This window comes from Rutidosis leptorrhynchoides, chromosome 1 (assembly GCF_046630445.1).
Source record: "Rutidosis leptorrhynchoides isolate AG116_Rl617_1_P2 chromosome 1, CSIRO_AGI_Rlap_v1, whole genome shotgun sequence".
Taxonomy (NCBI): domain Eukaryota; kingdom Viridiplantae; phylum Streptophyta; class Magnoliopsida; order Asterales; family Asteraceae; genus Rutidosis; species Rutidosis leptorrhynchoides.
Window position 1 is genome coordinate 254,322,509 of NC_092333.1, and position 72,089 is coordinate 254,394,597.

Sequence of the window (72,089 nt, forward strand, 5' to 3'; positions counted from 1 at the left end):
CAGATAATATATGTCGGAATCGAGAAATTAAACTGGTTAGCGAAACATTTAAGATTGATTTGATACCAGTAGAGTTAGGAAGTTTTGATGTGATAATTGGCAAGGACTAGTTGAAAAAGGAGAGAGCAAAGATCATATGTTACAAAAATGCAATTCGCATTGTACAGGAAAAAGGAAAACCCTAAATGGTGTACGGAGAAAAGAGCAACGCGAAGCTAAATCTTATTAGTAATTTGAAGGCGCAAAAGTTAATAAGAAAAGGTTGCTATGCTGTTTTAGCACATGTCGAGAAAGTACAAACTGAAGAAAAGAATATCAATGATGTTCCCGTCGCAAAAGAATTTTCTGATGTAATTTGAAAAGAATTATCGGGACTACCTCCACACCGATCCGTTGAATTTCAAATAGATCGTGTACCAGGAGCTGCACCAATAGCTCGTGCTCCATACAGACTCGCACCCAGTGAAATGAAGGAACTCCGAAGCCAATTACAAGAACTTTTAGAGCGTGGTTTCATTCGACCAAGTACATCACCGTGGGGAGCTCCTGTTTTGTTTTTCAAAAAGAAGGATGGTACATTCAGATTGTGTATCGACTACCGAGAGTTGAACAAACTTACCATCAAGAACTGTTATCCACTACCGAGAATCGACAACTTATTTGATCAACTATAAGGCTCGTCGGTTTATTCGAAGATCGATTTACGTTCTGGGTATCATCAAATGCGGGTGAAGGAGGATGATATTCCAAAGACTGCTTTCAGAACGCGTTACGGTCATTACGAGTTTATGGTTATGCCGTTTGGATTAACTAACGCACCAGCTGTGTTCATGGACCTCATGAACCGAGTGTGTGGGCCATATCTTGACAAGTTTGTCATTGTTTTCATCGATGACATACTCATTTACTCAAAGAATGATCAAGAGCACGAAGAACATTTGAGAAAAGTGCTAGAATTATTGAGGAAGGAACAACTGTACGCAAAATTTTCAAAGTGTGCATTTTGGTTGGAAGAAGTTCAATTCCTCGATCACATAGTGAACAAAGAAGGTATTCAAGTAGATCCGGCAAAGATTGAAACCGTTGAATAGTGGGAAACCCCGAAAACTCCGAAGCATATAAGCCAATTTTTAGGACTGACGGGTTACTACAGAAGGTTCATCCAAGATTTTTCCAAAATAGCAAAACCCTTGACTGCATTAACACATAAAGGGAAGAAATTTGAATGGAAGGATGAGCAGGAGAAAGCATTTCAATTGTTGAAGAAAAAACCTATATTGTCATTACCTGAAGGTAATGATGATTTTGTGATATATTGTGACACCTCAAAGCAAGACCTCGGTTGTGTATTAATGCAACGAACGAAGGTAATTGCCTATGCATCCAGACAATTGAAGATTCACGAGCAAAATTATACGACTCACGATTTGGAATTAGGTGCTGTTGTTTTTACATTAAAGACTTGGAGGCACTACTTATATGGGGTCAAAAGTATTATATATACCGACCACAAAAGTCTCCAACATATATTTAATCAGAAACAACTGAACATGAGGCAGCGTAGGTGGATTGAATTGTTAAATGATTACGATTTTGAGATTCGTTACCACCCGGGGAAGGCAAATGTGGTAGCCGACGCTTTGAGTACAAAGGACAGAGAACCTATGCTGGTAAAAGCTATGAATATAATTATTCGTACTAACCTTACTACTCAAATAAAGGAGGCACAACAAGGAGTTTTAAAAGAGGGAAATTTGAAGAATGAAATACCCAAAGGTTCGGAGAAACATCTTAATATTAGGGAAGACGGAACCCGGTATAGGGCTGAAAGAATTTGGGTACCAAAGTTTGGAGATGTGAGAGAAATGGTACTTAAGGAAGCACATAAAACTAGATACTCAATACATCCCGGAGCGGGAAAGATGTACAAAGATCTCAAGAAACACTTTTGGTGGCCGGGTATGAAAGCCTATATTGCTAGATATGTAGGAGAGAATGTTTGACGTGTTCTAAGGTCAAAGCTGAACATCAGAAACCATCAGGTCTACTTCAACAACCCGAAATCCCATAATGGAAATGGGAAAACATTACCATGGATTTCATTACTAAATTGTCAAGGACTGCAAGTGGTTATGATACTATTTGGGTAGTAGTTGATCGTCTCACCAAGTCAGCACACTTTCTGCCACTGAGAGAAGATGATAAAATGGAAAAGTTGGCGCGATTATACTTGAAGGATGTTGTCTCCAGACATGGAATACCAGTCTCTATTATCTCTGATAGGGATGGCAGATTTGTTTCAAGGTTTTGGCAGACATTACAACAAGCATTGGGAACTCGTCTAGACATGAGTACTGCCTATCATCTACAAACTGATGGGAATATTGAAAGGACGATACAGACGCTTGAAGACATGCTACGAGGATGTGTTATTAATTTTGGAAATAGTTGGGATCGACATCTACCATTAGCAGAGTTTTCCTACAACAACAGTTACTACTCGAGTATTGAGTGGCACCGTTTGAGGCACTTTATGGTAGAAAGTGCAGGTCTCCGATTTGTTGGAGTGAAGTGGGGGATAGATAGATTACGGGTCCAGAAATCATCCAAGAAACCACAGAGAAAATCATCCAAATTCAACAGCGGTTGAAAACCGCCCAAAGTCGACAAAAGAGCTACGCTGACATTAAAAGAAAAGATATAGAATTTGAAAGGTGTTGTTTAATTTGGTAAACGGGGAAAACTAAATTCAAGGTACATTGGACCATTCAAGATAATAGACCGTGTCGGACCAGTAGCTTACCGACTTGATTTACCTCAACAACTCACCGGGGTACATAATACTTTTCATGTCTCAAATCTGAAGAAATGTTTTTCTAAAGAAGATCTCATTATTCCATTAGACGAAATCCAAATCAATGAAAAACTTCAATTCATTGAAGAACCCGTCGAAATAATGGATCGTGAGGTTAAAAGACTTAAGCAAAATAAAATATCAATTGTTAAGGTTCGATGGAATGCTCGTAGAGGACCCGAGTTCACCTGGGAACGTGAAGATTATATGAAGAAGAAATACCCACACCTATTTCCAGAAGATGCGTCAACACCTCCAACAACTTAAAATTTCGGGACGAAATTTATTTAACGGGTAGGTACTATAGTGACCCGAACTTTTCCATATTTATATATATTAAATGAAATTTATATTTACATGATTAAATGTTTCCAACATGTTAAGCAATCAAACTTGTTAAGACTTGATTAATTAAAATGAGTTTCATGTAGACAATTGACCACCCGAGTTGACCGGCGATTCACGAACGTTAAAACTTGTAAAAACTATATGATGATATATATATATGGATATATATATAGTTAACATGATATTATGATAAGTAAGTATCTCACTAGGTATATTAACAATGAGTTATATACATAAAAATGAGATTACTAAGTTAAGAAACTCGAAACGATATATATAACGATTATCGTTATAACAACGCCTTACTAAATACATATGTATCATATTAAGGTATTGTTACACTATATTTAACATGATAAAATGATAATTATATATATCATTATGTATGTTAACAATGAACTACATATGTAAAACAAGACTACTAACTTAAGAATTTCGAAACGAGGCATATATGTAACGATTATCGTTGTAACGATATTTTAATGTATATATATCATATTAAGATATATTCATACATCATAATATCATGATAATGTAATAATTTAACATCTCATTAGATATAATAATCAATGAGTTAACTACATTAAATGAGATCGTTAACTTAAAGGTTTCAAAACAACACTTACATGTAACGACTAACGATGACTTAACGACTCATTTAAAATGAATATACATGTAGTATTTTAAGTTGTATTCATACACTTTTGAAAGACTTCAAGACACATATCAAAGTACTTCTACTTATAAAAAATGCTTACAATTGCATTCTCATTCATTTTCATCAACAATTCTACTCGTATACACCCGTATTCGTACTCGTACAATACACAGCTTCTAAATGTATTTACTATTGGTATATAGACTCCAATTATCAGCTCTTAGCAGCCCTTGTGAGTCACCAAGACATGTGGGAACCATCATTTGATAACTAGCATGACTTATGAGCATGAAAACAAAAACTAGTAACCTTATATTGACTAAGCATTAGGCATTTTTTTCAAACAACACACACTTCACATTTCTTTGATTTTCTAATCCAAATTCTCTCCATCTTAACTCTCTCTAAGCTTAAGAACGTCTATACTTCAGTAATATTGATCATCTAGGTCAATCTAGCTTCAATTACGATCAAGAAACATCATCATTCAAGAACACATCAATAACACTTCACAAATACTTTTAAGCTTACTAGCTTACTTCCAATCTTGCAAATCCATTTCAAGTGATCATCCAATCTTAAGAAATCTTTGTTATTTACAGTAGGTTATCTTTCTAAATCCAGGTAATACTCATATTCAAACTTTGATTCAATTTCTATAACTATAACAATCTTAATTCGAGTGATAATCTTACTTGAACTTGTTTTCATGTCGTGATTCTACTTCAAGAACTTTCAAGCCATCCAAGATCCTTTGAAGCTAGATCAATTTTTTTCACTTCCAGTAGGATTACCTACTAAACTTGAGGTAGTAATGATGTTCATAACATCATTCGATTCATGTATATAAAACTATCTTATTCGAAGAATTGAACATGTAATCACTAGAACATAGTTTAGTTAATTCTAAATTTGTTCGCAAACAAAGTTAATCCTTCTAACTTAACTTTTAAAATCAACTAAACACATGTTCTATATCTATATGATATGCTAACTTAATGATTTAAAATTTAGAAACACGAAAAACACCGTAAAATCGGACATACGCCGTCGTAGTGAAACCGGGAGCTGTTTTGGGTTAGAAAAATAAAAACTATCTTAATATTTGAATTGAAAGTTTGTTTTCTAGAAAAAATAATATTATATGAACATGATACTATATCAAAAAATCATGGTTAAACACAAACTTATGGTATGTTTTTCAAAATGGTCATCAAGATGTCGTTCTTTCGACGGAAATGACTACCTCTTCAAAAAGTGACTTGTAACCTGTATTTCCGACTATAAACTTATACTTTTTCTGTTTAGTTTCATAAATTTTAGTTCATTATGAAACCACAGCAACTTAAATCACTCAAAACGGATTTAAAACGAAGAAGTTATGGGTAAAACAAGATTGGATAATTTTGCTTGTTGTAGCTACGTGAAATTTGTAACAAATCTATACAAATCATAACTTAACTAACTTATATTGTATTATACATGTATTCTAACATATATTATGTAATCTTGAGATACCATAGACACGTATACAATATTTTGACATATCATATCGACCCATCTATATATATTATTTGGGAACAACCATAGACACTCTATATGCAGTAATGCTCGAGTTAGCTATACAGGGTTGAGGTTGATTCCAAAATAATATATATACTTTGAGTTGTGATTTAGCCTGAGACTTGTATACACTGGGTCGTGGATTGATTCGAAATAATATATATTGATTTATTTCTGTACATCTAACTGTGGACAACTAGTTGTAGATTACTAACGTTGGACTGCTAACTTAACAAACTTAAATCGTTAAAACGTAATAAAAAATGTTGTGAGTATATTTCGATCATCCTTTGATATATATGTATACATTTGTTATAGGTTCGTGAATCAACCCATGGCCAAGTCTTACTTCCCGACGAAGTAAAAATCCGTGAAAGTGAGTTATAGTCCCACTTTTAAAATATAATATCTTTGGGATGAGAATACATGCAGTTTTATAAATGTTTTACAAAATAAACACAAGTACGTGAAACTACATTTTATGGTTGAATTTATTAAACCGAATATGCCCCTTTTAGTCTGGTAATCTAAGAATTAGGGAACAGACACCCTAATTGACGCGAATCCTAAAGATAGATCGTTGGGCACTAACAAGCCCCTGTCAGAGAATTTGAACTACTTTAGTACTTCGATTTTATCATGTCCTAAGGGAGTCCCGGAATGAAGGGGATATTCTATATGCATCTTGTTAATGTCGGTTACCAGGTGTTCACCATATGAATGATTTTTATCTCTATGTATGGGATGATGTTTATGAAAAATGGAAATATGAAATCTTGTGGTCAGCATGCTTGTATAATATTGTTTAAAAACTGTATTCGAAGATTTAAATTGATGTGTAATATTATTATAAACAATTATGTAATAATCGTGTGAAAATGCTATATTTTAGATTATCATTATTTGATAATCGTCGTAATATTTTTAAACCTTTATCGATAAAATAAAGGTTATGGTTTGTTTTAAAATCGAATGCAGTCTTTAAAAAACGTCTCATATAGAGGTCAAAACCTCGCAACGAAATCAATTAATATGGAACGTTTATAATCGATATGAACGGGTCATTAAACTAAATGACTTTAACATTTACATTCACTTAATACATAATACCTAAAACATATTATTAAACTGTTTAGTTTAAATAAACCCGTGATTCCACGGGTCATTTCAGTAGTATTTTATTATATGATGACGTTGTTGACTAATGTTACCGGCATCGATATATTTATGTTACATAATTATATTCTTCAATAATTATATTTGCAACCGAAAACCATAAAAATATTGCGTTTGATAAAGTATCTACGGAGTAATAAAATCAGTGAATTCAAATTTGAAATTATTAATCGATATTAATTAGTCAATGTTTTAAAAGAAATGAGAAAACTTGTAAAAAAAGGGAAAAAGATAAAACATTTGATTCTTTTATGGCGCGTAACTCCGAACCATAAACGACCTAAACGTCTTCCTCCTCTTCTCATGTTAATTAAATTATAAATTATAGTTAACCAACAAAGCCCAAAATTCTGGTTATATCTCCTCTCCTAAACCTGAAGAATTGCTTGTATATGTTTTCTATGGAAATTGAAGAAACCAATTCTAAAAATGGCAGGTACCTACGATTGAATTTGTTTTCAAACTTTTTTTGTAATTAATTTAGATATTATTTTTCTTTGAATGTAATCAATGTCTGTACCTAGAAAAATAAAAATATGCCCCATCACATGTTTGATGAAATGCCTCAAAGACCATTATTAATGATTTCATAACCTGCAGGATATGCTTTGAATTGTATAATTCATTAAAGGCGAATCCCGAAATGCCTTGTTAAGTTAGAGTTGATCATCAATAATCATTATGCCTTTCTCTAAAACACCTGAATTATCAGGTACATCGATCATTCGATATGTAGATAGTGTAAGAACAATTGATGATGTTGATGTATACCCTCGGATACGCCATGTATCCGTTCAGACGGGTGAAGAATTTTCACCTGAGTTTCTGCGCGAACGAGAGCCTAGATTAGACATACCAATCATCGAAGAATCACTCCAGATGTATTCTAATTCTTATACACCTGAAAAGATAGATCAACACAAGCGGACTACATCAGGATTGCCATATAATCAGAGTCAACAATTTGTTTATGAGGATGCTAATTGTTGTTCTGAATACAATACCAATTCATCAAACTCAACACTTGGAAAACAATTTCCAATTGAAATAGAGAAAACCGCATATCCAGATACAATTTCAGGTTCTTATCCTGGAGAGTTGAAATTTCTATGCAGTTTTGGCGGGAAAATATTGCCAAGGCCGAGTGATGGGAAGCTTAGGTATGTAGGCGGGGAGACTCGAATTATATCTATTAAAAGAATTGTTAATTATAACGAGCTCGTTAAGAAAACTTCTTCGATATGGAACAAACCTCATACGATTAAGTACCAGCTTCCTGATGAAGATCTCGATGCGCTGATATCTGTATGTTCTAGTGATGATTTTCATCATATGGTTGAAGAATATCATGAATTAGAACAAGGTTCTCAAAGGTTGCGGATATTTCTTGTAGCTTTAAATGATTCCGGGAGTCCTTTTTCTTTCGATTCCAGACCTGGTGAGCAGACCGATAGCGAATATGAGTATGTGATTGCGATTAATGGCTTGACGGGACTAAATTTTAAGAAGTGTTTGAATAAAGAAAGTCTTGATGGGGGTATGAGGGAATTTATTACACCTGGCGTGCCAAGTAAGGTTACAGATAAGACAGATTTACAAGGAGTGAACCAAACATTGTATGAGAACGCATATCAAGTTGACCAAATTAGTCAACAAATGGACATTTATTCGGTAGAATCCGGGTGTGAAAATTGTCCGGAGCTTAATAGACAATACATGGTATGGGAAGAAGATATGATAAAATGGACAGAAACAGATGATTCCAATTTGACTTGTGATTTAGAATTGCAAGAAAATCAGTACGCCAAATCAGCATCTAATAATGACATAATTTCCAATATATCTTCCACATTGGATCATACTAATTCTCAGAATCTGGGATTAATAAACATGACCGGTGAAATTGACTGCATTTTGAGCTCTAATTTGAATGTCACGCAAGAATTTCGAATTCCAAATTCTGCCATATTTGCTCCTGTTAGCTGTGATGTATCTCTCGTTGAGAGCTTCGAAGATAACCTAGGTGGACAAAGCGTATCACTAACCTCGGATGATAAAAATGCCGATGATATACCAAGATTTCCTGTTTTAGTTGAAGACGTAACTGATAATCTGGATAATCTGACACCTGGCATCCTGTCATCAACAATACCCGTTCAATGTATACAAGAAGAACCCCGTTCTGAGGGTGCAATTCCATTTAACAATCAGGTTACTTAGTTACAACCTATGAGTTGTGATTAACGAACCATCCAGTTTATCTAGTAAACTTGTGAAAATTGATTTGTTTGTACATTTTAGGATTCTGCATATGATAAGAAACCGAAGAATAAACTCATTGGTACTGCAATAGCTGAAGTGGAAGCAGGGATGCATGGTCTGCAGGTACTGTAAGTCATTCCATCTTATGTGGTGTTTTGTGCATTAAAAAAATAATTTTTTTTGACCAAAATATGCAGATTATAAAAAATGCCGATCTTGAAGAACTACATGAATTAGGATCTGGAACATTTGGAACGGTTTATCATGGGAAATGGAGGGGAACAGATGTTGCTATCAAGAGAATTAGAAAAAGCTGTTTTGCAGGGAAATCGTCCGAACAAGAACGCTTGGTAAATCCTAAGCCCTAAACCCTAAACCCTAAACTCTAAATCGGGCTAAATCTTGAAAAAAACTTCACATATGATGGAAAAAAACATTCGAAAAATAACATTCAGGAATAACATTACGCATGATGCATGTTATCAGTTTTTCTTCGAGCGTTTTCCCTCCAAAATAATAACATTCATCACAAAGTGTCTTTTTTAAATGTTCATATTTTCGCGTGCTTTTAATATTGGAAAAAAAAATTCGAAAAAAACGAAAAAAATAAATTTTACTTCCCCTTCTCAAAAAAGTGCTTCCCTCTTGATTATGACCCAATAAATATAATTATAAATAAAAATAAAATTATACTGAATTTTCATGACAGACCAAAGACTTTTGGAGAGAAGCGCAGATGTTATCGAATCTTCATCACCCAAACGTGGTAGCATTATATGGTGTGGTACCAGATGGACCTGGAGGAACATTATCTACAGTTACCGAGTATATGACTAATGGATCACTTAGGCATGCCCTTATGAAAAATAACAGGTAACTTATTTAAGTACATAGTTTTTTTGTCAAAAGGATATTTTTGTTATAAGGAAATGCTTAAACCTTTTCAGAGCACTTGGTTGGAGAAAGAAGCTCATAATTACACAAGATGCCGCAATTGGGATGGAATATTTACATTTTAAAAATATTATTCATTTTGATCTGAAATGTGAAAACCTGCTTGTCAATCTGGGCGATCCTCAACGACCAATATGCAAGGTACAGAGAAATAAACTAGGCGATAAACTAAAGTGACTATCTATTATACGTGATTAGATGGGCTTGATTGGTAGGGGATGAATGGGTTGGGTTAAGTTGGGTTGACCCGCATACACTATTTGTTCATTTCTACTTTCCTTGTGAATAATTAATGTGTTAACTGTAATTATAAAGATTACTATATTTTAGGTAGGTGATTTTGGTCTATCAAGAATAAAACGCAACACACTTGTCTCTGGTGGTGTTCGGGGAACACTTCCATGGATGGCTCCAGAGCTCCTGAATGGTAGCAGTACCCGGGTTTGTGAGAAAGTAAGGTTTATTTATTTATTTTTTATTTTTCGCTAAGATAACGAATTCTATAAAACGGGCACTTTCATGCATTTAATTCAGCTATTGATAAAATCAAAAAAATAATTAGAGTAATAGCTTTTATTTTTGTTCTTCTTTGATTGTTGTACAGGTAGATGTATTCTCATTTGGTATTGTAATGTGGGAGATCTTGACTGAAGAGGAGCCCTATGCAGATATGCATTGCGGTGCCATTATAGGTAAGCCCTTATTACTTATTTATCTTATTGATGTACTTGTTTGATTATTGATTAAGTTAGTTGATATATAAACCGATGCGTGATGTTATGAAGGTGGGATAGTGAGCAATATGTTGCGGCCTCCGATTCCAGAAGGTTGTGATTGTAGATGGAAGGTGTTAATGGAAGAGTGCTGGTCACATGATCCAGCTGATCGACCGACCTTCACTGAGATAACAAACAAACTACAAGCAATATCAGTCTCTCAACACTCAAAGAAACCTAGTAATGTAAAAGATGATACATTAAAATCCTTGTAACTTACCCTGAACAGGCTGTGTATATACTATATCTGAAAAAGTACAGAAGTAGAAAGTTTACCTTGTAACTCGGAAGTGTAAGTAAAATAACTTATTGTATGTGTTTCGTCTTGTTTCAAATATTTTAGTCCAACTTCTAAGTTACAGAATCAATACAGAGAAATATGATGTATGCATGCACTGAAAGCAACAGTGAGTTTTTGCAACATATTTTACAATGATGCCATAGTCCGAGAATTATTCCGAGAATTTCAAATATTAAGGCCCCTTGACTTTGAAAAAGCTTGTAATGCAAATCCTTTTCAGTTAACCTTTTAACCTGCAGTTTCTAGAATCCAAAGAATGAGAAAAGAACAACATGAATTTAAAAATAAGCTTGTATAAATTTAACATTCCCCTTCAACCTTATTTTTAAATAAATCAATTAAACCCAATCCTTCAACTAGAAAATGATGTTGTCTTATGCTAAGACCTTTAGTTAAAATATCAGCCAATTGATTTTGAGAATCAACCCTTACAGGTCTTATAACACCAGTGCAAACTTTATCTCTAATTAAATGAACATCAATATCAAAATGTTTTGTTCTTTCATGAAAAATTGGGTTTGAAGCAATCTGCATAGCAAAATTATTATCACGGTAAAGATCAACAGGTAAATTGATCTTAATGTTAAGATCATGAAGTAAATTCTTTAACCAAATAATTTCACAAGCAGTTGTTGCCATGGCCCTATATTCTGCTTCAGCAGAGTACCTGGAGATTGCAACTTGTTTTTTACTTTTCCAAGAAACTAAGGATCCACAAAAATAAAAAAGATAACCAGTAACAGATTTTCTATTCAATTTACACTTTCCCCAGTCAGAATCAGAAAATGCATACAGAGAAAAATCATTGCCTTTCATCAAATGTAAACCTTTCCCAGGAGAGCTTTTAAGATATCTTAAGACTCTAAAAGCAAGGTTTAAATGAGATTGCAATGGAGCATGCATATATTGACTAAGTACATGAACAACAAAAGAAATATCAGGTCTGGTTAAAGTCAAATAAATCAATCTTCCAACTAATTTTTGATATTCAGTTAAGTTGGAAATGAAATGATCCTTTTCACTTGGTTCACAAGCAACACACAAATTTTGCTCAATTGGAGAACCAATAGGTTTAACATCTAAATAACCATAATCATTTAAAAGTTCTAAACAGTACTTTCTTTGAGACAAACAAACACCTTGATTAGTGTTTAAAATTTCAATGCCAAGAAAGTATTTCAATTTTCCTAGATCTTTTATCATGAATTTAGACTTTAGAAAAGTTTTAAATAAATTTTTCTATTTCAGACACATTATTACCTGTAATAACAATATCATCCACATAAACAAGCAAAGCAATAAACACATCACCACAGTTTTTCACATATAAAGAATAATCACTTTTGCTTTGAGTAAAGCCATTTTCAAACAAAGCAGAATTTAATTTTTCATTCCATTGTCTTGGTACTTGTTTAAGACCATAAAGAGATTTAGTTAACTTGCACACTTTATTCCCTTTATCAGAATCAGAATAGTAACCTTGAGGAAGTGTCATATACACTTCTTATAAATCACCATAAAGAAAAGCATTATTAATATCAAGTTGAAAAAGAGGCCAATTATTCTGCACAACAATAGTAATTAAACATCTAACAGTAACATGTTTAACCACAGGAGAAAAGGTTTCATCATAATCTATTCCTTCCTATTGAGTATAACCTTTAGCAACTAGTCTAGCTTTATATCTTTCAATTTCACCACTAGATTTATACTTGATCCTATAAATCCACTTACTACCAACAGGAGTTCTATTAGGTGGAAGGTCAGTAATAATTCAAGTGTTATTTCTATTAAGAGCTTCAATTTCAGTATTCATAGCTTCAACCCAATTTGAATCTTTAACAGCTTGTTCATAACTTTTAGGTTCATAACTTTTGTTCAGATTAGAAATAAAGCACAAATTGTCAGAATTCAAATTAGAATAATTCACAACTCTGTTTATGCTATACTTAACTTTATCATCAACAATAAAATCATCAAACTTTTTAGGAAAAACAGTGCTTCTGGTAGATCTCCTTAAATTATCAGATGAACTTGGATTTTATATGTTTAAAGAATTGCCCTCAGAATGAGAATTTTGTTCACTTTCATGAGTTGCAGTAGGACTATGCTCATTAGCATTATCACTACTACCATCTACATGAGTTGCTGTAGGATCATGATCATGATCACTACTGCCATCACCATCACTATTAGACCTCTCTTCATCATAGGGACTTGAAGTGTCATTGGTGCTTAAAAACGTTTGGTCAAAGAAATTCATTTTGTACAAATCATTATCATTTTGTTTTTCATCAACAGGTTTCATTCTTAAAGGAAAAACAGTTTCATAAAATTTTACATCTCTAGAGAAAAAAACACTTTTATCATCCAAATTGTAAAGTTTATAACATTTTTTGACACTAGAAAAACCAATCAAAATACATTTGATAGACCTGCTACTAAATTTACCAGAAGGATTCAAAACAGTTGAAAAACACAAGCAACCAAAGCACTTAATATATGAGAGGTTAGGTTCAGTTTTGAAAATAAGTTCATAAGGAGATTTTCCATTCAGCACAGCAGTAGGAGTCCTATTAATCAAATAACAAGCAGTTAGAACACATTCAGACCACATATTTAAAGGTAATTGATAATGCTAAAAACGAACATATATTTCATAGCATTATCCCTCAAGAAAGACAAGCTTTTAGTTGCAATTATTCTATTTACAAGTGATATTCGTTTAAATTATAAAAGGTGAAGACAAAAGACATATTCGATGAATTGAAGACGCTGATGTTATGCGAGGTGTATATAAAATAGCTTTATATTTTAGCAGAAAATACTATTAAATACGATACAATTTTACACAAGATATTTATTTATTTAGAGAATGGATATACTTAAACCTTGCTACAACACTTATAGGCAGTGTACCTAATCGTACAGTAGTGTAGTTTTTAGTAAGTCCGGTTCGTTCCACAGGAAAAATCTTTAAACAAAGCTTAACGCTATATTAGTTTACTTTTATAAAAATACAAATATATATATATATAAGTAATATTATTATTATAAAGGGGGGTTTTTACCGTTTAATGACCGGTTTGTCGATTTTAAAACTTTAGTCGCAGTTAAAACCAAATGTAAAATAATAAATGAATACAAGACTTAATTTAAAGCGTAAAGTAAATAACGATAATGAAATTGCGAATAATAAAAGTGCGATAAAATAAACTTGCGATAATTAAAAAGTACGATAATTAAAAGTGCAATTAAATACAATAACAATAAAAATGCGATAATTAGAAGTGCAATTAAATATAAAATAAAGAAAATTAAATATGAAATAAAAGAATTATGCTTATTTAAACTTCCATAACCATGATGTTTGACGTGTTGATTTTAGTTTTATGCCCATGGGTTAATTGTCCTTTGTCCTGGATTATTTAATATGTCCGTCTGGTTTTTGTCCATAACAGTCCATCAGTCATAAATATAAAGTGTGAGTGTCCTCGTCAAATTATCCGTATACCCGAAGTTACATATTCCAACTAATTGGGGACTTAAACTATAACAAGATTTTAATACTTTGTTTAATAATTACACCAGGATGTCGACTGAGTGTAACCCAAGGTTTTAATATTTTGTTATCAATTATACCAAGTGTCCTTGTACATAATTTTACCCCTGTTTTAATTATTCTAGTGGCTATTAATCCATTCCCGTGTCCGGTTAAATGAACGATTATTCGTACATATAAATACCCCGCCCATCGTGTCCGATCGAGTGTATATGGTTATTTATAGGGACGCCCAATTGTAAATCTTTATATTAACATTAACAAACTATCATTTAGTTAAACAAATATAAAGCCCATTAATAGCCCATAGTCTAATTTCCACAAGTGTCGTTCTTTTGGCCAAACCCCAATTATGGTACAAAGCCCAATTACCCAATTTTAGTAATTAGCCCAACATCATGATTACTTCGGATTAAATAAGCATAATAATAACTTAGCTACGAGACATTAATATAAAAAGGTTGAACATAACTTACAATGATTAAAAATAGTGTAGCGTTACACGGACAGAATTTCGACTTACACCCTTACAACATTCGCTAACATACCCTTATTATTAGAATTATAATTAAAATTAAAATTAAAATATAAATTATAAATATAAATATTACGTATGAATGGAGAAGAGAAAGATATATATGTTTTTGCGTTCACCAAACTGCGAATTTATAGGAGATGTGGCCTGACTTTTCATGCCATGCGATCGCATGGACTTTCTTCTTCCTGGCCATGCGATCGCATGGCCAGCTGGGAGAGCTCACATGTTGCTTGTTTCCTTGTGCCGACGTTTTATAAATATAATATAATATATATATATTAATTTTAAGAATTAATTATATATTATATTATATTCATATGCATAGTTGACTTGTAATTTTTAGTCCGTTGCGTCGAGCGTTGAGAGTTGACTGAAATGACCCGTTCATATACATTATAAACGATTCACAATAGTTGATTACATTGCGAGGTATTTGACCTCTATATGATACATTTTACAAACATTGCATTCGTTTTTAAAAGACAAAATTTCTTTACATCGAAAATTGACAGACATGCATACCATTTCATAATATCCACTATCCAACTATAAATTGATTTAATAATAATCTTTGATGAACTCAATGACTCGAATGCAACGTTCTTCGAAATATGCTATGAAAGACTCCAAGTAATATCTTTAAAATGAGCAAATGCACAGCGGAAGATTTCTTTAACACCTGAGAATAAATATGCTTTAAAGTGTCAACCAAAAGGTTGGTGAGTTCATTAGTTTATCATAATCATTTATTTCCATCATTTTAATAGACCACAAGAATTTCATTTCCAGTTCTCATAAATATACGTCCCATGCATAGAGACAAAAATAATCATTCATATGGTGAACACCTGGTAACCGACATTAACTAGATACATATAAGAATATCCCCTATCATTCCGGGATCCTCCTTCGGACATGATATAAATTTCGAAGTACTAAAGCATCCGGTACTTTGGATGGGGTTTGTTAGGCCCAATAGATCTATCTTTAGGATTCGCGTCAATTAGGGTGTCTGTTCCCTAATTCTTAGATTACCAGACTTTAATAAAAAGGGGCATATTCGATTTCGATAATTCAACCATAGAATGTAGTTTCAATTACTTGTGTCTATTTCGTCAAACATTTATAAAAACAGCGCATGTATTCTCAGTCCCAAAAATATATATTGCAAAAGCATTTAAAAAGGGAGCAAATGAAACTCACCATACTGTATTTCGTAGTAAAAATACATATAACGTCATTGAACAAGTGCAAGGTTGGCCTCGGATTCACGAACCTATATTAATTATATATATTTATATGACGGTCAATATTTGTCTAACAATTTAGGCCAAGTCATAGTGTACCACAATCCTAATGCTCGAGTCTGACTCAACAGTAAAGAAACATGTTATATTACCCATGCTCAGTTAAAATTCTAGTAAAAGGTGACGTGTGAAACAACGTAACATAAATGGTTTCATAATCATAAAATAGTATTTTAGTATTTAGAGAAAGTCAACAAAAAAATTAACTGAAAAGTTAACGGGAAAAGTCAAAGTTCAAGGTCAAAAGTCAAAGGTTAAAGTAAGAACGAGGTCGCATGCAAAAATACAATAACTTGTACAAAAATGATTTTTCGGTCAAACATGACTAAACGGCCACTTCAGCGATTTTTAGAAAAATTATCGGAACTCCGATTGATAAACGGCCAAAGATAAAAGTTACACATTACCAAAAAGATTAAGCATTAATTTTTACAGAAGTAAACTAAACCTAGACAACTCGTAGTTGCCAACGCGGTTTCGGCGTTTCAAAGTTAATTTTTCAGCTTTAATAAATTTACAAAAGTGACCGAGTAGCCTACTTTGGAGATTTTTAGAAATTTCCTCGAAACTCGGATTGACAAACGGTCAAAGCCTTCAAATTCTCGTTACCACAAAGATATAACATGATTTTTGGCAAAAGTAAACACACATCAGGTCGACCATGACAACTGATACAAAACTGACATTTTTAATAAAAAAGTTTCAGCTCTTTTTAGAATTTTAAAATGTGACCCAACAGTCAACTTTGACGATTTTTAGAAAAATCGTCGAGACTCGAATTGACAATTGGCTAGAGTGGTTTGTTAGACCTTACAGAAAAGAATTCAGTGGTATTTTTGTTTTAATCTGAAACAACGCAGATCAGCGAGAATTTCAGTTTCCGTATCGACGTTTCATCAAAATTTACAAAACTTCTTTTATCCATAACTTGACAACCGTTCAACGAAACGAGACGTGCTTTATATGAAAATTCATCTACTCAACGAGTAGAATCCAAATAACCACTTTTTATTACCCAGAAAATTAGTTCACTAATTATTATCAGCAATTTTAATTACGAAATTAATTGTTTAATTCATAACTTTCTAACCGTTCATCGAATCCATTCAATATCTAAATGAAAAGTTCTTAATTTTTCGCTAGCTTTCCAATGACATGCATATCTTATATCTTATTTCATCCCTAGTATAACAACCTTTAAGATTCAACATAACCTATCTAAGGGCAATATCAAATGTACAAATATGCATAATCCTAATTTCTCGAGCACTAGTCAGGGATACACTATTAGTATGTAAAAATTAAATTATGAGTACTCACGTATCAATATTGAGATTCAATATTGCAGGAAGGTACGTAGACGCAACGGAGATGATAAAACACTAGTTTGACCTCACAAGCATACTCATGAACAATACCCATCACCTCCATAGCCAAAACTCATAATTTCCTTAGCTCTATCCTACTCATAAAACTTGTCTTGAAATGACCCACTCATGACCTTGTCGTAATATTTTAGGTATAATACTAATAATGATAATACTTCTAATAATAATAATAAGATTAATAATAATAAATAAAATAAATTATACGTAATATAAATAGAGATGAAAGTTTTGAATTTGTGAAATGCCTTGGCCGAATTGTTTGATCTTTATAGATCCATTTTTTTTGTCTCATAGCTCAAAGTCTCAATTAAAATGTTTCCAGCACATAGTTTGCTTTTTACATGGCTGCTAACAATAATTATGTAATATTATTTTATATATTAAATCTTTATAATTAATTAAATATTATATTATATTTACGCTCATGGTAAAAATATAATTTTTACAAAAATGACACGGTCGTGGTCTCACGACTCATGTACCACTTTCGGTTTTTCGGGCGCACTTTCGTACGTTTAGAAAACTAGCTTTTTACGTTACGTGACGTGTACCTTTTACAAAAATTAGACTTACTCAACAATAAATTACCTTTATAAAAATATAACTTATAAAATTGAGCGTTGTGGTCATTTCTTTCTATAAATTAGTGACTCATTGTTTATCAAAATATTTTATTTTAAATTAAACATTTTGTGACACGTACCTTTATTAATAACTAGACTTAATTTATTTAAAAACTAACCCACTCAAAGTGTAACTTAATCTTTTGAGTGTTTTGATCATTTCCTTTTATAATTCATAATCTTGTTATTTAACAAAGCCTATTTATTAATATTAGTTTAATATCAAAACGTTTTATGACTAATTTAAATTAAAATTTATAATCTTATACATATTTTTGAAATATTTATCTAATAACATACTAGTTATCCTTTCAAAACTAATTATATAATTTAAGATCCTTTACAAAATCGAAAATCCTATAACGTTTATGCTTTAAAACTTAATTTGATTCCATTCATTTATGCGTAAATGTTTAGTTTAATTTCCTTAACTTTCTAAATAATATATCTTAATATAATATATCAAATGGGTTTACCTAGTCAACGAATCTTATCCCAATTATTCCTTCTATATGATAAATCGAGTATTATGAAATTCGATTCTCCACTAACTTTTGTCTAACTCCCAATAAGTGATACTTTGTTCTTACTTGTAAATCACTTTACCATTTATTCCGAATACCGTTAAAAAAGTAAGGGTTTCCTAATTCAAAGTGGACCTCATAACAGAGACTCATAATCAAAGTTCAATGTATCCGATAATTCAATCATTTGATATTATCTTTTAATCTCGTCGATAAACTTACACCGAACAAATACGTTCATGTAAAGTATTATTCATTCAATACCTTGATAGCATTTCCAAATTCATAAAATAGATTTCATATCTTATATTCATAATAACTAATCCGTTCAATGTTTCATTAATATAACTCAATTTAAAATCAGACATATGTATATGTATATATTTATTTACACATAATTGTTCGTGAATCGTTTGGCATGGTCAAAGGATATTTGATTACAGAAATATAGTTTCAAAACTTTCGAGACTCAACATTACAGATTTTGCTTATCGTGTCGGATATATATAAAGATTAAAGTTTAAATTTGATCGGAAATTTCCGGGTCATCACATTGACTCTGGTCCCGGTTCCGGATTTTCGAACGTCCTTGCGTACAATTTAATATCTTGTACTTTGCGTTTTGAATCTTGTACTCTTGTAATTTTGAGACGTTTCTTATCAATAATTGGAACCTCATTGATTGTATTTTGTACTTTTGAGCTTTTTGGTCGTTTGCGTCTTCAATTCGTCGAATCTGTCTTTTGTCTTCACCTTTTATTATTTAAACGAATATCACTTGTAAATAGAACAGTTGCAACTAAAAGCTTGTCTTTCTTGAGGAATAATGCTATGAAATATATGTTCGTTTTTAGCATTATCAAATATTCCCACACTTGAGCGTTGCTTGTCCTCAAGCAATATAGTCTTGAAATACAAGAATCACTTCTTTATTCTTCACATTTTGTACATCAGTGATTTCAATACGGTGGTATAAACAATGGTAGTAACGATGTGGTTTACAGTCCCACATGACTATAAAATTTAGATCCATTAAGGAAATTGGATCTTTATGAAAACATTTGATCTTTTGAAAATTAAATCTAGTTTTTACCCTAGATAAGTTTTCCGGAATAACCCTTCACCGGTGTTTGCAAAATATTTTTGTGGGCTTGGTGGGTTTCAGATTTGAAAATTTTAGCTCAAAACTTGCGGTTTTGTGTCACCCACTTGCTAACCTTGTATTAGGAAAGCAACACGTCCAGTTTACTTGTCTCGTATATTACCTTTCGGTAAACTACCGTCCGGTTGTAAAGGAAAGCATTGAACAAGCAACTGTTAAGGCAATGTCCCCTGACATGCTTTTGATTATGGTCTATAATGTGTCGGACGCAATTACTATCCTTTGTAGGAGCAATAGTAAAGCTCACCCTTATAATTTGTCGGTCTGGCACAAGGTCTTGTCTTTAACCATGCTATGCAACCACCGTTCTTACGGTTGACACCCGATTTGGTTCAGATGACCTAATGAATTCCAGGTGAATTCCTAGGATTTTATGTTCAATGGTAATGAACGCATTGAAAATGGGTTTTCAGAAAACAAATCGGTTTGTATTTTGATCAAAATATTTTCTCGTTCAAGCTCGAGTTTAGATATCATCGAATTCCGTGAGTTTGAATTCTCAATCTTTAAGGTCAATCTCAAGGATTGAGTAATATCAGTCTTAAAAGCTGATTTTTAATCTTTAAGGAGATTATCCTTTCTGGGGATCTGATTCATTAGTCTTATCAAGCTAATTTGCACGGTGCCCCCCATTGTACGAGATAAATCCTTCTCATGGTTAGGATAAATCTGACCACTTGGCGACCCTGTTTGATGCTGAGGTCCATGGATTTCCTGCTGATTTTAGAGATGACTTTTCTAGATTTTTCGTCAACCTACAGCTGGTCTGGACGACAACTTCTTGACCTAAATCAAGAAGCGCGTTTCTTTTTCGGAAGACTTTACTTCCTTTTAATGATGGAATTGATTCATCGTGTAGATCCATCTCTTCTTTTCTTTCATCGGGTAAAATAGTTTAGTTTAGTCCAAAGCAAAAGTATTTTCAGTTATTTGTTACAGAAATATGTGACATATGTTTTAAGATAACTTGGTAATTTTTCCCACACTTGGCTTTTATTTTCTTTTTTTATTGTCCTCTATTCCATTTTAAATGAATTTTAACATTTTGGTTTGTTTCTCAATTTATGTCCTTTCTGAGCTAACAATAATTTCGGTGTTAACACCTAGTTTTATCGTTCATAAATATGTATAAACATGATTTTGAGTTCATTTAATTGAAAATTTTGAAAAATTTTACTAGAATTGGGTAGTCAGTATATAAGACTAGGGCTGTTCTTTATCATCAGAGAGCACTAGATTCTAATACAACTACTACGTTACTAGTATTTTTAATGGTAACCAAGTGTTTAAGATAAAAATTTTAAAAATCCGAAAGAATTTAACCCCTTCCCACACTTAAGATCTTGCAATGCCCTCATTTGCAAGAAATCAATAACAATTTAAATTATTGAGGGTGATTAGCGTAAAAATGATTAAATTTTACCAAAGTTTCCAAACATATTGGCGTTTAGTTGCTGAATGATAAATGGTGCATATCATTTGTTCATTTCGTCTGTTGTTACATCACATTTTTTTGTCATCTTGTCGTCAAAATTAGTAGCTTTTGCTGAACTTAATGCCAGTCTTTGAAAATGCGCTGTTTTACCCTGTTTTGTACAATCGACAATATACATACATACAAATATAATCATGCATGGCAATTTGAAATGGGACTCAATATCCCACTTTCAAATTCTAAATATGAAATATTAGTACACAATAATAATAAAAATAATAAAAATTACACAAATATATCCAATAACATAAGTTTAAACATGAAAAAGTCAAAAGATAAAAACATAAAAATCATAAAAATAACCAAATGGAACTAAATCAGTCTGGATATGGGTTCCAGTTCATCTCGTCAGGTGGGTTCCATTTTTGGTTATAGGTGTTTTGATAGGCTTGGTTATAGTCATACCGGTTAAAGGGTGGTCGGATATCGAGGCTATGTGGTGGAAAATGAGCAGGTCGAGTAGGTACATAGTTATTTGGTACCTGATATGATAGCTGGCTCATGATTTGGTGCTGATGAACTAACCAGCTATCGTGTTGGCATCGCCTATAATCCTCGTATACTCGCTCGGAGTTCCACTGCTCATACATACTATGTCTGGCCGCGTTCGTCATTGATTCCTCATCTATACGAACGTGGACGTCAAGAATAGCATCTCGAAAGACATCCCTAATGTCTTCCGCCTCCTCCATTTCCTCGTCTGAGCCTCTCTCTACCTGACGATGAGATCCCTCATAGGGTACTGCCTGGTTACGTCTACTTTTCAATACCTTAGCACCCACATAAACTTTCAATCCTAAGGGCTCAACCTGTTCTCTACAAAGCTGTAATGGACCCCCTTGGTTCCTATCAACACCTAAATACTCTCCAATGAGAGTAACAAAAATACCTCCTCCTATTATACTCCCGTCCTGCATTCCCTCTACCATTTTAGATAAATAAAAAGCAACACAGTAAGGGATATTGACAAAGCTTCTAGGATCCCGAATACACTTTAGGTAGAATAAATCATGTAAGGTAATTTTTTCTTTATTATGACCTCTCTGTGTAATCGAGTTAGCCAAAAATCTATGAATAATACGAAGCTCGGCTCTGTCAATATGTGTATAGGAGTGTCCTCCTGCTCGTGTAAAAACATCAAAATGTGACATACGCCTCCAAATGGCGTCAGCGTCAAAGTTACTATCTACCCTTTCACCATAATGAATCAAATTTATACAATCGGGTAATAGCAACTCACCAGGAGTATATATCTGTAATGCCCTGGCCATGTCCAACATGGACATTCTGTACATCCTACCGCCAAGGATAAACCTAAGAAATCTTCTATCATCTATTCTAACTATATTTGTATCAAGTGATACAGTACTCATCAACTCAACACACCATTCCTTATATACAGGTCTACGAATGGTGAAAAGACGTTCCCAATCTGTAAAAGAAGAACTGCCATACCTTTGAACTAAAAGCTGTCTAACACGGTCAGCTAGATGGACCGTTTCCAAAGGGGCCCAATCGATTACCCTTGGCACCTCTACATTTTTTGTTACCAATTTGAATTTGTTCCTTTGATATGTCTCGTAATCTCTCCATCTCCTATCAAATCTCAGATTAGGATGCAGAGTGTGCTCAGGAATCGTTGGGAATTCTACTGGCGGCCTCATTGGGAATACTATGAATTCATCAACAAACTGTACCGGATCATAATAAGGTATGTGCTGATCAGGCTGTTGTTGTTGTTCCTGTTGTAGTTCTTGTTCGTGTTGCATATCTGGTTCTGGTTCTGGTTCTGGTTCTGGTGCTGGTGCTGGTCGTCTAGATGATGATGCTCCTGAACCTCCAGTATCGACTTTCTGCAAAACACATTAAACACAAAATTTGTGCATCCAAATATGCATTAGTTTAAGCAAAATAACAACTTAAAACAATCACTATAACATGTTAAATTAAAATTAAACTTATACACATTTTCACAATTTTTCACAATTCTATACTTTTCAAATAAGCACATATGAAAATGTATACAAAGTTCATAAGCTTTTAACTCAAATAACATGTCAAAATATTTATTACTAATAATTAAACAAGTCTCAACTGGCAAATATATCAAATTAATCAAGTTCATGAATTTTGGACTTAAAAAGTCCACTTTAATCTCTAAAAATCATGTTTAGGATCATTGTTTGGATCATTTAACTATGTAAACATGTTACACTACTCAATTTAGCAATAATTCATGACAAAAATCGGCCATAACCTGTTTATATCAAAAAGCCCCAAATTGCTCAAGAACACAAACCCTAGATTTCTAAAATTTTTGAAGTTTTTGGCTTCAAATCATGTTAAATAGCATCAATCTAGGTTATACATGCATAAAATACTAACAATTTAACACTAATTACACTAAAAATTAACAAAATTGCATTAGGTAAAAAATTTGTAATTATCACAAAAACTAGGAATTTATAGAGTTTAGGGGTGTAATTTTTACCAATTTACTGAAAAATGAGAATCTAGGCATGATTAGAGCAATAAATTTGATGAATTACGGTGGAAAATGGCGAAAATTGGTGAATTTTTGGGTGAGTTTCGTGAATGTGTGTGTTTTGTGGAGAAGAAACAGAACAGGGTGCTGTATGTATCAGGCCTGCATTTGGTCCCCATGCGATCGCATGGGTTCCAAGTGCAAACCCCATGCGATCGCATGGGCTGCCGGCTACAGTAATTTCATGTTTTTTTTTATTTTATAAAACCTTATACTTTATAAAACTTATAATTAATTAAATTTTAAAAATTTTGTTTTCATTTAGGAGCGAGGGCGTTTCGGATCGTTGTCCTAGTCTGTCCCTCGACAAAATTTTAAAATTTGTCAAATCAAAGTGTGGTTTTTAAAAGTAAAGATTTTTGGGTTTTTTTTAATGTTTTTGGCATACTTTAATTCAATAAGATTAAAAATAATGATAATAAAAGTTCTCGTCCCTCCCTCGGGTAAAGCAATTTCGGTTCAAAGACCTAGTCTTCAACTTACGACGAATTTTTAAAAATCATATTTTTAACTTAATGAGATAAAGTAAATTTTTGTTTTTAAATTCATACCAAACTTAAATTAAAAATACATAAAATTCAAAATTAATATTAAAAATTCACACCAAACTTAAAATTTGAAATGCATAAAATTAAAAATTCTTATTTTTAAAAATTAAAAATTCACACCAAACTTAATTTAAAAATTCATATTATAAAATCACACCAAACTTATATTATATTTTTCAAATATTTACAATTTTAAATATATTGTTTTTACAAAGTTTACAATATTAATTTAAGAGTTATATATTAATTTTAAAAAACATGGTAAAAATAAAATTAAAAATATTTTTGGCTTTTTATCCCACTTTAATCAATCAAATATTATCAAAAATATACGCCCCTCTTTTCGGTAAAGTAATTTCGGTTCCAAGACCTAATTTAACTCATGACGAATTTTTGAAATATTTTGTGTTGATTGATTAAAGATATTTATACCTTAAGAATAAACGTTAAATTTCGCAGTGATGTAATAAATTTTTGAATGATATCAATAATTTCGGTCGCCAAACCTAATTTTATTTAATACCAATTTAATACTTTATAGCGAACAAATTAGCGTTTATTATCAAAAGGTTAAAAATAAAAATAAATAAAAAAATAAAAACTGTACAGACTTACCTGTGAGATAGTATTCTTAGTTATATGATCTATCCCATTCATAAGATAGTCGGTTTAATTGGTTTTCCATAGCTACATAGGCGTAACCTCGAGCATTCAGTGTCTTTTCTTCTAAACATATGAACGGTCCGTCTCTGCATAAAGTAACAAATTCGGTATTTGAATAGGTTTGATTATTTGAACATTTACCTCCATGTGACCATTTTCCGCATTTGTGACATCTTTCAAGGTGTCGTGCTCTTCTTTTCGCTGCGGATTTTGATTTCCCTTTACCAAATTGTAACTTATTATCTTCGCATCTGGATTCTTTTCTTACTCCGTCCAATCTTTCTCTGATTACTGATACTATTTCACTTGGTAGTGTGTCATTATTACGTTTAGTGATCAAAGCGTGTAGCATTAGACCATGGTTTAGTTCACAGGCAGTCTTCATTTTGTAAAAACCTAAAAAAATAAAAATTCAGAATGGGGGGAGAAGACTAGTTCTTTAGGGTCTGCTAGGGAAAGACCATTCGGGTTCCATTTTCGAGAACTACATGAAAACAGACAATCTAACTCTAACAGAAATACATATTATCCTTTAAAGACTTGATTCTCTCCACACTTAGTTAGCTGTGGTGTCAAAATTGTGATTAACTTCATTATCGAATTCCATTGGACTATCTATGTAGTGTTTAACTCTGTGACCATTAACTTTAAATTCAATCCTATTTGAATTTATTAATTCTATCGTTCCGTATGGGAAAACTCTTTTGACTATGAATGGTCCAGACCATCTTGATTTCAATTTTCCAGGAAATAGCTTGAATCGTGAATTGAAAAGAAGAACTCTGTCTCCTTCTTTAAATTCTTTTAAACTTCCGATTCTTTTATCATGCCATTTCTTCGTTCTTTCCTTATAGATTAACGAATTTTTGTATGCTTCATGTCTTAATTCTTCTAATTCGTTTAGTTGACTTAACCCTAGACGTCCAGCTTCATGTAAATCAAGATTACATGTCTTCAAAGCCCAAAATGCTTTGTGTTCAATTTCTACTGGAAGATGACATGCTTTTCCATAAACAAGTCTAAAAGGTGTGGTTCCAATTGGAGTTTTGTAGGCTGTTCTAAAAGCCTAGAGTGCATCCTCCAATTTAATGGACCATTCCTTCGGATTTGATCCTACGGTTTTCTCTAGAATAAGTTTTAAAGCTCGGTTGGTATTTTCAACTTGTCCACTTATTTGTGGATGATATGCGGTGGAGATTTTATGAGTTACTCCATATCTTTTAAGAACTTTCTCAAGTTGATTATTACAGAAATGAGTACCCCGATCACTTATTAAAGCTTTCCGTGTTCCAAACCTTGCAAAAAGACGTTTTAAAAAGTTGACTACAACTCGTGCATCGTTAGTTGGGAGAGCTTGTGCTTCCGCCCATTTAGATACATAATCAATGGCTACGAATATATATAGATTATTATGAGATTTTGGAAATGGACCCATAAAGTCAATACCCCAAATGTCAAATACTTCACATACTTGGATGACATTTTGGGGCATTTCATTACGTTGACTTATTTTTTCGGCCCTTTGACAAGCATCATAGGATTTGAAAAGAAGGTGTGCGTCTTTGTAAATTGTAGGCCAATAGAATCCAGCATCATAAACTTTTCTTGCTGTTAGTTGAGGCCCATAATGCCCTCCTGTTGGTCCTGTGTGACAATGGTTTAAAATTTTACTAGCTTCATCTCCAAATACACATCGGCGTATTATTCCATCGGGACAACTTTTAAACAGATGTGGATCTTCCCAAAAATAGTGTTTTATATCACTGAAGAATTTCTTTCATTTTTGGTACGATAATCCTTTTTCAAGGAATTCACAAACTAAGTAGTTTGCATAGTCTGCAAACCATGGAATTTCTTTATAATCTATCTTCAATAGATATTCATCAGGAAAGTTGTCTTGTATGGCCGATTCATTTAGAACTTCTAACTCAGTATTTTCAAGACGAGAAAGATGATCAGCGGCGAGATTTTCTGCTCCTCTTTTATCTCGGATTTCAATATCAAACTCTTGTAAGAGTAAGATCCAACGGATTAATCTTGGTTTAGCATCTTGTTTTGAAAATAGGTATCTAAGAGCAGAATGGTCGGTATAGACCACCGTTTTTGCTAGAACGAGATATGATCGAAATTTGTCAAAAGCAAAGACGATAGCAAGGAGTTCTTTTTCAGTAGTTGTATAGTTCGTTTGTGCTCCTTGTAACATCTTACTAGCATAATATATAGGTTGAAATCGTTTTTCAATCCTTTGTCCTAAAACGGCTCCCATTGCAAAATCACTTGCATCGCACATTAATTCAAACGGTAGATTCCAATTTGGTGTTATCATGATCGGTGCATTAGTGAGTTTCTCTTTAAGAATATTAAAAGATTTGATACATTCATCTGAAAAGATGAATGGAGCATCCTTTTCTAGGAGTTTATTCATAGGAGTGGCAATTTTAGAAAAATCTTTTATGAAACGTCGGTAAAAACCGGCATGCCCTAGAAAACTCCTAACTCCTCTAACATTGGTGGGATGTGGAAGTTTAGCAATTACATCTACTTTAGCTCTATCCACTTCAATTCCTTCTTTTGAAATTTTATGTCCAAGAACGATGCCTTCTTTAACCATGAAATGGCATTTTTCCCAATTAAGTACTAGATTTGATTGTTCGCATCTAATAAGCATTCATTCAAGATTAGCTAGACATGATTCAAATGTATCACCGAAGACTGAAAAGTCATCCATGAAAACTTCCATGCATTCTTCTATCATGTCGTGAAAAATCGCCATCATACACCTTTGAAAGGTTGCAGGGGCGTTACAAAGTCCAAATGGCATGCGTTTGTAAGCAAAAGTACCATAAGGGCACGTGAATGTGGTTTTCTCTTGGTCTTCGGGTGCTATTGGAATTTGAAAATATCCGGAAAATCCATCTAGAAAAAAATAGTAACTATTTCCGGCTAATCTTTCCAACATTTGATCAATGAAAGGTAAGGGAAAGTGATCTTTTCTGGTGGCGTCATTTAATTTTCTATAATCAATACACACACGCCATCCTGTTACAGTCCTAGTAGGAATAAGCTCATTTTTCTCATTTGTAATGACAGTCATGCCACCCTTCTTAGGCACGCATTGAACTGGGCTTACCCATGGACTATCAGAGATTGGATATATCAAACCTGCATCTAGCAGTTTAATAATCTCTTTCTTAACTACATCTTGCATATTAGGATTTAGTCTTCGTTGACGTTGCACATACGTTTTATGACCTTCTTCCATAAGGATTTTATGTGTGCAATACGAAGGACTTATTCCTTTAATATCATGAATCTTCCATGCAATGGCTGGTTTATGAGCTTTCAACACAGAAATGAGTTGTGATTTCTCATTTTCAGTAAGAGAAGACGATATTATTACAGGTAATTCAGATTCACCATGTAAATAAGCGTATTCCAAATGGTTTGGAAGTGGCTTTAACTCTAATTTCGGAGGTTCTTCTATCGATGATTTGTATCGATATATGTCTTCTTCTTTTAGCATTTGGATTTCTTCTGTTGTTGGTTCATATCCATTAGCTATAAGTGTAGCTAACATTTCAACTTCATCAATTGGTTCATTACCTTCTCCTAAAGAACATTCTCCTGTTCCTTGTAATTCTGGAAATTCTTCTAATAATTCTGCATGTGCATCTATAGTTTGAATATAATAACATGTATCATCTGCAGATTGCGGTTGTTGCATTGCTCTATCAACTGAAAAGGTAACACTCTCATCCTATATACTTAAGTTCAGTTTCTTACCGAACACGTCTATCATTGCTTTAGCCGTGTTTAAGAATGGTCTTCCTAATATGAGAGGAACTTGAGAATCTTCTTCCATGTCCAGAACAACAAAATCTACTGGAAATACTAAAGTACCAACTTTAACTAGCATGTTTTCCATTATCCCTCTAGGATAATTTATTGATCGATCGGCTAGTTGTATGCTTATTCTTGTTGGTTTCAATTCTCCAAGGTCTAGTTTAGTGTATAGTGAAAACGGCATTAAATTTATACTAGCACCTAAGTCTGCCAATGCTTCTATTGAACTAAGACTACCTAGAAAACATGGAATTGTGAAACTTCCTGGATCAGATAGTTTTTCTGGTATCTTATTCAACAGCACTGCTGAACAATTAGCATTCATAGTAACAGCCGAGAGTTCTTCCATTTTCTTTCTATTTGTGATTAGATCTTTCAAGAATTTAGCATATCTAGGCATTCCTGAAATCACATCAATGAAAGGAAGATTTACATTTATCTATTTAAACATATCCAAGAATTTGGATTGCTCGGCTTCAAGTTTCTCTTTTTTCATTTTACTCGGGTAAGGAAGTGGTAGTTGGTATGGTTTAACATAAGGTTTATCCTTAGCTGTGTTATCTTCATTAACCTTTTCAACTACCAGTTCTTTTTCCTTATCTTGATCAGGTTGTGGTTCTTGTGGAGTAGGAATAGCTTCATCAGAAGTTACAGGTATTTCAGGTGGTTTAAGTGTTGTACCACTTCTTGTGGTAATGGCTTTAGCTGTTTCATTCCGGGGTTAGCATTTGTATCACTAGGTAAACTTCCCGGTTTTCTTTCACCTATTAACCTTGCTAGGTTACTTACTTCTTGTTCCAAGTTTTGAATAGAAGCTTGTTGATTTCTAAATGCTTGAGCATTTTGTTCATTAGTTTGTTTTTGAGATGTGAAAAACTGCGTTTGAGTTTCAACTAGCTTCGTCATCATATCTTCAAAATTCAGCTTTTTATCATCAGTTTGTTGTGGTGGTTTGTTTTGAAAATTAGGTCTTTGCTGATTGTAAGTATTGTTGGATATTTGTTGATTGCTTGGACCTTGTTGGTTGTTGTATGGAATATTTCGGTTATAATTCTGGTTTTGATTGTAAATCGGTCTTGACGGTTGATATTATTATGATAATTATTTCCAGGCCTTTGGTTTATGTATGAAATATTCTCTCTTTGTTCCATTGTTAATTCAATACTGAGACAATCTTTTGTCAAATGTGGTCCTCCACACTGCTCACAACTAATTCGTATTGAGTGAATATCTTTAGTCATCTTTTCCATTCGTCTCTCCACAGCATCTATCTTTGCGGAAATGGAATCTAAGTCATGGCTAGAATCGGCTCTAGCTGCTTTAGATGATCTAACGATATCTTTTTCTTGGTGCCACTCTTGTGAGTGGGAAGCAGTGTTATCAATAATTTTGTAAGCATCAGTTTCGGTTTTCTTCATAATAGAACCACCAGCTGCTATATCTATGTCTTTTCTTGTAGTGATGTCGCATCCTTGGTAGAATATTTGTACTATTTGACAGGTGTCTAAACCATGTTGCGGACATCCTCTTAATAACTTTCCAAATCTTGTCCACGCCTCATATAAAGTTTCATTAGGCTTTTGTGTGAACGTAACAATTTCTCCTTGAAGTCTTACGGCTTTAGATGCCGGAAAGAATTGTTTAAGAAATTTTTCAACTAAAACGTCCCATGTATCAATCGCCCCTTCAGGTAACGATTTCAACCAATCTTTGGCTTCTCCCTTTAAAGTCCAGGGAAATAACATGAGATATATCTGTTCATCCTCAACTTCTCGGATTTTAAATAGTGTGCAGATCCTATTAAAGGTACGTAGATGTTCATTTGGATCTTCCTTTGGCGCACCACTAAATTGGCATTGATTAGTCACCATGTGTAGAATTTGTCCTTTGATTTCATAATCTGGCGCATTAATGTCTGGATGAGTAATTGCGTGACCTTGGCCAGTGCGTTTAGCTCTCATTCGGTCTTCCATACTTAATGGTTCTGTTACTTCCATAATTGAATTTGTTGAATCGGAATCACTAGAGGATTCTGATTTAATGGTTCGTTCCTTAACAATCTCTGTTTGAATGATTGGTGGTTCCGGAGGAAAATTTAGTGGTTCAGGATCTATGATTCGTCCCTGAATATTCTCCGGATTCTCAATTGTGAGGTCGGGTTCAAAAAATGGATTATCGGAAATTTGAACTGGAGTACTTGATCGACTGGATGACGATTCTAAAGAAAAATCAACGGCAGTAATATTTGCTAAATGTCTTGATCTAGTTACAGGTGGTGAACGTCTTGCTCGGTGCATTCACTGAATATCCTATTAGTTTTTAAATAACATCAAGTATACCCCTCTACGTACATCAATTTCTTAGTTTACTTTTATAAAAATACGCTTTTGTAAAAATACATTTTAATACAAAAATATAAAAAAGAAAAATATCTATATATTTATTTTTAAGAGTTTGTTTAAAATATATAAAGTTAAAAAGTATTTTTATTTTTATTTTAGTTTTTTAAATATAAGTATTTTATTATTTTATATAAATATTTATTTATTTTAAAAACAGAAAAAAGTAAAAATATTCGGGCCTGGTACTGTAGCAGCCCAATATCTGAGCTGAATCCAAGACTCATGCGATCGCATGATATTTTAACCTACACTCCATGCGATCGCATGGAGTGATTTGACAGGCCTGGTACATCAGTTTCATCGAATTAGGGTTTAAAATTAATAATAATTATTAATATTAACCTAATTAGGGTTTAATTAATTTATAGTTTATTTTAGTTTTAGTATTTAATTTGTTTTATTTAGTTTAAATTAGTTTTATTAGATTATAAACCTAATACTTTTATAAAATATATAATATAAGATTAATATTTTTATAAAAATTAGTAATTTTATCAACTTTTGTCTCTTTTTATAAATTGTATATTTTTATTATTTAGTACGTAATTTGTATTTTTTTCGCTCGTAATTAGTTTTAAGTTATAGTTTTTGCCGTAGTTTTTTTTTATTTATAGATTTTTAAGCTCTGCCATAAAATCCCTTAAGTGCTTTTTCTTTAGACTAAGATTTAGGTGCTTTAGAATTTTGCGACGCCGTTTTAAGATTTTAGTACTTTTTAAGTTATTGCCGTTTTGGATATAGAATTCCTTTTAAGCTTTAATACCTTTAGACGCAACTTTTAATTCTTAAGTTTTTAGACTTTTAAGTTTCGACGCGCTACGTTCTTTTTATTATTTTTCGACCTTTTATTTTTCGACGTTTTTCCACGCGCTCTTTTTCCTTCTTATTTCTCGACGCTCTAGTTGTTAGGACTTAGAATTTTTTCTATTTCTTCTCTAAAATTTCTTTAAATTTCAACGAAAAATTATTTTAAGTGGTTAAATTGATAGACATCCAAATTTTCTGCTTCGTAGTAATAGTTGGATTTGTTAGTGGCTGAGTTGTGAGCTTCCGATTTAAAGGGTTCTGGCTCCCTGCTACATCTTTTGGCTATTCGAAACGTGGGCAAAAGCAGAAAAGTCTATTAATTTGATAACTTATATAATTTTTATTTTTATAACTAATAGGATATTCAGTGAATGCACCGAGCAAAACGTTCACCACCTATCGTACATTCACCACCTGTAACTCGATCAAGACATCTAGCCAATATTGTCGCCGTTGATTTTTCTTTAGAATCATCATCAAGTCGACCAAGTACTCCAATTCAAATTTCCGATAATCCATTTTTTGAACCCGACCTCACAATTGAGAATCCGGAGGATATTCAGGGACAATTCAGAGATCCTGAACCATTAATCTTTCCTTCGAAACCACCAATCATTCAAACAGAGATTGTCGAGGAACAATCCATTAAATCAAAATCCTCTAGTTATTCAGATTCAACAAATTCAATAATGGAAAATCTAGAACCTCTAAGTATGGAAGATCGAAGGAGAGCTAAACGCACTGGCCAAGGTCACGCAATTACTCAACCTGACATTAATGTGCCAGATTATGAAATCAAAGGACAAATCTTACACATGGTAACTAATCAATGCCAATTTAGTGGTGCGCCGAAGGAAGATCCAAATGAACATCTTCGTACCTTTAATAGGATCTGTACTTTGTTCAAAATAAGAAAAGTGGAGGATGAACAGATATATCTCATGTTATTTCCTTGGACTTTAAACGGAGAAGCCAAAGATTGGTTAGAATCGTTACCTGAAGGGGCAATTGATACATGGGACGTTTTAGTTGAAAAATTTCTTAAACAATTCTTTCCGGCATCTAAAGCCGTAAGACTTCAAGGAGAAATTGTTACGTTCACACAAAAGCCAAATGAAACTCTATATGAAGCGTGGACAAGATTTGGAAAGTTATAAAGAGGATGTCCGCAACATGGTTTAGACACCTGTCAAATAGTACAAATATTCTACCAAGGATGCGACATCACGACAAGAAAAGATATTGATATAGCAGCTGGTGGTTCCATTATGAAGAAAACCGCAACTGACGCTTACAAAATTATTGATAACTCTGCTTCCCACTCACATGAGTGGCATCAAGAAAAAGATATTATTAGATCATCTAAAGCAGCTAGAGCCGATTCTAGCCATGACTTTGATTCCATTTCTGCAAACATAGATGCTGTAGAAAGACGAATGAAAAAGATGACTAAAGATATTCACTTAATACGAATTAGTTGTGAGCAGTGTGGAGGACCACATTTGACAAAAGATTGTCTCAGTATTGAACCAACAATGGAACAAAGAGAGAATGTTTCATACATGAACCAAAGGCCTGGAAATAATTATCAAAATAATTATCAACCGCCAAGACCAATTTACAATCAAAATCAGAATTATAACCGAAATGTTCCATACAACAACCAACAAGGTCCTAACAATCAACAAGTATCTAATAATACTTACAATCAGCAAAGACCTATTTTTCAAAATAAATCACCACAAACCGATGATAAAAAGCCAAATTTTGAAGATATGATGTCGAAGCTAGTTGAATCTCAAACGCAGTTTTTCACATCTCAGAAACAAACCAATGAACAAAATGCTCAAACATTTAGAAATCAACAAGCTTCTATTCAAAATTTGGAACAAGAAGTAAGCAACCTAGCAAGGTTGATAGGTGAAAGAAAACCGGGAATTCTACCTAGCGATACAAATGCTAACCCCCGGAATAAAACAGCTAAAGCTATTACCACAAGAAGTGGTATTACACTTAAACCACCTAAAATACCTATAATTTCTGATGACTATATTCCTACTCTACAAGAACCACAATCTGAGCAAGATAAGAAAACAGAATCGGTAGTTGAAAAGATTAATGAAGATAACATAGTTAAGGCTAAGCCTTATGTTAAACCATACCAACCACCACTTCCTTACCCGAGTAAAATGAGAAAAGAAAGACTTGAAGTCGAGCAATCCAAATTCTTGGATATGTTTAAACAAATAAATGTCAATCTTCCTTTCATTGATGTGATTTCAGGAATGCCTAGATATGCTAAATTTCTGAAAGATCTAATCACAAATAGAAAGAAAATGGAAGAACTCTCGGCTGTTACTATGAATGCTAATTGTTCTGCAGTGCTATTGAATAATATACCAGAAAAATTATCAGATCCAGGAAGTTTCACGATCCCATATTTTCTGGGAAGTCTTAGTTCAATACAAGCATTGGCAGACTTAGGTGCTAGTATAAATTTAATGCCGTATTCACTATACGCTAAACTAGACCTTGGAGAATTGAAACCAATACGAATAAGCATACAACTAGCCGATCGATCAGTAAAATATCCTAGAGGGATAATGGAAAACATGCTAGTTAAAGTTGGTACTTTAGTATTTCCAGTAGATTTTGTTATTCTGGACATGGAAGAAGATTCTTGAGTTCCTCTCATATTAGGAAGACCATTCTTAAACACGGCTAAAGCAATAATAGACGTGTTCGGTAAGAAACTGACCCTAAGTATAGAGGACGAGAGTGTTACCTTTTCTGTTGATAGAGCCATGCAATAACCGCAATCTGCAGATGATACATGTTATTATATTCAAACTATAGATTCACATTCAGAATTATTAGAAGAATTTACAGAATTACAAGGAACAGGAGAATGTTCTTTAGGAGAAGGAACTGAACCAATTGATGAAGCTGAAATGTTAGCTACACTTATGACTAATGGATATGAACCAACAACAGAAGAAATTCAAATGCTAAAAGAAGAAGACAGATATCGATATAAATCATCGATAGAAGAACCACCGACATTAGAGTTAAAGCCACTTCCAAACCATTTGGAATATGCTTATTTACATGGTGAATCTAAATTACCTGTAATAATATCGTCTTCTCTTACGAAAAATGAAAAATCTCAACTCATTTCTGTGCTAAAAGCTCATAAACCAGCTATTGCATGGAAGATTCATGATATTAAAGGAATAAGTCCTTCGTATTGCACACATAAAATCCTTATGGAAGAAGGTCATAAAACGTATGTGCAACGCCAACGAAGACTAAATCCTAATATGCAAGATGTTGTTAAGAAAGAAATTATTAAACTGCTAGATGCAGGTTTAATTTATCCAATTTCTGATAGTCCATGGGTAAGCCCAGTTCAATGCGTACCTAAGAAGGGTGGCATGACTGTCATCACAAATGAGAAAAATGAGCTTATTCCTACTAGGACTGTAACAGGATGGCGTGTTTGTATTGATTATATAAAATTAAATGATGCCACCAGAAAAGATCACTTTCCCTTACCTTTTATTGATCAAATGTTGGAAATATTAGCCGGAAATAGTTACTATTGTTTTCTTGATGGTTTTTCCAGATATTTTCAAATTCCAATAGTACCCGAGGACCAAGAGAAAACCACATTCACGTGCCCTTATGGTACTTTTGCTTACAAACGCATGCCATTTGGACTTTGCAACGCCCCTGCAACCTTTCAAAGGTGCATGATGGCGATTTTTCACGACATGATAGAAGAATGCATGGAAGTTTTCATGGATGACTTTTCAGTCTTCGGTGATACTTTTGAAACATGTCTAGTTAATCTTGAACGAATACTTATTAGATGCGAACAATCAAATCTAGTTCTTAATTGGGAGAAATGCCATTTCATGGTTAAAGAAGGCATCGTTCTTGGTCATAAAATTTCAAAGGAAGGAATTGAAGTCGATAAAGCTAAAGTAGATGTAATTGCTAAACTTCCACATCCCACCAATGTTAGAGGAGTTAGGAGTTTTCTAGGGTATGTCAGTTTTTACAATAGGATTCGGGCCCATTTGTACCATGCAGGATTTAAATCTTGTGGTCTATCAAAATTACAGAATTTTTATTGTTTTATGATAAACTTATGAACTCACCAACCTTTAAAGCATGTTTATTCTCAGGTATGAAAGAAATCTTCCGCTGTGCATTTGCTCATATTACATGGAGTCGTTTATGGCATATAGAGGTCAGAACCTCGCAATGGGACCAACTGTTGAAGACTTCGTCCAGATGGATTAGGACGGGGCCTTTCAGTTGGTATCAGAGCGGTGGTCTTAGTGAACCAGGTCTTGCATTAGTGTATCTAACTGATAGTTATTTAGATGCGTTGGTGAGTCTGGACTTCGACTGTGTCTGCATGTCAAAAGTTTTGCTTATCATTTCTAGTCGAAAATCATATGATTATCATCCTTAGGAAATCACTTGCTTACCATTCTTAGTCTAGACACATTTTACTGCTTTGATTGCATGAATAGTGTATAGACAAATTCATATCTTAGCGTATCTGCTAATCCATATCTTAGCGTATCTGTTACAATAGACTTTATCTGGCACGTTTCCTTAATTTCCTCCATAATCTACGGGACCTTCTGTACTATATTAGATATTCTATATAATTAGAATATTATCCGATAACCGAAAATCATTTTATATCGAAAATCCTCTAACTGATCATAAGAGATGGATCCTACACCTAGCTTGGATTCCATTAGTTCCGGAAGCAATTTCGATATGCGTATTGAAGTAGACTCCGAAGTTAATGAACCCAAAGTGTCTCCACCATTTAGCTATTTTTATTTCTGGAGGAAATGGGGGTGGGTCCGAGATTTACTCACTCGATGGAAAAATGAAGAAGGCGAACCCTAACGCGAACCAAACTTACCTCCTAACATCGAAGAAAACGATGTACTCACTGGTGAACCTATGCGCAATACTGTATTCACCCTTCTTGCTAAAGTTTTCCACCTCGAAGGTCGCATTACTGAAATCTCAGAAAATATCCAACCTCTACTTCCGAATACCAATCGAAGGGGGATATTAGAAGAAGTTAGGGAACTTTGAATTGATAATTAAGATCTATCGAATCAGATGAGTGGAGGGATAGAAATGATAGAGGGTAGGATAGAAAACCTGATAAGAATGGTGCGTGATTTACAAGCTATACTTACTACATCAACATCATCACACGTCTCAACCTCGCAATCTATACCTCAAGCATAATCATCGTTCTACGAATCGTTCTACATAAACTATTTTCGCCCTTCATGGTGATTATGTAATCTCTAATGTTTTAGAGATTAGGTACTCTAGTTCTAGCCTTAAATCTAATGAGTTTAATATCACATTGACTCATTAAATCCATGATTATGTCTGAAGAAAATATATATGTATATATATTGTTTCATAAAGATTGTAATTAAAAATTATTTCGTACAAACTGTTAATGGTGAAAATATTTTAACGGGTAGGTAATACCCGAGGAATATTTAGATTTCACATTAATAAGTACACTGTACATTCTTTCAAATCTAATTCAACAGTCATTTACTATCCTATTTACAACCACAGCTATACGAATCCGTTCACCGTAGAATAAGCCTTTCCATTCAATTTCATATTTAGATTTTGATCTATCAGAATCCAACAAGTGGCATAATGAAGAAAACATTGGACAAAATAAAATTTGTTAGAAACAAACAAATTAACTACGAAAAAAAAAAATTTGTTAAGAATCCATGCTAACTGTTTCTAGCTAATTGTTCCTAGCTAACTGGTTACATTTATTTTATCGCAATTTAATTATCGCAATTTTATTTATCGTCATTTAATTTCTGTTATTTACTTTACGCATTTTATTTATTGTCATTTAAATTCTGTATTTATTTTACGCACTTTAAATATCGGGACACGTATACAAGGTTTTGACATATCATATCGACACATCTATATATATTATTTGGAATAACCATAGACACTCTATATGCTGGAATGATCGAGTACGCCATACAGGGTTGAGGTTGATTCTACAATAATATATATAGTTTGAGTTGTGATTGAGTCTGAGACGTATACGGGTCACGATATGTATTAATTAATTCGAATATTATATATTAAACTATATATGAATTATTGGACTGTCAACTGTGGACTGACTGGGGACTAATAACATTGGACAATTAATATGAATTAAAATATTGATTATAACATATGAAACTAAACAATTCTTCAAGTTTGCCACTTGATTTCATCTTAAATCTCATTGTATCTTGACGATTACAATCTGCGTTCAAACCTTTCATGATTCTTGAAAACACCTCAATCGAGGGAACGAACCAACAGAACTTCATCTACGAAAGGAAAGATTTATGCATATAGTTATGCACCTAGAAAACTCTCGGAACCTGAGTAAACGTTTAACATGTATCTATGCTAGATCCTTTAGCATTATTATTACCCAAAAATAACTTTAAAATCCCTTTTCAAAGTAGTAAATTTTGTCACAGCTTCAGCAAGTCAACTTCAACTTTTCGTTCAAAACAACCTTATTATAACCTTGATATATATGCGTGCTCTTTTATTGTTATCGGAAAACCTTTTAAATTCCACCACATCACCAGCAAACGTACCAGCAACCTCGACACTCCTTGACTTGAATCTCTCTGACAAATCACTATATTTATCCATTAAAGACTTATCATGAACTCATCCGCACCTTATAACGAGAATTGACATACCAATTACCAGAAATCAGCGTTTAATCATCTAAAAACACAATTCCCTTGAAACCTCTCGAATTGATAACCGAAGATTCAGATATGGATGCATTAAATGCAGACAAAACAGTAAAATTGTAGATGGTCTAAATGGCCACGAGTTTGATGATAAAGAATGGAGTGTTGTGAACGCTCGATAGAAAATTTAGTACTGAAAAACGGATTGAGCTAACCATGAAGGAAACCAAGGACAAATACAAGGACCAAACCCTATATTCAAAGAATTCAGGTAATTCTAGATCAGATGAAATCTTTAGAGAATATCTTGCTCTGAAGTCATGTTAAAATCTTGCCAAAAAAATTTTTCATCATCAACCTTCGATCTTAGAAATTCCAAAATATCATCATAAATATCTTCAATATTTCTGAGGATATTTTCATAAATATTCTTGTCTGAAATCATTTATCTCTTCGCGCTACCAGTGTTACATCATATAAGAAACTATTAGTTTCTATATTCTGTAAACTTTCAAGTTAAACTATGAATGCTTTTGAAGTAGTGTTGGGAAGTGATGCATGAGTTAGTATAATATAATGACACTTGATCAACGTGATTATATTACAGTAAGTCATGCTGAGTTTCTAAATGAAACGTGATGATTCACATATCATAACGTCATCATGTGCCATGTTACATAACCCTTTCATTCTGCTTAACTTCTGAACATATCAAGAACATATATTATCTTGATAGTTCTATCTTTTCTCTTGAACTCTGGTAAATTAACCAATTAAGATCATGCTATTACAATTTCTCTCTTAGAACATTAGTCATGTTCACTTGAAACTTCATACCTACGAATTCTGGACCATTATTCGTTTGATTTAAAGTCAAGAAGAGAAAACAAGAGCATGAAGCTCCGATATATAAGGGAAAATATGAAGCCCAACAACAACACCGAAATTACAAACTGTGGATATCAGTGCGTATAGCAATATAAAGACACGGGAGGATTATAAATACAATAATCCCTAGAGCATAGTAGAAATAAACAGATTCTTCCGATGGGAGTTAGAAAAGAAGAACGATCATTGCGATAGTCAGAATAAGAACAAGGATTAGAACCGGATTAAGCATTATTATAATCTTTTGGATATATGAACTGAGAAAGAAGGTATAGAAGTGGTGGAAACTAATGGAACGAAAAAGGTAAATTTATAATGGAAATATCAGACAGAGTAATCAAGGCAGATCACCGTATTTAATTATAGAGATTTTAATTCCCTTATTCGCCGAAGAATCAAATCTTTTAGATTTCGAAGATTTCCTTTAAATCCCTTGAATTCCGAAAATCAACCGTGACTACATCACTGATTAAGACTAACATGCAATTATTCACTTCACTCTTTTGTGATAGCTTCATTCGTACGCTTTGAATAAATGAATTGTTTTATCTATATTAATCAATAATGATAAAACTCTATTTATCAACTCAGATTCATCACGAAAACATTTCTATTGTTAGTCATGACGACCACACTCAAATTTCGGGACGAAATTTCTTTAACGGGTAGGTACTGTGACGACCCGGAAATTTCCGACCAAATTTAAACTTAATCTTTGAATATTTTTGACACGATAAGCTAAGTTTGTTAAACTGAATTTCAAAAACTTTGAACTGTGATCATGTAAACATTTGACCTTTGACTAATACCGATGATTCACGAACAATTGCTTGTAAATATATATATATATATATATATATATATATATATATATATATATATATATATATATATATATATATATATATATATATATATATATATATATAAATGTGAGTATATATAATAAATGGAAATTATAAAATATAATTTAAACATTAAAATTAAATAAGTACAATAAGATATAAAATAAATAAGTTGTATATATTAAATGTAAATACAAGTTAAGAATATAGTTAACATAATAACTTTCATTATTAATTACTAATAAAATACTAATCTCAATACCTATATTAGTTTATTGAATATATTATAATTGTAAATTATGTATTATCAGTTATTATAATTGTTGTTATTAAGTATTAATATTATAATTATTGTTAATGTAATTATTATTAAGAGTTATAAATATTATGATTATTATTGTTATCATTCTTATTATTAAACTTATTAATTAACATTAATGTGATTATTAGTATCTTATTAGTATCATTGTTATTTATTGTTATTATTAATATTATCAATATCACTTTATTTATTAATATCTTTAAAAATATATATATATATAGATCATTAGTATTAGTATTATTACTAATAATAATATATTAGTAATAGAGATTATTATTAATATTAATTGGTAATATTATTATTTATGTATATATATTAATTATTAATGTTTATTAGTTATAGGAAATAAAAATTAGATATAAACGAATCTGTTTTCCTTCTTATAAAATCTGCTTTATATATATATTTTTATTTTATTCTGTCGACTACATTCCAAATCAATTCTCTATCACAATCACACTAATGTAAATCTTGTTTCTGATCTCTAAATCGAATCAAGATCTCATATGCAACCAAATTTCGTGGACTTAATTATTTGCTTTAACAATTTTTCTTCATCTGCTACATAACTACTTGTACTTCTTGTCTGCTTTAGTTACACGTCTCAATCTAGCTGAATGTAAACAAATTAGGATCGAACGTAAGTATTATAATTGGTACATCACTCAGACACATTCAATTAACTCAATATTTCGTGAATTAAACAACCCACTTTCAACAACTCATAACCACCCTACAATCACTTTACGCTTCCACCTCAAACCACCCTAACACCACATTCTCCAATCGTGAACCTAGCTCATCACCATCACAATCCACGGCTATAACAATGTATGCTGCTATGTTCTATTTATATTTTCTTGTTACAATTAAACCACCACCGACACCCTCATATAACTCGATAATACTTCTGATTCTACTAGAGATCATTACCTTCGAATGACCACCAAAACAGTTCGAAGACATCACAAGATTTCTGCCATCGTTGGGTTTGTCTTCTAATCCTTTAACCTCCTGTTAATTATCGAAGGTCACCAAAACAAACCGCACCCAACATCATCACCTCGAGCTGCTAATGCTACTACCATGTGAAACTCAATTCAACTGAACCATTGATGTTACCATGGTTTTATGATAGCACAGCCCAAATCACGTGACTACCACCATAAACCCCCGTGTACTGCTACTACAGACTTGTTCCTTGTCAAACTAAACTGTCACCACCACCTTTAATTATTTTCTGTTTGTTTCTCACTGTGAATCATCAAACAACCATTAACTTCGATCATAATAGATAGTTGCTACTACAATTTAAAGAATGATAAGTGCCAATTGCTTCTGTTACCATCAACCCGGACACCACCTTTGAATACTCTAAAACACACTCTTATTTCGGTTATCTCTCCAAACCAAACCAATGCTACTCAACAACATCACCTTGAATCATTAGAACCACCATAAAACCATCGATCAAACTACTACTATCCTTTTATGTTTTCGTGAATGCATTCCACCATCTTCATCACCCATCGAAACCAAACAAAATCACACCCTTGTGATCACCTCTTTTCTTTCCTTTGTTCCTGTCAATGAAAACAATAAACCACTTACTATTTTTTTTTTCTCTCTTTCCGAAACCCATTCATTACTCGAGTATTAATGCCTTTTTTTTCTTTCTTCTTCTAGTCGACAACTACAAGTGGATAACCCCACTTGATTAAAAAGGAATCGATTAAATTGATGCTGGGACCATATGATTATATTTTTCTTGAATACTTATTTAGTTACATGGGGTTCATGCAACTTGTATTAAAAAAAAAGAGGATATAAGGACAGCGATTTATATATATATATATATATTTTTTTTACTTTAGTAATGATGCATGAAGAGTGGAACAAAGTTGATCATATTGGTCGACATTTTGATAATTCTATATATCTTTTGTTTTAAAAACCGAACCCCACTTGATTGAAATGGTGGGGTGTTGCTCGATAATTACCTTCCAGCAAATTATGCAGACAAGTTCGGCCTTGGAATTCTAGTAATAGGCTTTGATTTATATAAGCATGTTGTTAAGTGGGCTTAACTAAATATATATGTTGGGCTGCCATATATTCCTTTTTTAAATGGACCGTGAATGTTATTGTTGGGCCTATAAGAAACCGTAGTTCACGAAGAAGAATAGTATGTTATTGTTTTGATATGTAAATAAGCAATAGCAGCAACCTTGTTTCTCTAGGCTTTGTCAAGTGGTTGACTACTAAATGGCTTGGTCGATCCTATATTTCATGGGTGATGATAATGATATAGATGATGATTTGATAATCATAAAGAAGATGTTTGGTAGTAACGATGTGATAATGGTGATTATGACCATGAAGATGATTATGATAATGATAGCAAAAATAAGATGATGAATGATGATGATAACCGGATGAATTAATGATGAGGTTGTGATATAGAAAATGAAATAGTTATCGGGTTAGTAGGACGTCGCGGGTTCAAACCCGGACTTGGGCATTCTTTTAAGGGCTACTTCTTCTTTGAGGTAGAATTTTTATTATTTTTATTATTATTATTATTATTAAAATTATTATCATTATTATCATTAGTAGTAAAATTAACATTTTTATAGTTATTATTACTATCAATATTATTACTATTGTCATTATTAAATCTAATTATTATTATTATTTTATCTTTACTAATATTATTTTAGTACTATTATAATTATTATTTTAACAAACAAATAATTTCTTTTATAAAACTATATTACAAGTATACTAATATTACCTACTAACATGTCTTTAATATATATTAACTAATATATTATTATAACCTTAACTTAAATTATACATCATATTTATAATATCTTATTAATATAATATATAAAGATATTAATCTTAATACATTAAAAAATATATATATATAAAAATAAATAAATAAACTTAGTTGATTAAATGTGATATGTGTTAATATATATATGAATGATATGGGTTCGTGAATCCGAGGCCAACCCTGTATCGCTCAATATAGTCATATGTATTTTTACTACAAAATACATTAGGTGAGTTCATTTAATTCCCTTTTACTCTCTACATTTTTGGGACTGAGAATACATGCGCTGTTTTTACAACTGCTTTATTAAATGCTTTTAAAAAATATCTTGAATTGCGAATACATGAAATGCTTTTATAAATGTTTGACGAGATAGACACAAGCAAAACATTCCTTGAATGAATTATTATGCAGACAGAAGTTCTGCGGATTATTATTGAATTATGTGGACATAATAATTGCCACCATTGAATTATGTGGACATGATAATTGTCACCATTGAATTATGTGGACACGATAATTGCCACCAACTGATATGAATGTTACGTATCGAGAGAATGATTTTATACACAGGTTATGTGTATGTTATTTTTGTGCACAAGATATGTGTATGGTTACTAAGATTTATGAAAGATGATTTCGTACACGAGAAAGGTGTACTGTATTTAAAAGATATCGCATGTACATTACAGGTGGGTATAGGATTCGGGCCCATTTGTACCATGCATGATTTAAATCTTGGGGTCTATCAAAATTACAGAATTTTTATTGTTTTATGATAAACTTATGAACTCACCAACCTCTTGGTTGACACTTTAAAGCATGTTTATTCTCAGGTATGAAAGAAATCTTTCGCTGTGCATTTGCTCATATTACATGGAGTCATTTATGGCATATAGAGGTCAGAACCTCACAATGGGACCAACTATTGAAGACTTCGTCCAGATGGATTAGTACGGGGCCTTTCATTTACCGAAGTTTCATAAAAGATTTTTCTAAAATTGCCACTCCTATGAATAAACTCCTAGAAAAGGATGTTCCATTCATCTTTTCAGATGAATGCATCAAATCTTTTAATATTCTTAAAGAAAAACTCACTAATGCGCCGATCATGATAACTCCAAATTGGAATCTACCGTTTGAACTTATGTGCGATGCAAGTGATTTTGCAATGGGAGCCGTTTTAGGACAAAGGATTGAAAAACGATTTCAACCTATTTATTATGCTAGTAAGACGTTACAAGGAGCACAAACAAATTACACAACTACTGAAAAAGAACTCCTTGCTATCGTCTTTGCTTTTGACAAATTTCGTTCATATCTCGTTCTAGCTAAAACGGTGGTCTATACTGACCATTCTGCTCTTAGATACCTATTTTCGAAACAAGATGCCAAACCACGATTAATCCGTTGGATCTTACTCTTACAAGAGTCCGATATTGAAATCCGAGACAAAAAGGGAGCAGAAAATCTCGCCGCTGATCATCTTTCTCGTCTTGAAAATCCCGAATTAGAAGTTCTAAATGAATCAGCCATACAAGACAACTTTCCTGATGAATATCTATTGAAGATAGATTATAGTGAAATTCAATGGTTTGCAGACTATGCAAACTACTTAGTATGTGGATTCCTTGAAAAAGGGTTGTCGTACCAAAAATGAAAGAAATTCTTTAGTGATATCACTATTTCTGGGAAGATCCACATTTGTTTAAAAGTTGTCCCGATGGAATAATACGCCGATGTGTATTCGGAGATGAAGCTAGTCAAATCTTAAACCATTGTCACACAGGACCAACAGGAGGGCATTATGGGCCTCAACTTACAGCAAGAAAAGTTTACGATGCTGGATTCTATTGGCCTATAATTTTCAAAGATGCACATCTTCTTTGCAAATCCTGTGATGCTTGTCAAAGGGCCGGAAAAATAAGTCAACGTGATGAAATGCCACAAAATGTCATTCAAGTATGTGAAGTATTTGACATTTGGGGTATTGACTTTATGGGTCCATTTCCAAAATCTCATAATAATCTCTACATTCTCGTTGCCATTGATTATGTATCTAAATGGGCGAAAGCACAAGCTCTCTCGACTAACGATGCACGAGTTGTAGTCAACTTCTTAAAACGTCTTTTTGCAAGGTTTGGAACAACGAAAGCTTTAATAAGTGATCGGGGTACTCATTTTTGTAATAATCAACTTGAGAAAGTTCTCAAAAGATATGGAGTAACTCATAAAATCTCAACCGCTTATCATCCATAAATAAGTGGACAAGTTGAAAATACCAACCGAGCATTAAAACATATTCTAGAGAAAATTGTAGGATCAAATCCAAAGGAATGGTCCATAAAATTGAAGGATGCACTCTAGGCTTTTAGAACAGCCTACAAAACTCCAATTGGAACCACAACTTTTAGACTCGTTTATGAAAAAGCATGTCATCTTCCAGTAGAAATTAAACATAAATCATTTTGGGCTTTGAAAACATGTAATCTTGATTTACATGAAGCTAGACGTCTACGGTTAAGTCAACTAAACGAATTAGAAGAATTAAGACATGAAGCATACGAAAATTCGTTAATCTATAAGGAAAGAATGAAGAAATGGCATGATAAAAGAATCAGAAGTTCAAAAGAATTTAAAGAAGGAGACAGAGTTCTTCTTTTCAATTCACGATTCAAGCTATTTCCTGGAAAATTGAAATCAAGATGGTCTGGACCATTCATAGTCAAAAGAGTTTTCCCATATGGAACGGTAGAATTAATAAATTCAAATGGGGTTGAATTTAAGGTTAATGGTCACAGAGTTAAACATTACATAGATAATCCAATGAAAGTTGAAGATGAAGTTAATCACAATTTCGACACCACAGCTAACTAAGTGTGGGAAGGTTCGAATTTTTTAGGGTAATATGTATTCCTGTTAGAGTTATATATTCTGTTTTCGTGTAGTTTTCGAGAATGGAATCCGAATGGTCTTTCCCTAGCAGACCCTAAAGAACTAGTCTTCTCCCTCCATTCTGAATTTTTATTTTTTTTAGGTTTTATGAGATGAAGAATTCCTTTGATCTGAACCATGGTCTAATGCTACATGCTATGATTACTAAACGTAATAATGACACACTTCCGAGTGAACTGGTATCATTCATAAGAGAAAAAATGGACGGAGTAAGAAAAGAACTCGGAAAAGATCATAATAAGATACATTTTGGTAAAGGAAAATCAAAATCCGCAACAAAAAGAAGAGCACGACACCTTGAAAGATGCTATAAATGCGGAAAATGGTCACACGAAGGTAAATGTTCAAATAATCAAACATATTCAAATACCGAATTTGTTACTCTATGCAGAGAAGGACCGTTTATATGTTTAGAAAAAAAGATATTGAAGATTCGAGGTTATGCTTACGTAGCTATGGAGAACCAAATCACACGACTCTCCTATGAGTCGGCTAAAGCAGGTCTCTGAGAATTCTATCTCACAGGTAAGTATGTACAGTTTTTAATTTTATTTTTATTGCTTTTAACCTTTTGATAATAAACGCTGAATCATTCACTATAAAGTATTAAATTGGTATTCAATAAAATTAGGTATGCGTAACCGAAATTATTGATATCATACAAAAATTTATTACATCACTGCGAAATTTACCGTTTATTCTTAAGGTATAAATATCTTTAATCAATCAACCCAAAATATTTCAAAAATTCGTCAGGAGTAAAACTAGGTTATGGAACCGAAATTACTTTACCGAAAAAAGGGGCGTATATTTTTGATAATATTTGATTGATTAAAGTGGGATAAAAGACCAAAAAGATTTTTAATTTTATTTTTTTACTTTGTTTTTAATATTAATATTAAATTATTATTGTAAATTTTTTAAAATCAATATATTTAAGTTTGTAAATATTTAAAAAATTAATATTTTTAATATAAGTTTGTATGTATAAAAACAAAAATATAATATAAATTTGGTGTGAATTTTTAAAATATAAATAATATGAATTTTTAATTTTATGCATTTTAAATTAAAGTTTGGTGTGAATTTAAAAACAAAAATTTACTTTATTTCATTAAGTTAAAAATGTGATTTCTAAAAATTCGTCGTGAGTTGAGAACTAGGTCGTTGAACCGAAATTGCTCTACCCAAGGGAGGGACGAGAACTTTTATTATCATTATTTTTAATCTTATTGAATTAAAGTATGCCAAAAACATTTAAAAACCCAAAAATCTTTGCTTTTAAAACAACGCTTAAAAATGATAAATTTTAAAATTTTGTCGAGGGACGGACTAGGACAACGATCCGAAAAGACCTCGCCCTTGGTAACAAGGAAAACAAAATTTTTAAAATTTAATTAATTATTTGTTTTAATAAGTTAAAGGTTTTATATATATATAAAAAAAAGGGGACCTCATGCGATCGCATGAGATTTACCCTGTAACCTCATGCGATCGCATGAGGCAGGATTTCTGGTCAGATTGAAAAGGCCACGAGCAGTCTGCTGCTGCATCACAATACACACACACACACACACACATATACACGAAACTCTCCCAAAATCACCCCTAAAATCGCCATTGTTGTAGTGACCCGAACTTTTCCATGTTTATATATATTAATTGAGATTGATATTTACATGATTAAATATTTCCAACATGTTAAGCAATCAAACTTGTTAAGACTTGATTAATTGAAATATGTTTCATATAGACAATTGACCACCCAAGTTGACCGGCGATTCACGAACGTTAAAACTTGTAAAAATGACATGATGATATATATATGGATATACATATGGTTAACATGAGATTATGATAAGTAAGTATCTCCATAAGTATATTAACAATGAGTTATATACATATAAACAAGACTACTAACTTAGGGATTTCGAAACGAGACATATATGTAACGATTATCGTTGTAACAACATTTAAATGTATATATATCATATTAAGATATATTAATATATCATAATATCATGATAATATAATAATTTAACATCTCATTAGATATAATAAACAATGGGTTAACAACATTAATTGAGATCGTTAACTTAAAGGTTTCAAAACAACACTTACATGTAACGACTAACGATGACTTAACGACTCAGTTAAAATGTATATACATGTAGTGTATTTAGATGTATTAAAATACTTTTGGAAGACTTCAAGACATATATCAAAACACTCATACTTAACGAAAATGGTTACAGTTACGTTCCCATTCTTTTCTTTCATCAAGAATTCTAGTCTTATTCTTACCCGTATTATACACAACTTCAAAACGTACTTACTATGGGTATATACTAATAGGAACTAGCATGGGATTCCACTCTTGATTATGTCATGCATGACTAATCAATTTTAACTTCTACCATGAGCTAGTCAACTAACTAGAACTCCTTTTAACCCCACTCACCACTCACCAATTACCACTCATCATTCACTCCATTTCACTTCCAATTCTCTTTCTAATTCTCTCTCAACACACACACACTATTATGAACGTATTTTTCCTGTATTTAATCATCATCTTCATCAAAAATCACTTCAAGAATCAAGCTATAATCATCATAGGAAGAACACTTCAAGAACACTTCAAAAATCCCTTCAAGTTTACTAATTTACTTCCAAGCTTTCTAATCCATTCCAAGTAATCATCTAAGATCAAGAAACCTTTGTTATATACAGTAGGTTATCTTTCTTATTCAAGGTAATATTCATATTCAAACTTTGATTCAATTTCTATAACTATAAACTATCTTAATTCGAGTAAAAATCTTACTTGAACTTGTTTTTGTGTCATGATCCTACTTCAAGAACTTTCAAGCCATCCAAGATCCTTTGAAGCTAGATCATTTCTTGTCACTTCCAGTAGGTTTACCTACTAAACTTGAGGTAGTAATGATGTTCATAACATCATTCGATTCATATATATAAAACTATCTTATTCGAAGGTTTAAACTCGTAATCACTAGAACATAGTTTAGTTAATTCTAAACTTGTTCGCAAACAAAAGTTAATCCTTCTAACTTGACTTTTAAAATTAACTAAACACATGTTCTATATCTATATGATATGCTAACTTAATGATTTAAAACCTGGAAACACGAAAAACACCGTAAAACCGGATTTACGCCGTCGTAGTAACACCGCAGGCTGTTTTGGGTTAGTTAATTAAAAACTATGATAAACTTTGATTTAAAAGTTTTTATTCTGAGAAAATGATTTTTATTATGAACATGAAACTATATCTAAAAATTATGGTTAAACTCAAAGTGGAAGTATGTTTTCTAAAATGGTCATCTAGACGTCGTTCTTTCGACTGAAATGACTACCTTTACAAAAACGACTTGTAACTTATTTTTCCGACTATAAACCTATACTTTTTCTGTTTAGATTCATAAAATAGAGTTCAATATGAAACCATAGAAATTTGATTCACTCAAAACGGATTTAAAATGAAGAAGTTATGGGTAAAACAAGATTGGATAATTTTTCTCATTTTAGCTACGTGAAAATTGGTAACAAATCTATTCCAACCATAACTTAATCAACTTGTATTGTATATTATGTAATCTTGAGATACCATAGACACGTATACAATGTTTCGACCTATCATGTCGACACATCTATATATATTTCGGAACAACCATAGACACTCTATATGTGAATGTTGGAGTTAGCTATACAGGGTTGAGGTTGATTCCATAATATATATAGTTTGAGTTGTGATCAATACTGAGATACGTATACACTGGGTCGTGGATTGATTCAAGATAATATTTATCGATTTATTTCTGTACATCTAACTGTGGATAACTAGTTGTAGGTTACTAACGAGGACATCTGACTTAATAAACTTAAAACATCAAAATATATTAAAAGTGTTGTAAATATATTTTGAACATACTATAATATATATGTATATATTATTATAGGTTCGTGAATCAACGGTGGCCAAGTCTTACTTCTCGACGAAGTAAAAATCTGTGAAGGTGAGTTATAGTCCCACTTTTAAAATCTAATATTTTTGGGATGAGAATACATGCAGGTTTTATAAATGATTTACAAAATAGACACAAGTACATGAAACTACATTCTATGGTTGAATTATCGAAATCGAATATGCCCCTTTTTATTAAGTCTGGTAATCTAAGAATTAGAGAACATTCACCCTAATTGACGCGAATCCTAAAGATAGATCTATTGGGCCTAACAAACCCCATCCAAAGTATCGGATGCTTTAGTACTTCGAAATTTATATCATATCCGAAGGGTGTCCCGAAATGATGGGGATATTCTTATATATGCATCTTGTTAATGTCGGTTACCAGGTGTTCACCATATGAATGATTTTTATCTCTATGTATGGGATGTGTATTGAAATATGAAATCTTGTGGTCTATTGTTACGATTTGATATATATAGGTTAAACCTATAACTCACCAACATTTTTGTTGACGTTTTAAGCATGTTTATTCTCAGGTAATTATTAAGAGCTTCCGCTGTCGCATACTTAAATAAGGATGATATTTGGAGTCCATGCTTGTATGATATTGTGTAAAAACAGCATTCAAGAAACTTATTTTGTTGTAACATATTTGTGTTGTAAACTATTATGTAATGGTCGTGTGTAAACAGGATATTTTAGATTATCATTATTTGATAATCTACGTAAAGCTTTTTAAACCTTTATTTATGAAATAAAGGTTATGGTTTGTTTTAAAAATGAATGCAGTCTTTGAAAAATGTCTCATATAGAGGTCAAAACCTCGCAACGAAATCAATTAATATGGAACGTTTTTAATCAATAAGAACGGGACATTTCAGTTGGTATCCGAGCGTTGGTCTTAGAGAACCAAAATTTTGCATTAGTGTGTCTTATCTAGTTTGTTAGGATGCATTAGTGAGTCTGGACTTCGACCGTGTTTACTTGAAAAATGATTTCTTAACAAATTTTGTTGGAAACTATATATTTTTAACATGTGAATATTATGTGATATATTAATCTCTTAACGCGTTTGATATTATGTGATAGATGTCTACCTCTAGAAGAAGTCCCATTGACTCACCTAATAATAATGAAGAGTCAAATGTAAATTGGAATGATTCGTGGACTGATTCACAAGTTCCCGAAGAGGAACCGGAAGAAGATTCGTAACCAGAAGAAGAATCGGAACCGGAAGAAGAATCGGAACCGGATGAAGAAATAGAACCGATGGGGGAAATAATAAAACGGTTAAGTAAAAGAAAATCCTCAACCAACCGACCAAGGTTAATTATGGTCAATGGTGTTTCCGCTAAGGAAGCAAAATATTGGGAGGATTACCAATTCTCCGATGAATCGGATTCTGACGAGAATTCCGATGATGTTATAGAAATTACCCCAACTGAATTTAAAAAGGCAAAAGAAAATAATAAGGGAAAGGGCATAAAAATAGAGAAATCTAATTCCAACCCCGATGAACTTTATATGTATCGTCAACCCCCGAAGTCCTTAAGTTGTAACAATGACCCGGGAACCTCTAAACCACCAGGTTTTTCTAAACCAATGTGGAAAAAGACGGCTAGTATTAGGGGAACATCATATATCCTTAGAAACTTGGCAAAACGAACCAAAACCGAAGAAGAAGAAACAAGCGAGTCGGAATAAGATAGTTGTATTCGTGTGGTGTAATATATGTAATATAGTGTGCTTATGCTTTATGATATATGTAAAAATTGCTTGTATTAATAAGTATTTTTTTTTTATGAATCTAACTCTTGTCTATTTTACAGTATAAAAACACAAAATGGATAGACAACCCAATATTTTAAGAGACCTACCCGGAGACATGATTGATGAAATCTTGTCTAGAGTCGGTCAGAATTCTTCGGCACAACTATTTAAGGCGAGATCAGTTTGTAAGACATTCGAAGAACGTTCCAAGAATGCATTGGTTTATAAAAGGCTTTCGTTCGAAAGATGGGGGATATCACATTGGGAAATCCATAAGTTACGATGTGTTTACTTTGACGCATATATTGCGGGGAACCCAAATGCTATTTTACGCAATGGGTTAAGAAATTATTTTGACTCAATATATCCGAATATTGGACTTCGTGATTTAGAAAAAGCGGCTAACATGCAACATAAAGAAGCATGTTATGCTTACGGATTAGTAATGTTCGCTTCTCACCAAAGTGAGAAAAAGAACATCGGCCTACAACTATTAAACAAAACGTTCCCACAAGTGACGGAGTCGGTAATTGGGGTAAGAAATGAGGTTTTTAGATTGTTACGGGACTGTTGGACATTACATAACCCTCGTCCCTTTGACGACGTTACAACACGCTATCTTATCAACAGCCATAACGGTTATGTTCCACAAGACCAAGGATGGGAAGTAGTCCTAGTAAAACCAGAATGCATGACTTGTTTCTGGACGTATGAATTACGTGTCTTTATTGCCTTTGCTGAACGACTTGTGTACTAGCTAGAATTATCTTCACAACCATCTTGTATCAAATTTATTGTGTGCTATATTTCATGCTATATGTAAAATAAGCGGTATTGTAAGTTTGTAAAATATTGTCAAAAAGTTTGAACGCGAAATATTATTATAGTCAGTTTTTCATATAGAATTGTAGTAGTTGAATTGTATATTAGCTACTAAGTATGAACTTAACGGGTAGGTGCTACCCGAATTTAAACTTATAAAATGCTAATATGAAGAAAAAGCTTTTATAAATGAGTTCATATTATGCTACGAAATACTATTAACTACTCTTAATATTCTGTATGATTAACTTGTTCCATTTGACTATTTTAAAGGAAATGGCACCGACTACTCGACACACCATGAATATGAATGAAGAGGAATTCCGTACTTTTCTAGCTTCAAACATAGCCGCAGTACAGGCTGCGCTACATACCAACAATAACCTTGGATCTAGCAGTACAGGAAATCGTGTAGGATGCACCTACAAAGAATTCACTGCCTGCAAACCTTTGGAATTTGATGGAACCGAAGGACCGATCGGATTGAAACGGTGGACCGAAAAGGTCGAATCGGTGTTTGCCATAAGTAAGTGTACTGAAGAGGACAAAGTGAAGTACGCTACACATACCTTCACAGGTTCTGCGTTAACATGGTGGAATACCTATCTAGAGCAAGTGGGACAAGACGATGCGTACGCACTACCATGGTCAGCATTCAAGCACTTGATGAACGAGAAGTACCGTCCCAGAACCGAGGTCAATAAGCTCAAGACAGAACTTAGAGGGTTACGAACCCAAGGATTTGATATTACCACGTACGAAAGACGATTCACAGAATTGTGCCTATTGTGTCCGGGAGCATTCGAAGATGAGGAAGAGAAGATTGACGCGTTTGTGAAAGGATTACCGGAAAGAATCCAAGAAGATATAAGTTCACACGAGCCCGCCTCCATACAACAGGCATGTAGAATGGCTCACAAACTAGTGAACCAGATTGAAGAAAGAATTAAAGAACAGACTGCTGAAGAGGCCAATGTGAAGCAAGTCAAAAGAAAGTGGGAGGAAAATGATGATAAGAATCACCAATACAACAACAACAGCAATTACAACAATAATCGCAACAATTATCCCAACAATCGCAACATCAATCGCAACTACAACAAACGGCCCAACAACAACAACAACAACAACAACAACAACAACAACAACAACAACAACAACAACAACAACAACAACAACAACAACAACAACAACAACAACAACAACAACAACAACAACAACAACAACAACAACAACAACAACAACAACAACAACAACAACAACAACAACAACAGCAACTACAACAATCATCCCAACAACAATAATAACCGCAACAACAACAACAATCAGAAGCAGCTATGCCAAAGGTGTGAAAAGTATCACTCGGGGTTCTGCACCAAATTTTGCAACAAGTGTAAAAGAAATAGTCATAGCGCGGCGAAGTGTGAGGTCTACGGACCAGGGGTTAATAGAACGAAAGGAACAAATGGTGTCGGAACGAGTAATGGCGGAGCAAGTAGTGTCGGAGCAAGTTATGCCAATGTAGTTTGTTATAAATGTGGAAAACCGGGCCACATTATTAGAAATTGCCCGAACCAGGAGAACAAGAATGGACAAGGCCGCGGAAGAGTTTTCAATATTAATACGGCAGAGGCACAAGAAGACCCGGAGCTTGTTACGGGTACGTTTCTTATTGACAATAAATCTGCTTACGTTTTATTTGATTCGGGTGCGAATAGAAGCTATATGAGTAGAGATTTTTGTGCGAAATTAAGTTGTCCATTGACGCCTTTGGATAGTAAATTTTTACTCGAATTAGCAAATGGTAAATTAATTTCAGCAGATAATATATGTCGGAATCGAGAAATTAAACTGGTTAGCGAAACATTTAAGATTGATTTGATACCAGTAGAGTTAGGGAGTTTTGATGTGATAATCGGTATGGACTGGTTGAAAGAAGTGAAAGCAGAGATCGTTTGTTACAAAAATGCAATTCGCATTATACGAGAAAAAGGAAAACCCTTAATGGTGTACGGAGAAAAGGGCAACACGAAGCTACATCTTATTAGTAATTTGAAGGCACAAAAACTAATAAGAAAAGGTTGCTATGCTGTTCTAGCACACGTCAAAAAAGTACAAACTGAAGAAAAGAGCATCAATGATGTTCCCATTGCAAAAGAATTTCCCGATGTATTTCTGAAAGAGTTACCGGGATTACCCCCACATCGATCCATTGAATTTTAAATAGATCTTGTACCAGGAGCTGCACCAATAGCTCGTGCTCCTTACAGACTCGCACCCAGCGAGATGAAAGAACTGCAAGGCCAATTACAAGAACTTTTAGAGCGTGGTTTCATTCGACCAAGCACATCACCGTGGGGAGCTCCTGTTTTGTTTGTCAAGAAGAAAGATGGTACATTCAGGTTGTGTATCGACTACCGAGAGTTGAACAAACTTACCATCAAGAACCGCTACCCACTATCGAGAATCGACGACTTATTTGATCAACTACAAGGCTCGTCTGTTTATTCAAAGATTGACTTACGTTCCGGGTATCATCAAATGCGGGTAAAAGAAGATGATATTCCAAAGACTGCTTTCAGAACACGTTACGGTCATTACAAGTTTATGGTCATGCCATTTGGTTTAACTAATGCACCAGCTGTGTTCATGGACCTTATGAACCGAGTGTGTGGACCATACCTTGACAAGTTTGTCATTGTTTTCATTGATGACATACTTATTTACTCAAAGAATGACCAAGAACACGGTGAACATTTGAGAAAGGTGTTAGAAGTATTGAGGAAGGAAGAATTGTACGCTAAGTTTTCAAAGTGTGCATTTTGGTTGGAAGAAGTTCAATTTCTCGGTCACATAGTGAACAAAAAAGGTATTAAGGTGGATCCGGCAAAGATAGAAACTGTTGAAAAGTGGGAAACCCCGAAAACTCCGAAACACATACGCCAGTTTTTAGGACTAGCTGGTTACTACAGAAGGTTCATCCAAGACTTTTCCAGAATAGCAAAACCCTTGACTACATTAACGCATAAAGGGAAGAAATTTGAATGGAAGGATGAACAAGAGAAAGCGTTTCAGTTATTGAAGAAAAAGCTAACTACGACACCTATATTGTCATTGCCTGAAGGGAATGATGATTTTGTGATTTATTGTGATGCATCAAAGCAAGGTCTCGGTTGTGTATTAATGAAATGAACGAAGGTGATTGCTTATGCGTCTAGACAATTGAAGATTCACGAACAAAATTATACGACGCATGATTTGGAATTAGGCGCGGTTGTTTTTGCATTAAAGACTTGGAGGCACTACTTATATGGGGTCAAAAGTATTATATATACCGACCACAAAAGTCTTCAACACATATTTAATCAGAAACAACTAAATATGAGGCAGCGTAGGTGGATTGAATTGTTGAATGATTACGACTTTGAGATTCGTTACCACCCGGGGAAGGCAAATGTGGTAGCCGATGCCTTGAGCAGGAAGGACAGAGAACCCATTCGAGTAAAATCTATTAATATAATGATTCACAATAACCTTACTACTCAAATAAAGGAGGCGCAACAAGGAGTTTTAAAAGAAGGAAATTTAAAGGATGAAATACCCAAAGGATCGGAGCAGCATCTTAATATTCGGGAAGACGGAACCCGGTATAGGGCTGAAAGGATTTGGGTACCAAAATTTGGAGATATGAGAGAAATGGTACTTAGAGAAGCTCATAAAACCAGATACTCAATACATCCTGGAACGGGGAAGATGTACAAGGATCTCAAGAAACATTTTTGGTGGCCGGGTATGAAAGCCGATGTTGCTAAATACATAGGAGAATGTTTGACGTGTTCTAAGGTCAAAGCTGAGCATCAGAAACCATCAGGTCTACTTCAACAATCCGAAATCCCAGAATGGAAATGGGAAAACATTACCATGGATTTCATCACTAAATTGCCAAGGACTGCAAGTGGTTTTGATACTATTTGGGTAATAGTTGATCATCTCACCAAATCAGCACACTTCCTGCCAATAAGAGAAGATGACAAGATGGAGAAGTTAGCACGACTGTATTTGAAGGAAGTCGTCTCCAGACATGGAATACCAATCTCTATTATCTCTGATAGGGATGGCAGATTTATTTCAAGATTCTGGCAGACATTACAGCAAGCATTAGGAACTCGTCTAGACATGAGTACTGCCTATCATCCACAAACTAATGGGCAGAGCGAAAGGACGATACAAATGCTTGAAGACATGCTACGAGCATGTGTTATTGATTTCAGAAACAGTTGGGATCGACATCTACCGTTAGCAGAATTTTCCTACAACAACAGCTACCATTCAAGCATTGAGATGGCGCCGTTTGAAGCACTTTATGGTAGAAAGTGCAGGTCTCCGATTTGTTGGAGTGAAGTGGGGGATAGACAGATTACGGGTCCAGAGATTATACAAGAAACTACCGAGAAGATCATCCAAATTCAACAACGGTTGAAAACCGCCCAAAGTCGACAAAAGAGTTACGCTGACATTAAAAGAAAAGATATAGAATTTGAAATTGGAGAGATGGTCATGCTTAAAGTTGCACCTTGGAAAGGCGTTGTTCGATTTGGTAAACGAGGGAAATTAAATCCAAGGTATATTAGACCATTCAAGATTATTGATCGTGTCGGACCAGTAGCTTACCGACTTGAATTACCTCAACAACTCGCGACTGTACATAACACTTTCCACGTCTCGAATTTGAAGAAATTTTTTGCTAAAGAAGATCTCACTATTCCGTTAGATGAAATCCAAATCAACGAAAAACTCCAATTCATCGAAGAACCCGTCGAAATAATGGATCGTGAGGTTAAAAGACATAAGCAAAACAAGATACCAATTGTTAAGGTTCGATGGAATGCTCGTAGAGGACCCGAGTTCACCTGGGAGCGTGAAGATCAGATGAAGAAGAAATACCCGCATCTATTTCCAGAAGATTCGTCAACACCTTCAACAGCTTAAAATTTCAGGACGAAATTTATTTAACGGGTAGGTACTGTACTGACCCGAACTTTTCCATGTTTATATATATTAATTGAGATTGATATTTACATGATTAAATGTTTCCAACATGTTAAGCAATCAAACTTGTTAAGACTTGATTAATTGAAATATGTTTCATATAGACAATTGACCACCCAAGTTGACCGGCGATTCACGAACGTTAAAACTTGTAAAAACGACATGACGATATATATATGGATATACATATGGTTAACATGAGATTATGATAAGTAAGTATCTCCATAAGTATATTAACAATGAGTTATATACATATAAACAAGACTACTAACTTAGGGATTTCGAAACGAGACATATATGTAACGATTATCGTTGTAACGACATTTAAATGTATATATATCATATTAAGATATATTAATATATCATAATATAATGATAATATAATAATTTAACATCTCATTATATATAATAAACAATAGGTTAACAACATTAATTGAGATCGTTAACTTAAAGGTTTCAAAACAACACTTACATGTAACGACTAACGATGACTTAACGACTCAGTTAAAATGTATATACATGTAGTGTATTTAGATGTATTAAAATACTTTTGGAAGACTTCAAGATATATATCAAAACACTCATACTTAACGAAAATGGTTAAAGTTACGTTCCCATTCTTTTCTTTCATCAAGAATTCTAGTCGTATTCTTACCCATATTATACACAACTTCAAAACGTACTTACTATGGGTATATACCAATAGGAACTAGCATGGGATTCCACTCTTGATTATGTCATGCATGACTAATCAATTTTAACTTCTACCATGAGCTAGTCAACTAACTAGAACTCCTTTTAACCCCACTCACCACTCACCAATTACCACTCATCATTCACTCCATTTCACTTCCAATTCTCTTTCTAATTCTCTCTCAACACACACACACACACTATTATGAATGTATTTTTCCAGTAGTTAATCATCATCTTCATCAAAAATCACTTCAAGAATCAAGCTATAATCATCATAGGAAGAACACTTCAAGAACACTTCAAAAATCCCTTCAAGTTTACTAATTTACTTCCAAGCTTTCTAATCCATTCCAAGTAATCATCTAAGATCAAGAAGCCTTTGTTATATACAGTAGGTTATCTTTCTTATTCAAGGTAATATTCATATTCAAACTTTGATTCAATTTCTATAACTATAAACTATCTTAATTCGAGTAAAAATCTTACTTGAACTTGTTTTTGTGTCATGATCCTACTTCAAGAACTTTCAAGCCATCCAAGATCCTTTGAAGCTAGATCATTTCTTGTCACTTCCAGTAGGTTTACCTACTAAACTTGAGATAGTAATGATGTTCATAACATCATTCGATTCATATATATAAAACTATCTTATTCGAAGGTTTAAACTCGTAATCACTAGAACATAGTTTAGTTAATTCTAAACTTGCTCGCAAACAAAAGTTAATCCTTCTAACTTGACTTTTAAAATTAACTAAACACATGTTCTATATCTATATGATATGCTAACTTAATGATTTAAAACCTGGAAACACGAAAAACACCGTAAAACCGGATTTACGCTGTCGTAGTAACACCGCGGGCTGTTTTGGGTTAGTTAATTAAAAACTATGATAAACTTTGATTTAAAAGTTGTTATTCTGAGAAAATGATTTTTATTATGAACATGAAACTATATCCAAAAATTATGGTTAAACTCAAAGTGGAAGTATGTTTTCTAAAATGGTCATCTAGACGTCGTTCTTTCGACTGAAATGACTACCTTTACAAAAATGACTTGTAACTTATGTTTCCTACTATAAACCTGTACTTTTTCTGTTTAGATTCATAAAATAGAGTTCAATATGAAACCATAGCAATTTGATTCACTCAAAACGGATTTAAAATGAAGAAGTTATGGGTAAAACAAGATTGGATAATTTTTCTCATTTTAGCTACGTGAAAATTGGTAACAAATCTATTCCAACCATAACTTAATCAACTTGTATTGTATATTATGTAATCTTGAGATACCATAGACACGTATACAATGTTTCGACCTATCATGTCGACACATCTATATATATTTCGAAACAACCATAGACACTCTATATGTGAATGTTGGAGTTAGCTATACAGGGTTGAGGTTGATTCCAAAATATATATAGTTTGAGTTGTGATCAATACTGAGATACGTATACACTGGGTCGTGGATTGATTCAAGATAATATTTATCGATTTATTTCTGTACATCTAACTGTGGATAACTAGTTGTAGGTTACTAACGAGGACAGCTGACTTAATAAACTTAAAACATCAAAATATATTAAAAGTGTTGTAAATATATTTTGAACATACTTTAATATATATGTATATATTATTATAGGTTCGTGAATCAACAGTGGCCAAGTCTTACTTCTCGACGAAGTAAAAATCTGTGAAGGTGAGTTATAGTCCCACTTTTAAAATCTAATATTTTTGGGATGAGAATACATGCAGGTTTTATAATTGATTTACAAAATAGACACAAGTACGTGAAACTACATTCTATGGTTGAATTATCGAAATCGAATATGCCCCTTTTTATTAAGTCTGGTAATCTAAGAATTAGGGAACAGTCACCCTAATTGACGCGAATCCTAAAGATAGATCTATTGGGCCTAACAAACCTCATCCAAAGTATCGGATGCTTTAGTACTTCGAAATTTATATCATATCCGAAGGGTGTCCCGGAATGATGGGGATATTCTTATATATGCATCTTGTTAATGTCGGTTACCAGGTGTTCACCATATGAATGATTTTTATCTCTATGTATGGGATGTGTATTGAAATATGAAATCTTGTGGTCTATTGTTACGATTTGATATATATAGGTTAAACCTATAACTCACCAACATTTTTGTTGACGTTTTAAGCATGTTTATTCTCAGGTGATTATTAAGGATGATATTTGGAGTCCATGCTTGTATGATATTGTGTAAAAACTGCATTCAAGAAACTTATTTTGTTGTAACATATTTGTATTGTAAACCATTATGTAATGGTCGTGTGTAAGCAGGATATTTTAGATTATCATTATTTGATAATCTACGTAAAGCTTTTTAAACCTTTATTTATGAAATAAAGGCTATGGTTTGTTTTAAAAATGAATGCAGTCTTTGAAAAACGTCTCATATAGAGGTCAAAACCTCGCAACGAAATCAATTAATATGGAACGTTTTTAATCAATAAGAACGGGACATTTCAATTTTTTCACCAAATTTCGTCCTATAATCCGCTACAATCATGCCTAGTTTCGGATTTTTTAACAAGAAGGTAAAAATTACACCCCTAAACTCTTAAATTTCTTAATTTTTGTGATATTTACCAATATTTTACCTAATTTGATTTTGTTAATTTCTAGTGTAATTAGAGTTAAATTGTTAGTATATTATGCATGTATAACCTAGATTGATGCTATTTAACATGATTTGAAGCCAAAAACTTCAAATTTTTTAAGAATTTGGGGTTTGTGTTCTTGAGCAATTTGGGGCTTTTTGATATAAACAGGTTATGGCCAAATTTTTTCATGAATTATTGTTAAATTAAGTAGTGTAACATGTTTAGGTAGCTAAATGATCCAAACTTTGATCCTAAACATGATTTTTGAGAATTAAAGTGGACTTTTTAGGTATAAAATTCATGAACTTGATTAAATTGATGTAAATGCCATTTGAAACTTGTTTAATTGCTAGTAATGATTATTTTAACATGTTATTTGAGTTGAATGCTTATGAACTTTGTAAACATTTTCATAAATGCTTATTTGAAAAAGTGTAAAATTGTTAAAATTGTGAAAATGCGTATAAGTTTAATTTTGATTTAACATGTTATTGTAATTGTGTTAATTTGTTATTTTGCTAACACTAATGCATATTTGGATGTACAAATTTTGTGTTTAATGTGTTTTGCAGAAAAATACCGATACTGATGGTGCATCATCATCATCTAGACAACCTGCTCCAGAACCTGAACCAGAAATGCAATATGAACTGGAGCAACAACAGGAACAACAACAACAACCTGATCAACACGTACCTTATTATGATCCGCATCAAGAATATGTTGATGCCTACGTAGTATTTCCGATTCATCCGATAATAGCTCACCCAATGATTCATGAAGAACAGTTGCATCCTAATCTGAGATTTGATCGAAGCTGGAAAGATTACCCGACATATCAAAGTAACAAATTCAAACCTGAAATGTCCCGTTCATATTGATTATAAACGTTCCATATTAGTTGATTTCGTTGCGAGGTTTTGACCTCTATATGAGACGTTTTTCAAAGACTGCATTCATTTTTAAAACAACCATAACCTTTATTTTATCAATAAAGGTTTTAAAAACATTACTTAGATTATCAAATAATGATAATCTAAAATATACTGTTTACACACGATCATTACATAATGGTTTACAATAGAAATATATTACATCGACATATGTTTCTTGAATGCAGTTTTTACACAATATCATACAAACATGGACTCCAAATCTTGTCCTTATTTTAGTATGCAACAGCGGAAGCTCTTAGTATTCACCTGAGAATAAACATGCTTTAAACGTCAACAAAAATGTTGGTGAGTTATAGGTTTAACCTATATATATCAAATCGTAACAATAGACCACAAGATTTCATATTTCAATACACATTCCATACATAGAGATAAAAATCATTCATATGGTGAACACCTGGTAACCGACATTAACAAGATGCATATATAAGAATATCCCCATCATTCCAGGACACCCTTCGGATATGATATAAATTTCAAAGTACTAAAGCATCCGGTACTTTGGATGGGGTTTGTTAGGCCTAATAGATCTATCTTTAGGATTCGCGTCAATTAGGGTGTCTGTTCCCTAATTCTTAGATTACCAGACTTAATAAAAAGGGACATATTCGATTTCGATAATTCAACCATAGAATGTAGTTTTACGTACTTGTGTCTATTTTGTAAATCATTTATAAAACCTGCATGTATTCTCATCCCAAAAATATTAGATTTTAAAAGTGGGACTGAAATGTCCCGTTCTTATTGATTAAAAACGTTCCATATTAATTGATTTCGTTGCGAGGTTTTGACCTCTATATGAGACGTTTTTCAAAGACTGCATTCATTTTAAAACAAACCATAACCTTTATTTCATCAATAAAGGTTTAAAAAGCTTTACGTAGATTATCAAATAATGATAATCTAAAATATCATGTCTACACACGACCATTACATAATGGTTTACAATACAAATATGTTACAACAAAATAAGTTTCTTGAATGCAGTTTTTACACAATATCATACAAGCATGGACTCCAAATCTCGTCCTTATTTAAGTATGCGACAGCGGAAGCTCTTAATAATCACCTGAGAATAAACATGCTTAAAACGTCAACAAAAAATGTTGGTGAGTTATAGGTTTAGCCTATATATATCAAATCATAATAATAGACCACAAGATTTCATATTTCAATACACATCCCATACATAGAGATAAAAATCATTCATATGGTGAACACCTGGTAACCGACAATAACAAGATGCATATATAAGAATATCCCCATCATTCCGGGATCCTCCATCGGACATGATATAAATTTCGAAGTACTAAAGCATCCAGTACTTTGGATGGGGTTCGTTAGGCCCAATAGATCTATCTTTAGGATTCGCGTCAATTAGGGTGTCTGTTCCCTAATTCTTAGATTACCAGACTTAATAAAAAGGGGCATATTCGATTTCGATAATTCAACCATAGAATGTAGTTTCACGTACTTGTGTCTATTTTGTAAATCATTTATAAAACCTGCATGTATTCTCATCCCAAAAATATTAGATTTTAAAAGTGGGACTATAACTCACTTTCACAGATTTTTACTTCGTCGAGAAGTAAGACTTGGCCACTGGTTGATTCACGAACCTATAACAATATATACATATATATCAAAGTATGTTCAAAATATATTTACAACACTTTTAATATATTTTGATATTTTAAGTTTATTAAGTCAGCTGTCCTCGTTAGTAACCTACAACTAGTTGTCCACAGTTAGATGTACAGAAATAAATCGATAAATATTATCTTGAATCAATCCACGACCCAGTGTATACGTATCTCAGTATTGATCACAACTCAAACTATATATATTTTGGAATCAACCTCAACCCTGTATAGCTAACTCCAACATTCACATATAGAGTGTCTATGGTTGTTCCGAAATATATATAGATGTGTCTACATGATAGGTCGAAACATTGTATACGTGTCTATGGTATCTCAATATTACATAATATATAATACAAGTTGATTAAGTTATGGTTGGAATAGATTTGTTACCAATTTTCACGTAGCTAAAATGAGAAAAATTATCCAATCTTGTTTTACCCATAACTTCTTCATTTTAAATCCGTTTTTAGTGAATCAAATTGATATGGTTTCATATTGAACTCTATTTTATGAATCTAAACAAAAAAAGTATAGGTTTCTAGTCGGAAAAATAAGTTACAAGTCGTTTTTGTAAAGGTAGTCATTTCAGTCGAAAGAACGACGTCTAGATGACCATTTTAGAAAACATACTTCCACTTTGAGTTTAACCATAATTTTTGGTTATAGTTTCATGTTCATAATAAAAATCATTTTCTCAGAATAACAACTTTTAAATCAAAGTTTATCATAGTTTTTAATTAACTAACCCAAAACAGCCCGCGGTGTTACTACGACGGCGTAAATCCGGTTTTACGGTGTTTTTCGTGTTTCCAGGTTTTAAATCATTAAGTTAGCATATCATATAGATATAGAACATGTGTTTAGTTGATTTTAAAATTCAAGTTAGAAGGATTAACTTTTGTTTGCGAACAAGTTTAGAATTAACTAAACTATGTTCTAGTGATTACAAGTTTAAACCTTCGAATAAGATAGCTTTATATGTATGAATCGAATGATGTTATGAACATCATTACTACCTTAAGTTCCTTGGATGAACCTACTGGAAAAGAGAAAAATGGATCTAGCTTCAATGGATCCTTGGATGGCTCAAAGTTCTTGAAGCAAAATCATGACACGAAAACAAGTTCAAGTAAGATCATCACTTGAAATAAGATTGTTATAGTTATAGAAATTGAACCAAAGTTTGAATATGATTATTACCTTGTATTAGAATGATAACCTACTGTAAGAAACAAAGATTTCTTGAGGTTGGATGATCACCTTACAAGATTGGAAGTGAGCTAGCAAACTTGAAAGTATTCTTGATTTTATGAAACTAGAACTTTTGGAATTTATGAAGAACACTTAGAACTTGAAGATAGAACTTGAGAGAGTTCAATTAGATGAAGAAAATTGAAGAATGAAAGTGTTTGTAGGTGTTTTTGGTCGTTGGTGTATGGATTGGATATAAAGGATATGTAATTTTGTTTTCATGTAAATAAGTCATGAATGATTACTCATATTTTTGTAATCTTATGAGATATTTCATGCTAGTTGCCAAATGATGGTTCCCACATGTGTTAGGTGACTCACATGGGCTGCTAAGAGCTGATCATTGGAGTGTATATACCAATAGTACATACATCTAAAAGCTGTGTATTGTACGAGTACGAATACGGGTGCATACGAGTAGAATTGTTGATGAAACTGAACGAGAATGTAATTGTAAGCATTTTTGTTAAGTAGAAGTATTTTGATAAGTGTATTGAAGTCTTTCAAAAGTGTATAAATACATATTAAAACACTACATGTATATACATTTTAACTGAGTCGTTAAGTCATCGTTAGTCGTTACATGTAAGTGTTGTTTTGAAACCTTTAGGTTAACGATCTTGTTAAATGTTGTTAACCCAATGTTTATAATATCAAAAGAGATTTTAAATTATTATATTATCATGATATTATGATGTACGAATATCTCTTAATATGATATATATACATTAAATGTCGTTACAACGATAAACGTTACATATATGTCTCGTTTCAAAATCATTAAGTTAGTAGTCTTGTTTTTACATATGTAGTTCATTGTTAATATAATTAATGATATGTTTACTTATCATAATATCATGTTAACTATATATATAACCATATATATGTCATCATATAGTTTTTTTACAAGTTTTAACGTTCGTGAATCACCGGTCAACTTGGGTGGTCAATTGTCTATATGAAACCTATTTCAATTAATCAAGTCTTAACAAGTTTGATTGCTTAACATGTTGGAAACATTTAATCATGTAAACATCAATCTCAATTAATATATATAAACATGGAAAAGTTCGGGTCACTACAGTACCTACCCGTTAAATAAATTGCGTCCCGAAATTTTAAGCTGTTGAAGGTGTTGACGAATCTTCTGGAAATAGATGCGGGTATTTCTTCTTCATCTGATCTTCACGCTCCCAGGTGAACTCGGGTCCTCTACGAGCATTCCATCGAACCTTAACAATTGGTATCTTGTTTTGCTTAAGTCTTTTAACCTCACGATCCATTATTTCGACGGGTTCTTCGATGAATTGGAGTTTTTCGTTGATTTGGATTTCATCTAACGGAATAGTGAGATCTTCTTTAGCAAAACATTTCTTCAAATTCGAGACGTGGAAAGTGTTATGTACAGCCGCGAGTTGTTGAGGTAACTCAAGTCGGTAAGCTACTGGTCCGACACGATCAATAATCTTGAATGGTCCAATATACCTTGGATTTAATTTCCCTCGTTTACCAAATCGAACAACACCTTTCCAAGGTGAAACTTTAAGCATGACCATCTCTCCAATTTCAAATTCTATATCTTTTCTTTTAATGTCAGCGTAGCTCTTTTGTCGACTTTGGGCGGTTTTCAACCGTTGTTGAATTTGGATGATCTTCTCGGTAGTTTCTTGTATAATCTCCGGACCCGTAATCTGTCTATCCCCCACCTCACTCCAACAAATCGGAGACCTGCACTTTCTACCATAAAGTGCTTCAAACGGCGCCATCTCAATGCTTGAATGGTAGCTGTTGTTGTAGGAAAATTCTGCTAACGGTAGATGTCGATCCCAACTGTTTCCGAAATCAATAACACATGCTCGTAGCATGTCTTCAAGCGTTTGTATCGTCCTTTCGCTCTGCCCATCAGTTTGTGGATGATAGGCAGTACTCATGTCTAGACGAGTTCCTAATGCTTGCTGTAATGTCTGCCAGAATCTTGAAATAAATCTGCCATCCCTATCAGAGATAATAGAGATTGGTATTCCATGTCTGGAGACGACTTCCTTCAAATACAGTCGTGCTAACTTCTCCATCTTGTCATCTTCTCTTATTGGTAGGAAGTGTGCTGATTTGGTGAGACGATCAACTATTACCCAAATAGTATCAAAACCACTTGCAGTCCTTGGCAATTTAGTGATGAAATCCATGGTAATGTTTTCCCATTTCCATTCCGGGATTTCGGGTTGTTGAAGTAGACCTGATGGTTTCTGATGCTCAGCTTTGACCTTAGAACACGTCAAACATTCTCCTACGTATTTAGCAACATCGGCTTTCATACCCGGCCACCAAAAATGTTTCTTGAGATCCTTGTACATCTTCCCCGTTCCAGGATGTATTGAGTATCTGGTTTTATGAGCTTCTCTAAGTACCATTTCTCTCATATCTCCAAATTTTGGTACCCAAATCCTTTCAGCCCTATACCGGGTTCCGTCTTCCCGAATATTAAGATGCTTCTCCGATCCTTTGGGTATTTCATCCTTTAAATTTCCCTCTTTTAAAACTCCTTGTTGCGCCTCCTTTATTTGAGTAGTAATGTTATTATGAATCATTATATTCATAGATTTTACTCGAATGGGTTCTCTATCCTTCCTGCTCAAGGCATCGGCTACCACATTTGCCTTCCCCGGGTGGTAACGAATCTCAAAATCGTAATCATTCAATAATTCAATCCACCTACGCTGCCTCATATTCAGTTGTTTCTGATTAAATATGTGTTGAAGACTTTTGTGGTCGGTATATATAATACTTTTGACCCCATATAAGTAGTGCCTCCAAGTCTTTAATGCAAAAACAACCGCGCCTAATTCCAAATCATGCGTCGTATAATTTTGTTCGTGAATCTTCAATTGTCTAGACGCATAAGCAATCACCTTCGTTCGTTGCATTAATACACAACCGAGACCTTGCTTTGATGCGTCACAATAAATCACAAAATCATCATTCCCTTCAGGCAATGACAATATAGGTGCCGTAGTTAGCTTTTTCTTCAATAACTGAAACGCTTTCTCTTGTTCATCATTCCATTCAAATTTCTTCCCTTTATGCGTTAATGCAGTCAAGGGTTTTGCTATTCTGGAAAAGTCTTGGATGAACCTTCTGTAGTAACCAGCTAGTCCTAAAAACTGGCGTATGTGTTTCGGAGTTTTCGGGGTTTCCCACTTTTCAACAGTTTCTATCTTTGCCGGATCCACCTTAATACCTTCTTTGTTCACTATGTGACCGAGGAATTGAACTTCTTCCAACCAAAATGCACACTTTGAAAACTTAGCGTACAATTCTTCCTTCCTCAATACTTCTAACACCTTTCTCAAATGTTCACCGTGTTCTTGGTCATTCTTTGAGTAAATAAGTATGTCATCAATGAAAACAATGACAAACTTGTCAAGGTATGGTCCACACACTCGGTTCATAAGGTCCATGAACACAGCTGGTGCATTAGTTAAACTAAACGGCATGACCATAAACTCGTAATGACCGTAACGTGTTCTGAAAGCAGTCTTTGGAATATCATCTTCTTTCACCCGCATTTGATGATACCCGGAACGTAAGTCAATCTTTGAATAAACAGACGAGCCTTGTAGTTGATCAAATAAGTCATCGATTCTCGGTAGTGGGTAGCGGTTCTTGATGGTAAGTTTGTTCAACTCTCGGTAGTCGATACACAACCTGAATGTACCATCTTTCTTCTTGACAAACAGAACAGGAGCTCCCCACGGTGATGTGCTTGGTCGAATGAAACCACGCTCTAAAAGTTCTTGTAATTGGCTTTGCAGTTCTTTCATCTCGCTGGGTGCGAGTCTGTAAGGAGCACGAGCTATTGGTGCAGCTCCTGGTACAAGATCTATTTGAAATTCAACGGATCGATGTGGGGGTAATCCCGGTAATTCTTTCGGAAATACATCGGGAAATTCTTTTGCAATGGGAACATCATTGATGCTCTTTTCTTCAGTTTGTACTTTCTCGACGTGTGCTAGAACAGCATAGCAACCTTTTCTTATTAGTTTTTGTGCCTTCAAATTACTAATAAGATGTAGCTTCGTGTTGCCCTTTTCTCCGTACACCATTAAGGGTTTTCCTTTTTCTCGTATAATGCGAATTGCATTTTTGTAACAAACGATCTCCGCTTTCACTTCTTTCAACCAGTCCATACCGATTATCACATCAAAACTCCCTAACTCTACTGGTATCAAATCAATCTTAAATGTTTCGCTAACCAGTTTAATTTCTCGATTCCGACATATATTATCTGCTGAAATTAATTTACCATTTGCTAATTCGAGTAAAAATTTACTATCCAAAGGCGTCAATGGACAACTTAATTTAGCACAAAAATCTCTACTCATATAGCTTCTATCCGCACCCGAATCAAATAAAACGTAAGCAGATTTATTGTCAATAAGAAACGTACCCGTAACAAGCTCCGGGTCTTCCTGTGCCTCTACCGCATTAATATTGAAAACTCTTCCACGGCCTTGTCCATTCGTGTTCTCCTGGTTCGGGCAATTTCTAATAATGTGGCCTGGTTTTCCACATTTATAACAAACTACATTGGCATAACTTGCTCCGACACTACTTGCTCCGCCATTACTCGTTCCGACACCATTTGTTCCTTTCGTTCTATTAACCCCTGGTCCGTAGACCTCACACTTCGCCGCGCTATGACCATTTCTTTTACACTTGTTGCAAAATTTGGTGCAGAACCCCGAGTGATTCTTTTCACACCTTTGGCATAGTTGCTTCTGATTGTTGTTGTTGTTGCGGTTATTATTGTTGTTGGGATGATTGTTGTAGTTGCTGTTGTTGTTGTTGTTGTTGTTGTTGTTGTTGTTGTTGTTGTTGTTGGGCCGTTTGTTGTAGTTGCGATTGATGTTGCGATTGTTGGGATAATTGTTGCGATTATTGTTGTAATTGCTGTTGTTGTTGTATTGGTGATTCTTATCACCGTTTTCCTCCCACTTTCTTTTGACTTGCTTCACATTGGCCTCTTCAGCAGTCTGTTCTTTAATTCTTTCTTCAATCTGGTTCACTAGTTTGTGAGCCATTCTACATGCCTGTTGTATGGAGGCGGGCTCGTGTGAACTTATATCTTCTTGGATTCTTTCCGGTAATCCTTTCACAAACGCGTCGATCTTCTCTTCCTCATCTTCGAATGCTCCCGGACACAATAGGCACAATTCTGTGAATCGTCTTTCGTACGTGGTAATATCAAATCCTTGGGTTCGTAACCCTCTAAGTTCTGTCTTGAGCTTATTGACCTCGGTTCTGGGACGGTACTTCTCGTTCATCAAGTGCTTGAATGCTGACCACGGTAGTGCGTACGCATCATCTTGTCCCACTTGCTCTAGATAGGTATTCCACCATGTTAACGCAGAACCTGTGAAGGTATGCGTAGCGTACTTCACTTTGTCCTCTTCAGTACACTTACTTATGGCAAACACCGATTCAACCTTCTCGGTCCACCGTTTCAATCCGATCGGTCCTTCGGTTCCATCAAATTCCAAAGGTTTGCAGGCAGTGAATTCTTTGTAGGTGCATCCTACACGATTTCCTGTACTGCTAGATCCAAGGTTATTGTTGGTATGTAGCGCAGCCTGTACTGCGGCTATGTTTGAAGCTAGAAAAGTACGGAATTCCTCTTCATTCATATTCACGGTGTGTCGAGTAGTCGGTGCCATTTCCTTCAAAATAGTTAAATGGAACAAGTTAATCATACAGAATATTAAGAGTAGTTAATAGTATTTCGTAGCATAATATGAACTCATTTATAAAAGCTTTTTCTTCATATTAGCGTTTTATAAGTTTAAATTCGGGTAGTACCTACCCGTTAAGTTCATACTTAGTAGCTAATATACAATTCAACTACTACAATTCTATATGAAAAACTGATTATAATAATATTTCGCGTTCAAACTGTTATACAATATTTTACAAACTTACAATACCGCTTATTTTACATAAAGCATGAAATATAGCACACAATAACTTTGATACAAGATAGTTGTGAAGACAATTCTAGCTAGTACACAAGTCGTTCAGCAAAGGCAATAAAGACACGTAATTCATACGTCCAGAAACAAGTCATGCATTCTGGTTTTACTAGGACTACTTCCCATCCTTGGTCTTGTGCAACATAACCGTTATGGCTGTTGATAAGACAGCGTGTTGTAACGTCATCAAAGGGACGAGGGTTACGTAATGTCCAACAGTCCCGTAATAATCTAAAAACCTCATTTCTTACCCCAATTACCGACTCCGTCACTTGTGGAAACGTTTTGTTT

The 72,089-nt window shown here is 33.4% G+C and overlaps 2 protein-coding genes and 1 non-coding gene across 3 annotated transcripts; 2 read left to right on the forward strand and 1 right to left on the reverse strand.

Moving 5' to 3' along the window:
- Nucleotides 1–7,280: 7,280 nt before the first annotated feature.
- Nucleotides 7,281–10,816, forward strand: LOC139897057 (uncharacterized). The gene is made up of 8 exons (XM_071879703.1): nucleotides 7,281–8,810; nucleotides 8,901–8,984; nucleotides 9,059–9,211; nucleotides 9,571–9,734; nucleotides 9,809–9,956; nucleotides 10,146–10,268; nucleotides 10,420–10,507; nucleotides 10,601–10,816. Exons 1-8 carry the CDS (start codon nucleotides 7,281–7,283, stop codon nucleotides 10,804–10,806), a joined length of 2,496 nt encoding a protein of 831 aa, XP_071735804.1. The 3' UTR covers nucleotides 10,807–10,816.
- A 1,850-nt stretch (nucleotides 10,817–12,666) lies between these two features.
- Nucleotides 12,667–13,509, reverse strand: LOC139897072 (uncharacterized). The gene is made up of 2 exons (XM_071879720.1): nucleotides 12,954–13,509; nucleotides 12,667–12,845 (listed from the first exon to the last, which is right to left on the reverse strand). Exons 1-2 carry the CDS (start codon nucleotides 13,507–13,509, stop codon nucleotides 12,667–12,669), a joined length of 735 nt encoding a protein of 244 aa, XP_071735821.1.
- Nucleotides 13,510–30,596: 17,087 nt separating this feature from the next.
- On the forward strand, nucleotides 30,597–30,703 carry LOC139887332 (small nucleolar RNA R71). The gene has a single exon (XR_011773167.1). It is a non-coding gene; the product is annotated as a small nucleolar RNA R71 (small nucleolar RNA).
- Nucleotides 30,704–72,089: the final 41,386 nt, after the last annotated feature.

Excerpts from the sequence above, each read along its gene's own strand:
- LOC139897057 (XM_071879703.1), top strand. The coding sequence starts at position 7,281 with ATGCCTTTCTCTAAAACACCTGAATTATCAGGTACATCGATCATTCGA. Across the intron at positions 8,985-9,058 it reads CAGGGATGCATGGTCTGCAG|ATTATAAAAAATGCCGATCT; the intron begins GTACTGTAAGTC and ends CAAAATATGCAG. Across the intron at positions 10,269-10,419 it reads GTACCCGGGTTTGTGAGAAA|GTAGATGTATTCTCATTTGG; the intron begins GTAAGGTTTATT and ends ATTGTTGTACAG.
- LOC139897072 (XM_071879720.1), bottom strand. The coding sequence starts at position 13,509 with ATGTGGTCTGAATGTGTTCTAACTGCTTGTTATTTGATTAATAGGACT. Across the intron at positions 12,846-12,953 it reads ACAAAATTCTCATTCTGAGG|TTAAGTATAGCATAAACAGA; the intron begins GCAATTCTTTAA and ends TTGATGATAAAG.